The following is a 72089-nucleotide window of genomic DNA, read 5'->3' as shown; positions in this document are numbered from 1 at the left end:
AAACTTGAAATATTGAGGACTCAATTGAGTTTTGGATTGATTGAATTGCATACATGTGTTTTCTAAATTGCAGGTTATCAATTCTATTCCGATTTCCTAAACCATGTCCAATCCTAAATATGTTAGGTCATCATCTAGTCGCTCACACCGTCAACCAAATCCACCTCCAAATCCTCCTCATATTCCAATTTCTAATCCTAATCCCATTGATCCTAACTTGACTATCCAAAATTCATGTTTCAATTATCTTGGTCCTAGAAATCATCGTTTTTGGTATTATCAATATTTCGACTCTTACAAAATCTGGGAAAAACGTATTCCTTCTCGTCAAGCTATGTTAGCTATCAATTTTAAATATCTTCCTCTTTTACAAGAGTGGAAATTTGATAAACTCTTTGACCTTAAACCCATCGTTTACCATCAACTTGTTCGTATTTTCTATTCTAATGCCGTTTGTGTTAAAAACCAAAATGAAACCGAAACCATAGGAATTCGTTCATACCTCCTAGGACAATTCTTATATATTGACTCGGCTTACATAGCCAATACATTCGGATTAGATAATGATGGTATTTCAAATGAAAAACAGGTTTTAGGATCTCATTATAAAAGAATGGATAGTGCAAGTGTCTTAGACCTTCATGAACATTTTCTTCATCTAATGATTTCTTGGTGGTTTCAACCATCCGGAGGTCGTTATTCTACTCTTAGAGCCTTAGATCTTTGGTGGTTACATTGTTTCGAAAACAATATTAAAATTAACCTACCTCAAATTATTTTTGTTGAAATAGTTGAAACCGTAAATCTTGTTCCTAACAAGAAACTCTGTTCATCTCTTATTTACGGTTGCATTTTGAGTAATCTGTTTTCCAAAGCTGGGCTTAGAGTCGGTCTAGATGTCATTTTTCCCCTTAAGAAACAAATTAACCTTCTTTCCTTAATGAGAGCGGGATAGATTAAGGATAAGGAAACCGGTGAATGGGTTTGATCTTATGCAAATACTCCGGGAGCTAGTTCTTCACAAGCTCCACCCGAAGCTGACGAAGATCTCGAGCTTGAGCAATTAATGCGAGACATCGATGAAGCCGAAGATGAGCCTGAGCAGCCCGAAGAGCAAGCACAACAAACGCATCAAATGCCTCCATATTTCCAATCCTTTATAGAGACATTCGATTTTCGATACGCTACCATGGATTCACGCTTTTCTTCTATAGAGTCCCACTTATCCACAATGGAAGCTCAACAATTAGAAATTCTTCGGGAGATGTGTGCAAACAATGAAGCAACCAACGCGCGTATTAATGACCTCACTCACGAAATGGCCGCTATGCGAGCTCGTTTTTCTCTTCCTGATCCTGATATGTGATTCTATGTTTTGCTTTGAACTCCAAACTTATTGTTTTAACATTTTGAATATTTTGGAATGTTTGAATTTGTGGATTGATTGACTTTGAATTTGTTTGGATTTATGAATGGTTAGAAATTATCTATTTGGTGTGATTAAATTTATTCATTATTGCATCATTTACTTCATGATTAGATATATGACCAATTTTGTCATTTCACATTAATTATGAATATTGATTATGAAACTAATGGCTAACGTTTCTCTTGCTTGTGATCTTAGCAGCTTATATTATATATAATCAATTGGCTAAATGATTTCAAAACCTTGTTTAAATTCTTTAAAATGTCTTTTTGATTTAACAAAAAAGGGAGAAGTTAAATGTGTTTTAAATGATAAATGGGAGAAGTGTTAGTGTTAAAGTAAGGGGGAGTTTTCAAAACTTGATTTCAAAATCTTAAAATTACTAAAATGTTTTGCTATATCAAAAAGGGGGAGATTGTTGAAAACATTTTGATATTTCGATATAACAAATTAAGTTAAATTAATTTTAAGATTTTCCAAATGATTTTCTAAGTATATTCGATAAAATTATTCGAATATCAAAACATTACTCCAAATCTTTCAAAGATCATTTTTAATCCTTACTCAATTGTCAAATTAAGTTTTAATCTTAAAACAATCTCAAAATAATTTTACAAAGTATTTCGAACCATTTCAAAGCCAAAAATTCCAGATTGCTCAGAGGGAACCGATTCCCCCCAAGGGGGTACCGATTCCCCCTAAATGGTTTGGCTTCGAGAATTCCAGTATGCTCGGAGGGAACCGATTCCCCCCAAGGGGGTACCGATTCCCCCCTTGTATAACGGTCAAAATATTTGAATTTTACACTTAGGGAACCGATTCCCCATAGGGGGTACCGATTCCCCCCACGCTCCAAACTGTTTTATTAATTATTTTCACACTAAAACGGCTATATTATTTTCTCTAATCATCCCCAACGTTCAGAAGTGATTCAAGGTGTATTTAAGCAAGCTTAGAAGCCATTGATTAAGAACAAGAAACATCAAGCAATTAGAATCAAGAGAGAATCAAAGAGAAAGCATCAAACCTCAAGTTTGAGCATTTCAAGCCTATTTTTCATTCAATATTCGTTTTGCTTTCAAGAACACTTATTGTGCTCAATTGTATTTATTCTTGAGTGTTCTTTATTTGTTCTAGAATTGTGCAAACATATTTGCCTTGTGAGGTTTTTCTTGTAAGTTTACAAATTTGTATTTCTCTTTGAGAAAAGAGTGTTCTCAAGAATTGGGGTATATTCTTGAGGGAGTTGTAAGGTTATCTCTTTGGCCTCAAAAGAAAGAACAAATTAGTGAATTTGTTGGAAAATCCTTAGTGTGGATACCTAATGTAGTGGACGTAGACTTTGGTTGATAAATTCGAACCACTCTAAATCGTTGTGCAATTTCTTTCAATTTTTTGCAAAAACTTCCACAAAAAATTTTATTGCCAATTCACCCCCCTCTTGGCCGATTCAGTCAATCGATTAACTCAACAGCAACCTATTTTCATCTTTTACTCTATCGATTGCATCATTAATTTTAATGGGAAAACAACCTTTGAAACAACGATAGATTAAATATCTCATTGGTCCCTCACATTTTTCCCTCAACTCAAAAAAAATGTCATTTTAATCTCAAATTGGGCTCAACCCAAGCCCAACTCAACTCAAGATAGACCAAACCTTTCTATAATGCCAATAGGTTTATCCAAAATCTTCTTCGGTCAACTTAAAACGATTAACCGTGGATTCAAAGCATTACAATTTTTCTTACTTGAAAGAATGTCTCAATCTTGAACCACTTCCCTATCACCACTCACCATTATCGAATCAACAATTTCGCGCCACTTAAACCCAAATCAAAGAGACCACATGACCAAAGCCTTTACCCAAATTGACCCCAATACCATCTACCTAACACACCCACCATTTCCCACCATGGTCACTGCCACAATAAACTTTAACTTGAAACCATCCACATCTCACCTTAAGGTTCCATTGCAGCAAATAAAACACAAAAAGAAAAGAAAAATAAAGTAGCCTCCTAGTTCAACCTTAGCGTGTTACCTGTAACATCCTCAATACCGGGTTAGTGATCAAATTGTAAAATTTTAAAATTTAGTGATTGAAGTAGAATAGTTTAATAGTTCAATTATTTATTTCGAAATATATTCTGAAAGTTGTTAGTAATTATCAAAGGAATAAAAGGGTAAAATGGTCATTTGACAAGAAATATATTTTCCCCCCTTTATATGAATGATTCACGTGGGGGGAGCAGAGTTATCTTCTTCCTCTTGCTTTCTTCTTCTCCAACGTGCCCAAGCTAGAGAAAAGGTGAGTTTTCTATTTTGTTGGTTATTTGTTAATTTTAAAAGTGGGTTTTGATCATTAGATGATAACTAAGCTTAAGGAAAGCTTAAGTTATCTTAAAATCAAAAGATGAAGAAGTTATGAAAGATTAAAGAAAATGGGTTTTTAAGTGAATTCTTTGAAAAGAGTTGATAAGTTGAATTTAAAACTAAATTTGACTTGTCATGGGTGTGAATAAGAAGTTATAAGTGTTAAATAAAAGTTTGGATAATATGGAAAATTTGGTATGATTCTTAGCCTTAAGAATTTAGATGAAATATGGAAGATTATAAGGTGTTGGAATGATAGGAATTTGTTAAAGTTGTTATAGATGAATTTAGTAGCATACTCAGGATTTTATACATGAAAATTTTTGTGAAGTGTTGATGATTTTCTGATGAAATAGTCTATTCTGGGCAGGTGCATCGATGCACTATGAGTGTGTACCGATGCACTAAGATAATTTTTGAAGGTGCATCAATGCATTAGAGGGTGCATCGATGCATGGGAATTTTGAAGCTATTTTGTGTATCGATGCACCCATAGTGCATCGATACACCCCTAAAGGAAAAATGAAATTTTAGTTCATTGAACTAGCTTGAGTTATTAACATCAAGTTATAAGGTTTAGGCTTTTGATAATCGTATCAAAATTTATGTTTATGTAGATATTGAGCCTAAACAAGTTCCGGAACAATCAAAGAATTAGGATCGAATCAAAGCAAGGCTAAGGTGAGTGCATTTTAATTTGTACTTATGTTATTGATCAATCATTGGCTTGCGATGAGCCAGTGATGGAGTTACTATGGTAAGAAGTAACTTCTAAAAATATTATGTGATTCTTATGTGTGCATGAATACATGAAATTACGATATAAGCTATGTATATGTGATCTATGTGAATGCATGTATGTGTGATCAATTATGTGACATATGAATGTGAAATAAGCTATGTGATAAGGACATAGAGAATGAAATGCATACGTGGCAATGAGATATGATAATATACGAGAAAATTCATATGATATAAGATCAATGATTACACGTACATGTGATACGTGATAGAAAAGAAGAGATATATGTTTATAAGATAAATAATATGAATAAGTGATGTGAATATGTGAACTGTTATAAATGATAATGCCCATGTTATGTGATATGGGAGTTAGGGGTATAGTTAGCATGCCAAGAGTCGAGGGTTTACCTATGCTCTACGGAACATATGGACAGAATTACATATGTCTTTTGAGACATATGGACAGTATACCTATGTTCTAAGGAACATATGGACAGTATACCTATGTTCTAAAGAACATATGGGCAGTTTACCTAGGTTCTTCGGTACCTATGGATAGTTGTCAAGGTTATTTATGACCTTTGGATAGGTCCTTCGGGACATTTATACGAGCTGTGGTGACAACATAGTGGTGCACAACCTCAGTGTACTCGCATACCTTAAGTTCTCAAAAGTATACATGGGCTAATATATGAGATTTAAAGATAATAAATAATTCGATATGATATTATGTGTGCTCTGTTGTGAAATGACATGGATGTCTGATGGTGAGTATAAAAATGAATTAGTGATAGTAATATGAGTATTGATAAGTATGTTTATGGTATATGTATATGTATATGTATGCATTTTATTATACGAAATGTTATATAATTTTATTATATGTTTTATATGCCTCACTAAGTCAACGACTTAGCGTGTGATTGTTTCATGCGTAGGTTCCGAGAAGAGGAAGATTGGTAAAAGTTATGCAAGACAGATCAGTTTCTCCTTTCCAAAGATCAGATGAGAAAAGAATTGAATAATATGTATTTTGTAATAATAATAGTGGTTGGCATGTAAATAAAGATTTGAATATGATATGCTCTAATCGGTTTTATAAAATCATATGATTAATTTTGTAATGTTTAAAGGTAAATATGTGAATGGAAAATGTATAATAATGAACGGTTAAATTTTTACGAGTTTTATGAACGTTTTACGAAAGTTACTGTAGCAGTGCATCGATACACAATTGATATTCGAAATTTTTCACTGTTCATGGTACTGTTCATTATTGTTCATGGTACTATTCATACCGTATAGTACTATTCATAGATACGTATTTTTTAAATTTTTATAATGAAGTATAATTTTAATAGAATATTATTGTATTTTCTTAAAACAAGTTCAAATGTTTTGATATTTTATAAGAATATAGTTTTAAAACTCAATGTGACATCTCGGACTTGTATTCGAGTCAGGTACGAGTTGAGGTGTTACATTTAATGGTATCAGAGCTACAATTTAACTGATTCTAGGCTAAAAACGAAGTCAAAAATGTTTTAAAAAGTATACATGCCAACACAAAGTCAAAAATTTTCTTATCTGATAGGGTAAGGAGTTTGTTGTCTTGTTAATAGAGTTTAATTGTTATGCTATATAAAATAAGTGAATACCTGAGAATGATTATGAGATATATATGTTTATATGATATGATAGATGATATGTGAACATATGCAAATGACATATGTTATATGATATGAGCACATGAATATATGAGAGCTTCCAAAGTGAAGCACAAGGCGATAGACCTGAAGGTAATAGTATTCTACTACCCTGGCCAGGTAGGGAGAAGTACGAATACCTCAGGGAGTGTATGTATAAGATTAGAGAATGATTCATGATATTGAATGATATTCCGATGTGTTTTCAATTGTATACTTCGATAACTCATAGAATGAATGTATCGAAATATTTAAAAAGGTTAAGAGCACCCGAGTTCAAGGGTAAAAATTTGAGAAAGGTTTTGTTGTTACAGACCTTTGGATAAATGATATGAAGATAATGATAAAAGGTGTTCATTTCTCCAAAGTGGAGAAATTAAATTGAGTAGTTTCGTTACTACTTGAGCAAGCTAGAGTATGGTGGACAAATGTCACCATAAGAATGTTAAAATATCAAATGACATGGTTATTGTTTGTAGAATAGTTCAAGAATAAGTGCATTAGTGATACGTTTATAAGATGAATGAAATCAGAGTTATAAATTTTAAACAAAGGGATAGTACTGTGTATAAGAAAGAGTACAACAACAACAACAACAATAAAACCCAATTCCCATATGCAATGGGGTAAGAGGGAGGTAGGGTAGTAGGCTACCCCCAACGCCAAGTTGAGAGTAGCTTCCGTGGAAGACCTCCAGCAGTCAGAAAATTAAAAATATAGATAAAATGCAATGCATGTATAAATAAATACATAAATACATAGTTGAACAGTATTCATTTGCAGTCATTAATATCATTAATATCATATGCGCGTTTGTAATGGGCAGTAATCCCTACAAATAAATCCATGCGAAAAAATCTCTGCATATAGACAGAAACGTAAGACCCGACTAAATTTAAAAGTGAAGAGAATGTTACACAGAAATCAACTATAGCAAGCCCAGTTCTAAGCCTTCATAAATACCAATAACAGAAACGTATAAAAAGTAGAAGTCATGGAAATTACTACAAAGGCATTAAAAGAAGACATAGATGATACACCCTAGAGATGTGACCCACACTACTCGACTACCCTAGTCTTAAGTCTCCATACTTTCCTATCAAAGGTCATGTCATCGGTAAGGGCTAAATCCATCAAATCAGATCTCAAGCAGTCTTCCCACTTCCGCCTTGGTCGTCCTCTCCTTCTGGCACCGTCGACTGTAATCGACTCTACCCTCCTGACCGCATCCGACGGTAGTTGCCTAAGGACATGCCCAAACCATCGTAGTCTCCCCTGCCTCAATTTTTCAGAAACAGACACCACCCCCAAGGACATCCTAATAGCAGAGTTTGTTGTCATATCCCACAGTCTTACCGCATGTCCATCGAAGCATTCTCATTTCTGCGGCCTTTATCCTCCTTACATGATCCTTCTTGGTTGCCCAACATTCTGATCCATACAACAGCGCTGGTCTTATTGTCATTCTATAAAATTTTCCCTTAAGTTTTAGAGGCACCTTCTTGTCATACAAAACTCCAGTAGCGGCCCTCCACTTTAGCCATCCCGTCTTTATACGGTGTGTAACGTCATTATCTACACCCCCATCTTTATGTATCATAGACCCTAAGTACTTGAAACAATCCTTTAAGGGGAGAACATGTCCTTCTATGCATACTTCTACATCTTCATCGTTTTGGTCCCCACTGAAGTTTGAACATAAATACTCTATCTTTTCAATATTGATCCTTAGACCTTTTTCTTCCAAAGCAGTCTTCCAGGTAGCCAGTCTACTATTCAACTCAGATTTTGTTTCAGCAACTAGGACAATGTCGTCAGCGAAAAGCATACACCATGGTACACTATCTGGTGTCGCACAATAGATGTCGTCCATAATCAAGGCGAAGATGTAAGGGCTAAGAGTCGACCCCTGATGGAGTCTGATTTCCACCGGGAATGCCTCGGTGTCGCCAACTGTAGTCTTGACGTGTGTAGTAGATCTACAATACATATCACGAATCACCCGGATATAAGCAGTTGGGATTCGTCTCGTTTCCAAAGTCTTCTAGATCGTATCTCGGGGAACGTTATCATAAGCCTTCTCAAGGTCAATGAACGCCATGTGAAGATCTCTAGACTTTTCCCTATATTTCTCCATAAGTCGTCGAAGTAGATGAATCGCCTCCGTGGTAGACCTGCCTGGCATAAAGCCAAATTAGTTTTCCGAAACCCTAGTAACTTGTCTCAACCTAGCCTCTATCACCCTTTCTCATAGCTTCATGGTATGATTGAGTAGTTTAATACCTCTATAGTTACCACAACGTTGGGGATCTCCTTTATTCTTATAGATTGGTATCACCGTGGACTCTCTCCACTCCTCTGGCATCTTGGCAGTCTCTAAAATAATATTAAAGATATTGGTCAACCACTTAACTCCCTCTTCTCCTAGGGTCAACCACACAGTGATAGGAATTTGATAAGGACCAACAGCTTTGTCCCTTCCCATCTTTCTAAGAGCCATTTTGACTTCTTCAAACCCAATCCTACTTGTAGGGCAGTCATTGGTCGTAGTATGATGGTTGGTTGACCCATCAACGGTACTATCTCTATAGGGAGAGGCACCGTCATTAAATAAGCCAAAGAAGTAACTACCCTAAACCCTCTTAATATCATGATCTTTCGCTAAAAGAACACTATTGTTATCCTTAATAAACCTAATGCTACCTAGATCCTTTTCCTATTCTCCCTAGATTTTGCAAGCCTGAAGATGCCGTTTTGTCCTTCATTTGTGTCTAATCTCTTGTACATTTCCTCGTATGCCTTATCCTTTGCTTTACCCACCGTTTTCTTGGCTTCTCACTTTAGAAGAAAGAGTGTGTATATGATAAGGGTTTGTACTTTAGAAGAAAGAGTTAGCATTTGCTAACAAGATTACGTGATGAAAAATGTGTTGATCATATGAATGTGATATAGTGAAGGAAATGAAGATTCGTATGGTTGAGTAAAGTTAAGGATTGGTAAGAAGAATTTAAGAATAAGTATATAGGTGATCAGTTTATAAGACAAAGAAAGTTACAACGTTTGATTCTTAAACAGAGGAATAGTATTGTGTGTGAGTAAAAGTCTGAGTTTGAAAAAATTTGAGTACGATACCGTGGAGCAAAATTTCGACGGAAAAGAAGGTATATGATTGGATGATTAGGGCTTGTGCCCTAGATTGAATAGTTGATGTTTATTAACTGTAATAGTAAAGGTGATAGAGTTATAAGATTTGGAAAAGATATAAGGTTAAGTTAATCAAGTATGATGAATCCGAATTTGGTTGTGTATTATGATCATATAGATATAATATAGACAAAGAAATAAGTATTTGTATAAGAGTAAGAAAGAAATGATATATGTTACAAGGAGATTTTGATTTATGGCGGAGTAAAGAGATAAGGAAATTAAATGGAAAAAGGAAATTAAAGGGTTAAGTATGATAAAGGTTATATGGAAGTGCAGATGATAAGTTCGATATAGAAATACGAAAAGTATGCAAGGTGATGTGAAAAAAAATTATTTGATTCTATAAAGTATATGTTTAATCACATTTTAAGAAGATTTAAAGTTGTATTTTGGTCAAATGATGATGGAATAAGAATTTGGTTACTGTTATGAGAAAGTAGAGATATATTTATGATATTGAGTAATGGAAATGGATGTTACTGTTTATGTGATAAGTGACATGATATGAATGTATAAAGGAAAAAGGTAATTAAAAAGCTAAAGGATTGAAAAGTAAGTTTTCTGATGATGACAAGAAAGATTAAGTAAGTGAAGCAACATGAGAACATTAGAAGATATGTTTTTATCAAGATGTACAGTGAAAATTTGAAGATGAATTTTCTTAAAAAGATGGGAGATTTGTAACATCCTCAATACCTGGTTAGTGATCAAATTGTAAAATTTTAGAATTTGGTGATTGAAGTAGAATAGTTGAATAGTTCAATGATTTATTTCGAAATATATCCTGAAAGTTGTTAGTAATTATCATAAGAATTAAAGGGCAAAATGGTTATTTGACAAGAAATATATTTTCCCCCTTTATATGAATGATTCACGTGGGTGGGGGAAGAGAGTTATCTTCTTCCTCTTGCTTTCTTCTTCTCCAACGTGCCCAAGCTAGAGCAAAGGTGAGTTTTCTATTTTGTTGATTATTTGTTAATTTAAGAGTGGGTTTTGATCATTAGATGATAACTAAGCTTAAGTTATCTTAAAATTAAAAGATGAAGAAGTTATGAAAGATTAAAGAAAATTGGTTTTTAAGTGAATTCTTGGAAAAGAGTTGATAAGTTGAATTTAAAACTAAATTTGACTTCTCATAGGTGTGAATAAGAAGTTATAAGTGTTAAATCAAAGTTTGGATAACATGGAAAATTTGGTATGATTCTTAGCCTTAAGAATTTAGATGAAATATGGAAGATTATAAGGTGTTGGAATGATAGGAATTTGTTAAAGTTGTTATAGATGAATTCGGTAACATAATAAGGATTTTATACATGAAAAATTTGGGTGTAGTGTTGATGATTTTTGGATAAAATAGTCTATTATGGGCAGGTGCATCGATGCACTATGAGTGTGTACCGATGTACTAAGATAATTTTTGAAGGTGCATCGATGCATTAAAGGGTGCATTGATGCATAGGAATTTTGAAGCTATTTTGTGTACCGATGCACCCATAGTGCATCGATACACCCCTAAAGGAAAAATTAAATTTTGGTTCATTAAACTAGCTTGAGTTATTAACATCAAGTTATAAGGTTTAGGCTTTTGATAATCGTATCAGAATTTATGTTTATGTAGATATTGAGCCTAAACAAGTTCCGGAACAATCAAAGAATTAGGATCGAATCAAAGAAAGGCTAAGGTGAGTGCATTTTAATTTGTACTTATGTTATTGATCAAACATTGGCTTGCGATGAGCCAGTGACGGAGTTACTATGGTAAGAAGTAACTTCTAAAAATATTATGTGATTCTTATGTGTGCATGAATACATGAAAATATGATATAAGCTATGTATATGTGATCTATGTGAATGCATGTATGTGTGATCAATTAGGTAACATATGAATGTGAAATAAGTTATGTGATAAGGACATGAGAATGAAATGAATACGTGGCAATGAGATATGAGAACATACGAGAAAAGTCTTATAATATAAGATCAATGATTACACGTACATGTGATATGTGACAGAAAAGAAGAGATATGTGTTTATAAGAGAAATAATATGAATAAATGATGTGAATATGTGAACTGTTATAAATGATAATGCCCATGTTATGTGATGTGATATGAGAGCTAGGGGTATAGTTGGCATGCCAAGAGTCGAGGGTTTACCTATGTTCTATGGAACATATGGAAAGTATACCTATGTTCTAAGGAACATATGGACAGTATATCTATGTTCTAAGAAACATATGGACAGTATACCTATGTTCTAAGGAACATATGGGCAGTTTACCTAGGTTCTTCGGGACCTATGGACAGTTGTCGAGGTTCTTTATGACCTATGGATAGGTCATTTGGGACATTTATACGAGCTATGGTGACAGTATAGTGGTGCACAACCTCAGTGTACTCACTTACCTTAAGTTCTCAAAAGTATACATAGGCTAATATATGAGATTTAAAGATAATAAATAACTTGATATGATATTATGTGTGCTCTGTTGTGAAATGACATGGATGTCTGATGGTGAGTATAAAAATGAATTAGTGATAGTAATATGAGTACTGATAAGTATGTTGATGGTATATGTATATGTATGCATTTTATTATATGAAATGTTCTATACTTTTATTATATGTTTTATATGCCTCACTAAGTCAACGACTTAGCGTGTGATTGTTTCACGCGTAGGTTCCGAGAAGAGGAAGATTGGTAAAAGTTATGCAAGACAGGTCAGTTTCTCCTTTCCAAAGATCATATCAGAAAAGAATTGAATAGTATGTATTTTGTAATAATAATAGTGGTTGGCATGTAAATAAAGATTTGAATCCGATATGCTCTAATCGGTTTTGTAAAATCATATGATTGAATTTTGTAATGTTTTAAGGTAAATATGTGAATGGAAAATGTATAATAATGAACGGTTAAATTTTTTCGAGTTTTATGAACGTTTTACGAAAGTTATTGTAGCAGTGCATCGATGCATTGTCGCAGTGCATCGATACACAATTGATATTCGAAAATTTTCACTGTTCATGGTACTGCTCACGGTACTGTTCATTAATGTCCATGTACTGTTCATTACTGTCCACGGTACTGTTCATACCGTATAGTACTGTTCATAGATACATATTTTTTTTAGATTTTATAATGAAGTATAATTTTAATAGAATATTATTGTATTTTCTTAAAACAAGTTCAAATGTTTTGATATTTTATAAGAATATCGTTTTAAAAGTTAATGTGATATCTCGTACTCGTATTCGGGTCGGGTACGGGTTGGGGTGTTACACTACCAATGATTGAAACAACCGTTAATAAATCACAATGGTGAATGTGTAACCCAAATTGATGAGAGTAACATAATTTAGTTTCAAGTTGACCCGACAGCTAACAATGGTTGATGTGATATTGGTTACGAAAAGTCCAAGATTACTTATTGCTAGATCGTAAATTGAGTAAGTACATTATGAAAGGTAAAAGTATGATTCAAAATAATGGTTTAATGGATGTAAATGAAGTTTGGTGATGGTTTAAGGATGAGAATGACGGTGTTGTGAAATGGAAATATGAATGGTAATTGAATTGATAGCTTGTTTAAGGAACAAGAAAAGAACCAACATTATGACAGGAGTGTCGCCCGGAACCCTATAATGTTTTTAAAATGTTAAACAGTTGCGACCCACTAATTATAGGAATTAGGAACCAAAGATATAAGAAAGAAAGTATTGACTCTTCAATATATAATCTTGATAAGTCGATAGAGATCAATTAAGAACACAAGAGTTGAATACTCACAAAGTAATTTTAATCAAGTTGTATATAAAATGCTTATAAGAATGTCCTATTTATAAGTGAACATAAAAGAAGTCTAAAGGGCTGGAAATTGACCTTTAATATGGGTTCAAGTCCCTTGGTTGAATTCATGCATATGCATTATTATATGGTTGGATGCATTTAGAGGCTTTCTAAGTCCATTGAATTCTATCGTCCATGCATGTGTTCCTTGAAAAATGAATTCGACTTGTAATCTACCCAATACATCATAATTGTTGTCCATGAACCTTCCTTGAACTATTTTCCTTCCAATGTATTTTAGGAATGCATGAATCCTTCTTAAATGTCGTGCATATATGTACAAGTCTTGGAAATGCATCTAGGCTCTTTAATGTTGCTTTTGACCATGCATTCATCTTTGATTTGCTTCCATGAATTTGTCATGAAGTTGGAATGGCCTTTGATTCTCCTAAAATGTCTTCAATGTCATCCATGAATCTTTGCTTTCATCTTTAAACCTATTCGAATGTGTATGCTCCTCTAACTCCCCATTCATCTTTCAAATGCACCTACAAAGGCACATGAACATGTGTTACGAGACATTAAATGTAGACACAAAAACTTAAACAATGCAAGCAACATATAAATGTGTAGGAATGCAAGATACATTAAAGGTGTAAGAATGCATTAAATATGTAGAAATTAAACTAACATGCAACTAACTAATAACTTAAATAAATTGCACATACAAACTGATAACTCTCCAAAAGAGTTATTATTTAACATTTTTTTACTTCGGTTTATACTTGTACTTTAGCATTTTAGGATATAAATTGCATCACATTCATATTGGGATTGAGTTGTGAATTTTTTGTTTAATTTCGTATCTTTTATTGCGACATTGTTGTGTTATAAGTTACTTTGATGCTACGTGTTCTTTGATACTGTCAGATATTACTATAAGCAACATACTTATTCTGCGTTCGGAGTCATTGCTGTGACATTGATAAGTTAGCATACAACTATCATGAAATTTTCGGGAAATGGACAATAGCCCAATTCTATTATATAAAAGGCTGGAAATTAAGGAAAATAGGAAAATTCTTATTGGTTGCTAGTTTTACCTTATAGGCTATAAATAGAGGCATCCCTTTCCATATTTTTTATACCTTTCATCCTTGAATTTTATAGTCTTCTTCTTATTTCTTTCCTCCACCAACCATGAAAGCTTAAATTCTTATAGGATAAGCTGCACCTTGAATAATATGTTTTAAATGTGTTTGATGAAATACATGTTTGATTAATTTTGTCTTATTAATTTGATTGATGTTGCTTGGATTATTTTAAGGCATTAGTATAGAAATATACACTGCCTAGTTATTGCATTGAGAGGTGAGTGGTATCATAAGTAGCATCAAATTCTGTGAGAGAAACATTTCAGCATAAAGAGATTTAGTTGACTGTTTGTCATAGCATATTTAGTAAGCTTGTTTTGATGGGTATAAAGATATAAAATTTTCTTAAGCTTTTGGGTAAATGTCATTGAGAGAGGAAGAACCCACTAGGTTAATTTTAGACACATCAATCTTATTGCTATGAAATTGTTGATTACATACTTAAGTTTGACATTTCAGAATCATTTGCTTAAATCAATTGAATGCTTCCATTACTTGTGTTGTAATCCCCTCATTTCCATATATATATTTCAATTTACATTGTATCTACATTGTACACTGCAACAACTACACAAATCTTATGCTGTGCTATTTAGTTTACACTAAATAATTTTGAGTAACACTAGTCCATGTGGATATGATACTCGATGTACTAGTTGTATTCACCTTTATTATTTGTCAACGGTAGTGTATGCTTGCATTGAATGCTATTACATTATTCAGAGCATCAACAACACATTGCACGACTCTAATGTCCCATTGACCTTGTCATTTGTCTTCCATGCTGGTTGAACATGTTTACAAAACCATCTTGGAATCTCTTAGCCCTTGCTCGAGTTATAGGCACTTTGTGTAATTCTTCTAGGTTTTGTTCGACCATGGTTACATTAGTGATAAATCAGAAAGTTTTAGAATTTAGTTTAATTTTGAGACTTGAGGGGGTTGGAATATTATTCGATGAGTCTAAACAATAAACTTTTAGAGAAAGAAAGGAGGAGTCGAACATCATTACTCTTGATTAAAGGTGATGTCGAATGGTGGTAGTTTGATAGGTTTACAAAGGCAATGTAAAGTTTTTTATTATGTTTTAAGGAAATAAAATTGAAAGAAAGAGCTTTGTTTCGGTGTCATCACTGACCGGAGAATGTTGTAACCCCCCAGACCGATGCGGGTAACCCGATCCGATCTGAAGTGTCACATTAAGGCCACCGGAGCGACCCACTGTAAAAAAATAGCGGAAAATTTAAAACTTTTATTAAAACATGTAACTTATATAACAATTTATAGGTATGTAGAAATAAAACAGATTTTCAGACTCGTATATAAAACAAAAGACAATTACATGCCCCCTAATCACATGCACCATACTCTGTAAGCAATGCCAGAAGAACTCCTTTACTGATGTTGATAGTTGTATTGTTACAATTCTTTTAACCTGCAGTGGTGAGTAATAGAGTGAGCTTCGAAAAGCTCAGTAATACATAACTACCAGATGATGCTGAAGAACGTGCAGATACAGATAAATGTATTTTTCCTTATTGGATCAGATATTTACAGATTTCTTTGGCCGAGCTAAGGTCCTATTGATATTTCAGGTAGTAATATATAATATTCAGTTCAGATGGAAATATTTCGGCTGTCTAGGTTTAGGAGATCATAATAGATTATCTAGTGTGTTCCCAAAAACCATGTAACTTTTTAGATCTTTTTAAAACATTATATATATATATATATATACCCCATCCCAACACAACATAATGTGTAGGTTCCCCAGAACCATACACCCAACCCACACAACTTGTAAGGCCCTGAGCACAAAACCGAGGAACCTGCGAAAATACTTCCTTCAACAATACCCCCAATTAAAACATTTTTCTGTTAGAAAACGGAGATATCATAAATCAAAACAGAATTCAGAACAAATATCATAACAGAATCTAGATTAGAAATCATAACAGAATTCAGGTCATGTATCAGAACAGAATTCAAGTCGAAAATCAGATAAAATATTTATATGTTTAGGGAACACACCAGAGTTTACAGATATTATTCAGAGGTACTGGATAATCTTATCAGGCAGAAGAAACAAGGATCTTTCATATACCTATAGAATGTCAGAATTTAGAATCACTATTGGAAGAGTTCAATAACTAATAGAATCATCAGTTATTCAGAATATAATTTATTAGGATCATCTTATTCGGATAATTTTTGGAAGCTCTATGAAATCTGAAGGGTATTCAGAATCTTTACAATCTATGACGATTAATCCGATTATCGAACAACTCCAGATGAATAGCCTCCAGAACCAATATTTATCAACTTGTCAATTCATTAACCTTCCAGGTTATTCACTCTTTAATACCAAATATTCTTATCCATGGATCATCTTCTGAGTCATCACTGAACAGATCTTAAGGAGACGAACAAATATTCCAAAGGTCTTTATTTCATTTCCATGTTTCATCTATACCAGGAAATACTGACGTACTTGATTTATGGTTCATAATCCATTGGGATGATACATCACATAAGTTCATTCGAGTTTCCAAACTTATTCCAATCTCTTACTTAATCCTCAGCCCTTGAGGTTACTTGGTTCATTTAGCAATCAAGTCTATTCCAACTACTTCAGAATATTCCAGAGTAATTCCGGACGTTTCTTAATTTCAGATACATATTGCACTTCCTTTCAGTTCAGTTCGGTCTTCATGGTTGATTTGTCGAACAATATAAAATTCTTAGTACTGAATGCGATCTAGAGTTGCTGAGTTGAATATTTCCAAACTTCATCATCGAGCCAAACTGGAGAAGATGAATATGCATTCAAGTAATATATATGTCATTCAGGTATTGATATAACTTTATGGTTTATCTACTCACTTAAATTATGTTCCATTACTTTTAAAGCTAGTCCAACACCTATGCTTATTTGGATTCCTTAATTAATCCAAGACATTTACTTAGTTTAGGCCATAAGGTTATTTTGGTAATTTTGGAATTCAGTTTTATTCCATTCATTTCAGAGCTTGAGGATATCCAATCATTCCTAAGCTTGGTGATATTCTTGAGTCATTTCCATTACAGGGGTATTCTGGTCATTCTACAGATTCGATGTATTTCAATCATTTCCTTCTATCATGTCTTATTAATTAATTTCGATTTACCATCTATTTCAATCCCTTCGAACAATTCTGATAAAAGAGCACCCCGATAAATTATTCTTCAGGTATTTACTCGTAACTCGGATATTTTCGGGTCAAGTGCCTTCTCATATTTTTACCAACAGAATATCAAGAATTTTCTACACTAAGTCAGGATCTTAACAATCAAATTCGTACTTAATCGTGTTAAGTACAAATCCTCAAAGTACTTTCTTATTTAGGGTCAACTCAGATTATTTTACCTCTCAGGGGCATTTTCGTAATTTCCTAACTAGATAATTTCAATATTAGCTCTTAACGAAAATAATTATAATTTAAAGATCATATGGTCAATTGCTTTGCCGAACATTCTCTGATCTTGAAATTATTCCTTAACAAACTTCTAGCATCTTGCGCAAACCCTTTTTGGCATTAAAAACTAGTTATCCAAATTTTCCAAGCAAAACTAGCATTTCTTATGCACATATGTAATTATATCGGATCAATATGTCTTTTCAGAATTATTAATCAACTTCCAGGGATAATTATTGTCATCCTACAACATAAGGGTATTTTCATAATTTTACCCTATCGGAGTATTCTCATAATTTTCCATCCAAGTACCTTTAACATTTAACCTTTGATGATATAAAATATAAGTTACAAATCCATGGCTGATTTCTTTATCATCAATCACAAACTTGTAATTTAATTCTAACAATTCATCAATCTCTTATATTAGTCATTCGATCCGTATTCAATTACAGAATTTCTACCACATTCATATCGAGTGTATAAATTATTCAAGTCCACAAAAGTGATCAACGTTATCTTATTCATGCATTTACCAATATCAACATGTTCCATAAAGCATAAAAAGTTAGTAAAGTATTACCTCGATTTCTATACCATATAAATTCCATTCGAACGCCTTTGATCTTTAATTCAACTTCCAATAATTCCTCAGATACATATCAACATAAATTATATCAAAACGGAGCTTAATTGCGATAAACGAATCGAATCGGGTGATAAATCAGTGAAAAACAACTTATCGGGTTCGAATTTGGTGAAACTGACTTCGAATTCAGATTCAGGACGTCAAAAGCATAAAATATGACTTTTCAAAAATTTGAAATTTTCGGTCAAAATCAAAGTCAACGGTTTGACTGCTAATTTTGAGGCCTTCGGGTCTGAATTTTGAAAAACGGACTGCGGAATCGGATTTGGAACGTCGAAAAATGTCAGGATATGTATACTCGAACAAAGTCAAAGGTCGTTTAATGCCCGGTCAAAGCCCGTCAAAGTTTTGGTCAACACTGGTCAACAGTCAACGGTCAACAGGTCGGGTCGGGTAAACGTGTCCGGCTAGAACCGGTCAAACCAGTCATTTTTTCTTCCCTACGCGCAGTGGGGGCGCGTGAACAGTGTTATGGTGTCAGAAAATTCCTAAAAATTATTTTAAGTGATTTCAAGGCACTTACAAAGCTCGGTTCACAATTTTGAACGGTGGAGTGCTCGATTTCAACGAATTGAAAACTTGACCGGTTCACCTCCTCACGCGCCGCCGTCGACGGAGACTAAGGATGACACCGGCAGACTCGGAACGATGCAAGGAACACGATGTTACGGGAGGTGTCGTAAACGGATGCTCGGATCATCGTGAATCGACGAAAAACCAATTGAAATCAAGTTATTACCGATGATACTTCCGACTGAAATTAACGACGAACGGCGACGATTCACGACGAAAGGTTTGAGGGGTTTTGTTCCTCGGTTGACAACGAACACGATGGTGGTTTCGGCTGGTCGATCGGAAGTCGGACGGTGAGTAGATCATAGTTGAAAGAAAGGTTGAGGGGAAGGTGGAAACTAATGATTTTTTTGCATAAAAACATACGAGAATGGGTGTTATAATTCATCCCTAAAGAAAAATGGTCAAATCATGAGTTTAGCCACTGAATTTCTTACACTTCTTAAAACGGTCTGCCAACTTTGAAATTTTATAATTTAATCCACTATTTCTTTCAAAAATACAAATTAAATCCACCACTTTATAATTTCTTAAATTGAGCCCCTAAATTAGGGTGTTACAATTCTCCCCTCCTTAAAAGAATTTCGTCCTCGAAATTTATTCATGTCACATTATTACATAAATGAAATTTCTATTAGATCTTTCGTGTAGCTCTTTTAGAAATACGGATCCTCCACTAATCCTTAACCAGTTGAGCATACCTTCTTATCAGAACTTTTCCTTATTTCAATAAAAGAATCTGAGAAAATTTCCTTAAGTAATCAATTCAATCTTTGTCATGAGAATATGCTCATAGAGCAGTAGAATAACCCAATTTCATTTTTGGTGTCGGGTCAAAATTTCTCAGATGAATAACTCTCACATGGCTCGTGAGGTACTTTATAGCGTTTAGACAGATGTTATTGGTACTCATTTTTGTACAAGTATAGCCTTAACGGATAAAAACATTGGTTTACTTGTTACAGATAGGGACTCGACCTTGGAGTTCCGGTTCAAAGAGGTACGATTGTAGTATAGAGGCATGTACCGATCAGACATCTTTTGACATTCGACCGGCCGGTCTAACTTGAAAATTTTGACTCAAACCATAACTCTGATACCACTAAATGTAACCCCCCAGACCGATGCAGGTAACCCGATCCGATCTGAAGTGTCACATTAGGGCCACCGGAGCGACCCACTGTAAACAAATAGCGGAAAATTTAAAACTTTTATTAAAACATGTAACTTATATAATGATTTATCAGTATGTAGAAATAAAACAGATTTTCAGACTCGTGTATAAAACAAAAGACAATTACATGCCCCCTAATCACATGTATCATACTCTGTAAGCAACACCAGAAGAACTCCTTTACTGATGTTGATAGCTGTACTGTTACAATTCTTTTAACCTGCAATGGTGAGTAATAGAGTGAGCTTTGGAAAGCTCAGTAATACAGAACTACCAGATGATGCTGAAGAACGTGCAGATACAGATAAATGCATTTTTCCTTATTGGTTCAGATATTTACATATTTCTTTGGCCGAGCTGAGGTCCTATTGATATTTCAGGTAGTAATAGATAATATTTAGTTCAGATGGAAATATTTTGGAAGTCTAGGTTTAGGAGATCATAATAGATTATCTAGTGTGTTCCCAAAAACTATGTAACTTTTCAGATCTTTTTAAAACATTATACATATATATATATATACCCCCATCCCAACACAACATAATGTGTAGGTTCCCCAGAACCATACACCCAACCCACACAACTTGTAAGGCCCTGAGCACAAAGCCGAGGAACCTGCAGAAATATTTCCTTCAACAATACCCCCCAATTAAAACATTTTTCCGTCAGAAAACGGAGATATCAGAAATCAAAACAGAATTCAGAACAAATATCATAACAGAATCCATATTAGAAATCAGAACAGAATACAGGTCATGTATCAGAACAGAATTCAAGTTAGAAATCAGATAAAATATTTATATGGTTAGGGAACACACCAGAGTTTACAGATATTATTCAGAGGTACTGGATAATCTTATCAGGCAGAAGAAACAAGGATCTTTCATATACCTATAGAATGTCTGAATTTAGAATCACTATTGGAAGAGTTCAATAACTGACAGAATCATCAGTTATTCAGAATATAATTTATTAGGATCATCTTATTCGGATAATTTTCGGAAGCTCTATGAAATCTGAAGGGTATTCAGAATCTTTACAATCTATGACGATTAATCCGATTATCGAACAACTCCATATGAATAGCTTCCAGAACCAATATTTATCAACTTGTCAATTCATTAACCTTCTAGGTTATTCACTCTTTAATACCAAATATCCTTATCCATGGATCATCTTCTGAGTCATCACTGAATAGATCTTAAGGAGACGAACAAATATTCCAAAGGTCTTTATTTCATTTCCATGTTTCATCTATACCAGGAAATACTGACGTACTTGATTTATGGTTCATAATCCATTGGGATGATACATCACATAAGTTCATTCGAGTTTCCAAACTTATTCCAATCTCTTACTTAATCCTCAGCCCTTGAGGTTACTTGGTTCATTTAGCAATCAAGTCTATTCCAACTACTTTAGAATATTCCAGAGTAATTCCGGACGTTTCTAAATTTCAAATACATATTGCACTTTCTTTCAGTTCAGTTCGGTCTTCATGGTTGATTTGTCGAACAATATAAAATTTTTAGTACTGAATGCGATCTAGAGTTGCTGAGTTGAATATTTCCAAAATTTATCATCGAGCCAAACTGGAGAAGATGAACATGCATTCAAGTAATATATATGTCATTCAGGTATTGATATAACTTTAGGGTTGATCTTCTCACTTAAATTTTGTTCCATTACTTTTAAAGCTAGTCCAACACCTATGCTTATTTGGATTCCTTAATTAATCCAAGACATTTACTTAGTTTAGGCCATAAGGTTATTTTGGTAATTTTGGAATTCAGTTTTATTCCATTCATTTCAGAGCTCGAGGATATCCAATCATTCCTAAGTTTGGTGATATTCTTGGGTCATTTCCATTACAGGGGTATTCTGGTCATTCTACAGATCCGATGTATTTCAATCATTTCCTTCTATCATGTCTTATTAATTAATTTTGATTTATCATCTATTTCAATCCCTTCAAACAATTCTGATAAAAGAGCACCCCGATAAATTATTCTTCAGGTATTTACTCGTAATTCGGATATTTTCGGGTCAAGTGCCTTCTCAGATTTTTACCAACAGAATATCAAGAATTTTCTGCACTAAGTCAGGATCTTAACAATCAAATTCGTACTTAATCATGTTAAGTACAAATCCTCAAAGTACTTTCTTATTTAGGGTCAACTCAGATTATTTTACCTCTCAGGGGCATTTTCGTAATTTCCTAACTAGATAATTTCAATATTAGCTCTTAACGAAAATAATTATAATTTAAAGATCATATGGTCAATTTCTTTGCCGAACATTCTCTGATCTTGAAATTATTCCTTAACAAACTTCTAGCATCTTGCGCAAACCCTTTTTGGCATTAAAAACCAGTTATCCAAATTTTCCAAGCAAAACTAGCATTTCTTATGCACATATGTAATTATATCGGATCAATATGTCTTTTCAGAATTATTAATCAACTTCCAGGGATAATTATTGTCATCCTACAACATAAGGGTATTTTCGTAATTTTACCCTATCGGAGTATTCTCATAATTTTCCATCCAAGTACCTTTAACATTTAACCTTTGATGATATAAAATATAAGTTACAAATCCAGGGCTGATTTCTTTATCATCAATCACAAACTTGTAATTTAATTCTAACAATTCATCAATCTCTTATATTAGTCATTCGATCCGTATTCAGTTACATAATTTCTACCACATTCATATCGAGTGTATAAATTATTCAAGTCCACAAGAGTGATCAACGTTATCTTATTCATGCATTTACCAATATCAACATGTTCCATAAAGCATAAAAAGGTAGTAAAGTATTACCTCGATTTCTGTACCATACAAATCAACCATATAAATTCCATTCGAACGCCTTTGATCTTTAATTCAACTTCCAATAATTCCTCAGATATATGTCAACATAAATTATATCAAAAACGGAGCTTAATTGCGATAAATGAATCGAATCGGGTGATAAATCAATGAAAAACAACTTATCGGGTTCGAATATGGTGAAACTGACTTCGGATTCGGATTCAAGACGTCGAAAGCATAAAATATGACTTTTCAAAATTTTGAAATTTTCGGTCAAAATCAAAGTCAACGGGTTTGACTGCTAATTTCGAGGCCTTCTGGTCCGAATTTTGAAAAACGGACTGCGGAATAGGATTTGGAATGTCGAAAAATGTCAGGATATGTATACTCGGTCAAAGTCAAAGGTCGTTTAATGCCCGGTCAAAGCTCGTCAAAGTTTTGGTCAACACCGGTCAATAGTCAACGGTCAACGGGTCGGGTCGGGTCGGGTCGGGTTGGGTCGGGTAAACGTGTCCGGTTAGAACCGGTCGAACCGGTCAAACCAGTCATTTTTTCTTCCCCACGCGCAGTGGGGGCGCGTGAATAGTGCTATGGTTTCGAAAAATTCCTAAAAATTATTTTAAGCGATTTCAAGGCACTTACAAAGCTCGATTCACAATTTTGAACGGTGGAGTGCTCGATTTCAACGAATTTAATACTTTGACCGGTTCACCTCCTCATGCGCCGCCGCCGACGGAGACCAAGGATGACACTTGCAGACTCGGAACGATGCAAGGAACACGATGGTGCGGGAGGTGTCGTAAACGGATGCTCGGATCGTCGTGAATCGACGAAAAACCAATTGAAATCAAGTTATTACCGATGATACTTTCGACTGAAATTAACGACGAACGGCGACGATTCACGACGAAAGGTTTGAGGGGTTTTGTTCCTCGGTTGACAACGAACACGATGGTGGTTTCGGAAGGTCGATCGGAAGTCGGACGGTGAGTAGATAAGAGTTGAAAGAAAGGTTGAGGGGAAGGGGGAAACTAATGTTTTTTTTGCAGAAAAACATACGAGAATGGGTGTTATAATTCATCCCAAAAGAAAAATGGTCAAATCATGAGTTTAGCCACTGAATTTCTTGCACTTCTTAAAACGGTCTGCCAACTTTGAAATTTTATAATTTAATCCACTATTTCTTTCAAAAATACCAATTAAATCCACCACTTTATAATTTCTTAAATTGAGCCCCTAAATTGGGGTGTTACAATTCTGCCCTCCTTAAAAGAATTTCGTCCTCGAAATTCATTCATGTCACATTATTACAGAAATGAAATTTCTATCAGATCTTTCGTGTAGCTCTTTTAGAAATACGGATCCTCCACTAATCCTTAACCAGTTGAGCATACCTTCTTATCAGAACTTTTCCTTATTTCAATAAAAGAATCCGAGAAAATTTCCTTAAGTAATCAATTCAATCTTTGTCATGAGAATAGGCTCATAGAGCAGTAGAATAACCCAATTTCATTTTTGGTGTCGGGTCAAAATTTCTCAGATGAATAACTCTCACATGGCTCGTGAGGTACTTTATAGCGTTTAGGCAGATGTTATTGGTACTCATTTTTGTACAAGTATAGCCTTAACGGATAAAAACTTTGGTTTACTTGTTACAGATAGGGACTCAACCTTGGAGTTCCGGTTCAAAGAGATACGATTGTAGTATAGAGGCATGTACTGATCAGACATCTTTTGACATTCGACCGGCCAGTCTAACTTGAAAATTTTGACTCAAACCATAACTCTGATACCACTAAATGTAACCCCCCAGACCGATACGGGTAACCTGATCCGATCTGAATTTGACTGCTAATTTTGAGGCCTTCGGGTTTGAATTTCAAAAAAAAGACTGCAGAATCTGATTTGGAACGTCGAAAATGTCAGGATAGGTATACTCGGTCAAAGTCAAAGGTCATTTAATGCCCAGTCAAAGTCCGTCAAAGTTTTGGTCAACACCGGTCAACGGGTCAACGGGTTGGGTCGGGTCAACGGGTCGGGTCGGGTTGGAACCGGTCATTTTTTCTTCCCCACGCGCAGTGGCGGCGCGTGAGGGCGCGTGAACAGTGCTATGGTGTCAAAAAATTCCCGGAAAATTCCTAAAAATTATTTAAGCGATTTCAAGGCACTTACAAAGCTCGGTTCACAATTTTGAACAGTGGAGTGCTCGATTTCAACGAATCGAAAACTTTGACCGCTTCACCTCCTCATGCGCCGACGTCGACGGAGACCAAGGATGACACCAGCAGACTCGGAACGATGCAAGGAACACGATGGTGCGGGAGGTGTCATAAACGGATGCTCGGATCGACGTGAATCGACGAAAAACCAATTGAAATCAAGTTATTACAGACGATACTTCCGACTGAAATTAACGACGAACGGCGACAATTCACGATGAAAGGTTTGAGGGGTTTTGTTCCTCGGTTGACAACGAACACAATGGTGGTTTCAGCTCGTCGATCGGAAGTCGGACGGCGAGTATATTGGAGTTGAAAGAATGGTTGAGGGAAGGAGAAAACTGATGTTTTTCTGCAGAAAAATATACGAGAATGGGTGTTATAATTCATCCCAAAAAAATTGTCAAATTATGAGTTTAGCCACTGAATTTCTTGCACTTCTTAAAACGGTCTATAAACTTTGAAATTTTACAATTTAATCCATCGTTTCTTTCAAAAATACCAATTAAATCCACCACTTTATAATTTCTTAAATTGAACCCCTAAATTGGGGTGTTACAAATATGACGAAAACGACATCTATAGTTTAGGCTAAAAGAGATGTTGAGAGTTTTTTTAAAGTGAAAAAAAGAATGAAACAAAACTTCAGAGTTAAAAAGAGTTTTTTTAAGAAATACTAAATTGATATTTTGTATAAAATTTATGGGTCGAACTTAGAAATTAATCATTTTTGTTTGTGTTATCTCATCAATGTAACGATAGTTGATGCCTCTATGACTAAATTGTTATTAATCAATAACAAAAGTGATCAAATCAAAACAATTAAAAATCGGGTGACCAAAATGAAAAGAGACAGAAACAAATGCAACATATACTATACTTTTCCCAATTTGAAGCCACATAAACACTCTAGTCGCCATCTATAGTTTTCAATTTCTCATCTATTATAGTTTATCTAACAAGATGATATTAATTTATCAATGAGTTAGATTTCAATGTTGTACCATAAAATATCGTACTTCTATGTATCCATGTCCAAGTCAACGAGAATCCCGAATGCATTCAAATAAAACTTTACATTTCTTTAATTCAAATATTAGATTCGTATATACCTATTTTTTAAGAGTTTAATTTAAGTGTGCCCGTACCCATATCATGTCTGGACATACATCAAATATGAATATTTTCAAGAATCTTGTAAGCATGTGTAAGATATAAATAAACAGTTATCATTCGTATAACATTTGTTTATGTTCATTTGTTAAATTAAATAAACAAGTACAAACAAAATTTTTATGTTTATTTAATAAATGAACGAACACGAACAAAAATATATTCAATTCGTTTATATTCACAAATAATCTCATTTATTAACTCGTTCAATTATATCCACGAACAAACTTGTTTATAAACTCATTTAAAATCTTATTTATTTTTTATAGGGGCTAAATTGAACATATAATAAAATTTGAAGTTTAAACTACATAGCTTAAGAAATTTGAGCACTTGTGTAATTTTATCATTAGCTTGCAAATGAACATTGATATGTTTACAAACATATAAACAAACGTTAAACAAATATGATTGTAAACATATATACAATAGAACGCGGACACTTTTAAAAATAAATAAACGAACACGATATTAAAAATATAAACAAACATAAACACAAATTTTTTTATTAATCTAGGATTAACACAATGTAATATCTATTTAATGATAACTTTCAATCATAAACGCTCACACCATCAAGAAATAACAATAATCTTATTCGTTCAAACTCAGTTCATTTACACCCATAAGTAGGGGTGTGCAAAATTACCCGACCCGGTTGACCCGCTACATTGACCCGACAACCCAGATCTAAAAAAAGGGTAATTCTCTAAAAAAATACTCGGTCGAGTCGGGTACCAGGCCCGACATTTCCTGGGTCGGGCCCAAGTCACAAAATCTAGTTTTTCCGGGTAGTACCCGGTTAGTTTTTATTTTTTATATATAATTATATAAAATATAATGAATTATTTATATTATGGATTATTAGATTTTATATTTCAAACTTTTAAATTTTATGTTCGGATATTAGAGTATGTAATTCGAAGTTTCGAACATTTAAATTTGTGTATATTTTTTTTAAATTAATATTTTGAAAAAAAAAATAAAAAAACATGGTACCCGATTACCGGGTACCCGTAAAATCCGGGTACCCGATTACCGGGTACCCGTAACATCCGGGTCGGGACACGGGCCGAGAAATCGTCGACCCGGAAGTTCCGGGTACCCGGATTTGCGCACCCCTACCCTAAGCATGTGTGAGGAGAGAAGAAAATATTGTAAAACAACCTTCCAACTCATCATGTAATTTCATGAAACCTTTCAACATTTAAATGATAACAATAAGAAACTACTGTATCAAATGAACTATTGAATTCATTGTACATTTTAAATTACTAGAACAAATTTTCATCACTGTTCCAATGGCTGAAAAAATTAATTGACTGAACAGCCAAAAGGATGAATTCTTCAATTTTAAGAAAAATATAAGAATGATTGCATGGCAGCACATTTTCTAGGGAAAATAATATAAAAAGGAAGCAATGAATTAGCTGAGTGATGCCCAGTCAGGATATGGGCATTCATAATCCCAATCTGGGCCCGTGTACCTTACACAGTGTAGCCATAATCCTTCCTCATGCCCATCATACCTGCCATAAACACAATAATGATCATAGATGGTTGAAACTGCAGAGATGTGAGATTCTTGTACTTGCACACAATAATGAAAGTATCAGACATTTATATTTGACACATAGTCTCAGACATGATTACAAATACGATCCTACAAATACATCGGTTCGCTCATCTCGGGCATATATCTATATCAATAGTCCTGTCTCTTGTATCTAAATGTGCGTGAGTTTAGATCTGGATCTTTTAAAGAAAAACAAGAATGATAGTTTTGGCAAACCACCTTGAGATTGAGGCGGACCAAACTTGACATGTCAAGTCATACACTAACCTCTTCTATTGAAACGAAGAATCTTCTACATTGCAATGTAACAGCAAGAAACAGCCTAATAAAGAAGATTTGAATGAAAGAAAACACATTCACTAACTTAATCCACCAGCTTACTTTTCTCCTACATTAATACCTACTTAGAAGATACAAACCTATAGATGTCGGACTACGAAATGTGTTGAGGTCCTGAGGATGTGACCTTACATCTTTCTCTATTTCTAGCTCTCATTTTCTTTTTCCTTCCTTTTGTAACTAGCTGGAAAAAATGTATGATAATGGATGCAAAAATTAGTACCGTATCTTATTTCTAAATATATGCAATTAGTAAGGAGATCCCTAGCATGCAAAATCTTCATGGGATAGAAAGAAGTGGTCAGAAGACATCAAAGCAAAACAAATTAAAGCATGTACAAGTGTCAAATTTGATTATTAAATCAATTTGAATAAAATAAATCATGAATGACTAGTAATTTTTATAGTTATTGCTGTCTAAAGTATGAATCTCAGCTCACAACAAGCAATATGGGAATAGGTAGCATCAGGAATGACCACCTTATTAATTAAACCTCCAATATAAAAGGTAAAGAAAGAAAATCAAGGTTTATGCTTTTTCTAATGTGGAACAAATTGATATACGTTTAATAACTAATAAATGGAGCATAGTTCATCACTCATATTACACCTGATAATAGTAAACTGTTTGAAGTGGCTGAAGATTCTTTTTAAAAAAAACATTAACTTTCTATATTCAGAAATATAATTGACAATATAATTTACAATTATCAAATATCAAGTAATTGCAAGAATAAATAATTTCCAATGTTGAATTTTCCACACATGGTAATGAATATCTGGACAATAATAATCAAAAGGAATACAGAATTCTCAGTATTTACACTTGGTACTTCACATGATGAGTAGCACAGAATTTTTTACGTAGTCATTTGTCCTATGATGTTATCATGACATGACCAAGTATCAAGAAGTTAAATGTCACAATTTTTGTAAGCAGTTTGTCAAAATAACTATTGAAAAACTGCAATACAAGATACAACTAATTAACCAGGGCATTATTGAGAAGCATAGCCGCAACTGAAATGAGAGAACCGAACGATTATATTGAACATACGTAATCACAAGTGTCTTACCCGTTTGGAGCTAAATTAGGACAGTGTGTACACATGGGATCAATGCTGAAATCTTCACCGCAGTACTTGTATTCTTCATTATGATTCTCACAATTGGCTTCAGGAGGGCTGTCAGAAAGAGCTGCAGCTCTATCAGCAGTTGTTCCTAAAGTAGAGCGATCAATAACATTGCATGAAAGGTAAAGCATGTCGTTGGCTATTGGATGGCCTGTACACTGCAAATGCACACGAATCTACAAATGGGAAAAATTAGTCAGAAAAATATGCAGTTATTGAAAATGAAAAAATGCAAAACTATTTATAAAAAGATGCAGGAATCTAGTAATGTCACTAACAAATGGAAAAATATGTATTACTTACTCAGAAAAAGACATAAATCAAAACTAAGTTCACTAGAGAAGTGTCAAATTCAAGCAATTTTCTAAATTGACAAAAACATAAATGTAAGAGCCCTTCTAAGATATGAAGCTGTAGAAAACAGTTTAAACTTTAAAAGCCAATTGAGAATGCCAAAGTGCTGAAATAGAAAATATCAGCATATAACATAATTTTAAAAGTGACCCAGTGTACTGATAAATATCCAAAAGCATCACCTGTCCACTAAAACAACTACAAACATCTCGTTCACTGGTATTAACAGAATTATTTTCTGTGTGTTATCTTACTTGATGTGTTCGGCCAGTAATTGGTTCACACAAAACAATGCTATGTGTCCCATTGGTGCTAATCCTAGTAAACTTTGTACAGGCAGCCTTTCCCTTCAAGGTAGTTTCACCATTAGAGATGCCAACCTGCATGAAACAGATCTATGATTTAGTACAGCCGCGAACCACTTTCTTTTAATTCGATAACTCTCTCATCAGATCATAAATTAATGGATAAGAAACATCCCCAGAATCCTTGTGAAACTTTCAACCTTAGAGAAGGAGAAGTCCCTACATGATTAGCAGTTCAAAGATTTATTGATCACCTACAGCCATATTGAGTCATTCAAAGCAAATGACTAGTAACAAAGCCTAGAGATTTAATTTGCTTAACAGTAACGAGAAACAACACTATGATAGAATTGAACAGAATGTTAAACAAATAAATTAATGGCACTACTACTGTGTCATTTAAAAAAATCACTAAAAGGGTAGTATTTGGTTTTGAACATGTAACAAACACCAAACATTTTGCATATTCTGGGCCATGAATATGTCTAACATACAAATCACCCCTAAAGAGAGAAAGTAGTGGGGTACAATGTATAAGCTTGCAGTAAATATACAAGTGGACATCCATAACAAAATCGGTCTTGTTTTCCTTTGTATCTTTCTTGCACATGGTTTACATCAACTACAATGATAAAAGTGGAAAAGAAACACACAATTATAATACCATTAGTACGTGTAGAAGAACCACACTTACCTCTGCAGTGCTCCTTCCTTCTCTAGCATTGTAATCTACATTGGCATCAACAACTTGCTGAAAAAGAAAATCTTTACAAAAGTCAAATGGGGAGTGCATCATGAGAGGACTTTTCAGAAGTGTTTAACTAATGATAATTAATTCATTGTCATACTAGATCTCACTAAAACATCAATAACTAATTGAATGAAGAATATTTTGGCTTCAACTAAAGTGACTTTTCAGATTACTAGCAGCCTACAAGATTGTAAAAAAGTCAAGTTAATTGTTGCAAGATTCGGATAAAAAGCTTCTGAATATGGTTAACTTAATATAGCAAGCTAACACAACTTCACTAAAAGAAAAAAAAGAAAAAAAAAAATTCTTGGGAGGGGGTAGAAGAACATCAAGAATAATATATTGCAGATGGCAGAAGGTGAAAAGACAAGTTCCATTCCTTCTCATTACTTTGAACAAGCACAATTGTTTGAAACTAGAAAAGAAAGAAAATCAGAAGCTACTTAAGCAAAAACACTGAAATTATATATCCTCATACAAAAATATTTACAATATCAAGCAATTCCTCGTCACTTATTGCTATGTAAAGAAACCAAAGAAAACGAAAAGGTCAAACTTGAATAGAAAATTTTCCTGTTTAGCCAAAAATATAAAAAAGCTTCTAGAGTATTTATGCACTTGATAAAAATTGAACAAGCAGAACGATTCAAATTTGGACACAAATTACATGAACGTATACCTCACCCTCTGGAAACACTCCGACAACCTTTGCAATATACTGTTTCTGAAGCAGTCCAGCTTCGATCTGGAATCATCCCATTCAGATTAAATGAAAAGTCTCATTATGTAAGAAGTCTCAAATTTCCAGATCAAGCATATTGATAAAGCAATGGATTTTTATCTTTGATGAACAGAGCAGCTAGTGTCCTAGATATCATTCTACCAAATCATGCAATACTGCACATGTAGCCATGTTGTTAAAACAATTTTAGATAAGCATATCAAATGGAAAAGGATGCAATTGACAGTTGTTTGTGATTCTAGATTTTTTTTTTTTTTTGATAGGAGTGATTCTAGATTATCAACACAGTAGTAACAAGTTTTGTGCCAAAAAAAATGTTTGCCTACACATACAAATAAATAAATGTATACATAAATTCGCAAAAGACTTGCATGTTGTCTAAAAATGTCAGCTTTAGCTGGATTTTTGGCCATGATAAGCAATCCTGAGACCAGACGATCTAGTCGATGAATGGCTGGGATGATAATGTCAAGGAAAAAGTAGAAAACTCCGCTTTCACAACTTTACCGAAAAGAAACAGAAAAAAAGATTAATTTGCATACACAAAAAATAAAAGTAGCCTAAATGTAAACTGAAATATAAGCGCCATGTGGAGTTAGATCTGGATACGATACAAAGGAGCCAACCCATGCTCTGCTTGGAGAATACCCAGAACTGTGTTTTTACGATATTGACCACATGGATGTACCTACAAAAATATTGCAAAATTAATTTAAAATTAAAAAAAGGCAGAGTAGCTGATATCATATGGTAAGAAGGAAGAAAAGTTCCTCCTCCCCTCATCTAAGCAATAAGCACATTCATACGGACTAATACAGTTGAAATAGGTACACTTCGCAAAAGACTTACAGGAACAGATGCAGGTTTGCAAACTGTCAGTACATCAGGTTCATTTTGAAGAATATCCACATCCCAAGCCATCACCGGCGGTTCATGTCTACAACCTTTGTAGAATCAATTACAAGTTTCACAACTTCAAAATGAAACAATGAAGCACCAAAAAGGGGGGAAAAGCCATAATTTAAACAGAGCATACAAAAACCATAGAGAAGTCAAAAGAAACTAGAAAATATTAAGGTTTTCCAACAATGCATGTATTAACAAAACACATCGCTACCTTGCAATATTATTCAACCCACCCACCCCCAATAAGAGGCTTTAAAATTCAGTGAAACTCAATAAGATCAGGTATTGAATGCGATATGTGATGAACCTGTGTAAGAAGTGGCTAATCTTCTGGCATCTCTTAACTATGTAAGATACAGGTACATTCTCTCCATCCACTTGTATCCGTCCACATTTGACAGCACTCTCCTATGATAATTATTTCCGAAATAACAGAAAAGGTACACATGTAAACCTATGCAATTATGGGTAAATGAAGAAATTGCGAGAAATCCACCCAATAAAGGTCTTTGCTTGAAACTTGCAATACATTCCAATTAATTAATACAAACTAACCAACATTATGTAACCTATCATATGACCAACACTGTGTTGGTTAAGAGAAAAATAAGAAAAAGAAAAGAAAATAGATCTGCACATTTCCCTTCCATCCAAATAAATCCTTTCGAATATGAAATGAAAACATCCATGTAACTTAAAAGGAAAGAGTGATTACATAGTAATCTCTAGATCGGCCTCTGAACTCTTGAGCAAACAAATCCAAAATTGTTTTACCGTCCCATCGTTTATTAACCTGAACAAAAAATACAATCAATAACGTGTTTTTTTATTAGATAAGCAAAACTAGGGTTTAAAAGATTTTCCACCACATAAAACCAGAGGGGGAAAAAGAAATAGAGCGAAGAGAGAAACTAACATGAGAGACAAACTCAAAATAGTACGGTCGTACATGGCGCTTCCCTGTCAAATTCCCTCCAAAAGAAAAACAAAACTTGAGCTCCTGTATTTTCGGTTAATATAATTTAGAAGTAACTATTTTTTGTACAATTTACCGTTGTGAAATATATAATCTTGCTTCTGAGAAGGATGAGCAGGAGTTTGCCAAACAATCTCCATTTTCCTTTTGTTTTTCTCTTCCTTCCCTTCTCCAACTGTTTCGTCTCTGTTTCTTTTCATATGTATTTTCTTCTTCTTATTATTATTATTATTATTATTATTTGAATTATCTACGCCCAAGAAGTAGACAAAACTTGAGGTAACTCGACTTCCAAAACGTCGACGTACTAAAATAATGAAGACAATGACCCCCTACCACTTTTGCAATAAAAAACATATATGAAACGATTTCATTTTAGGTTAGTTTAACCTTGTTTTCAATCGAATTCAATGGTTAAAATAATTATTTTTATTTTTTAGATTTTGAACCGTATGTCAGGGCTATGAGTATTTAATGTCAAATAGTTAAGAGTTATATTTAAACAGAAATTACTTTGTACTTATTCTGATTAATAAAAAAAATTATTTAATTTAAATTTCGTATATTTAATATTTTTGTTAAAAATAATTTTAAAAGCATAAAATATAATTCAAATATATTTTTAAAAAATATTAATGAATTAAAAAATTACCCAACATGATGGTTTTTTCTCTTTACCCAATGTAACAACCCGGAAATTTGAAAATAATAATAATAATAATTAATTGAATTGGGAGGAGTTAATTAAGTAAATTGGTGAAATTTTGGGACTAAATTGAAAGTTTTTAAAAACTTGTAACTTATTTTAGAGTTAAAAAAAATTCAGGGACCAAGCCCTAAATTTACCCTAAAATGGTAGGTAAGTTTGGTGTTATATACGTGAATTGGTTTCTGAAAATCAGAAATCAATTCCTCCCAAATTCCCTCCCCAACACCATCTTCCAACCACGATCCCGACACCGTTCGAATTCCGATCGTTGTTTTGAAACCACCATCGTGTTCATCATCGAGCGAGGAACAAACCCTTAAATTAATTGAAGCGAAACGCTATCAAACGCCAGGAATTTCCAGTCAAAGTCTCGACGTTTTTTTTTTTGCATAATTGCCGAGAAAATCTTAAATTCACCGCCGATCGTTGATCCGTTTACGACACCTCCCGCACCATCGTGTTCCTTGTGCTATTCCGAGTCCGCCGATGTCATCCTTGGTCTCCGTTAACGGCGGCGTGTGGGGAGGTGAGACGGTCAAAGTTTCCAATTTGTTGAAATCGAGCTCTCCGCCGTTCAAAAATTTGAACAAATTTTTTGTAAGTATCTTGAAATCGCTCAAAATAATTTTTAGAAACATTTGCGTGAATTTTACGCTGCTGTAAGACGTCCCACGCGACCCCACTACGCGTGGGGAAGGTTAAAATGACCGGTTTGGCCGGTTTTGAACCGGTTTGACCGGTTACAACCCAACTCGTTGACCCGATCCGACCAGTTGACCGGGTTCTATTTTAGTAATTAATTCGAAATAGATGTTATTTTAGTAATTAATTCGAAATAAGTACTATTTTAGTAATTAATTCGAAATAAGTACTATTTTAGTAATTAATTTGAAATCGGTGCTATTTTAGTAAATAATTCAAAATGAGTGCTATTTTAGTATTTATTTTTAAAAGGGTGTTATTTCTGTAAAATGGTTGACGTTGACCTCTTTTGACCAAAACTTTGACCGACTTTGACCAGCTATTAAACGACCGTTAATATTTTTTGAATATACATATCCTAATAGTTTTTGACGTATCGAATCTGTTTTTGCGGTCTGTTTTGCCAAATTCGAACCCGAAAGTCTCCAAATTCTCAGTCAAACCCGTTGACTTTGATTTTGACCAAGAATTCAAAATTTCGGAAGGTCATTCTTTATCTTTTTCAACGTCCTGAATTTGATTCCGAAGTCCGTTTTGCCAAATTCTGACCCGAAATCTCTGAATTGAGCATGTGAACCCAAATAGGCTTAGTATTTTAGTATTTTGATTATTTATTTGAGATATGGTTAAGGAATTGATTAAGTAAAATATTTTATGAAGGTACTCGTGTTTCACCTGAGCGACGATCAGTCAGGTCAGGTGTTGTCCGTTCATCATATCAGTCCGAACCGCGTAATACAAGAATTACTCGTAGATTTTCGTATATGATTTAAATAAAGATTAAGATTATTTATATTAGGATTCCAATATGGATTTTTCCGATTCGTAGGATCTAGCGCTGCAGCAGAGCGTGATCGACAAACCCAGTAATAGGCTTCCCTATTTGATTTCTCATATTGTTACAGGTGTGTTTACTGACGGTGTTATCTTAATGTTTTAAACTATCATATGAATGGTTTCAAATTTATGATGATGTTGTATATTATTACAACATGATACATGTTTTATGAATACTGGTTACCGACACCTGATTTATCGGATATTACTGATCTGATGTATGGTTTTCTGTAATTTCTGCATATCATTTTTAAGCATGAACCATTTTCATGTTTTAATGGATTAATATTTATTTCACCTAAATACATACATGTTTATTTCTGTCACTGGTATATTATTGAAGGAAGTATTTCAGGCTCCTTTACTGTGTGCTCAGGGTAAGTCCTTACTAGTGTGCAGGTGGGTGTATGGTTCTGGGGAACCTACACATTGTAGTGACTGGATGGGAAAGTTATTACTGCAGGCTCCTTTGATGTGTGCTCAGGGTAAGTCCTTACTGGTGTGCAGGTGGGTGTATGGTTCTGGGGAACCTACACATTGTAGTGATGGAAGTGACTGGACGGAGACGTTATTACTGCAGGCTCCTCGGTTTCATGCTTAGTGTAAGTCCTTACTGGTGTGTAGGTGGGTGTATGTTTCGGGAAATATATAAAAGATAGAAACCGGAGTGATTGAATGAAAATAATGTTCATATTTTAAAATATGTTTGATAACTGCTTTTATTGGAATATTTTATTCGTATGTTTTTATACACTGTTTGGAGCACACTGGGCTTTTTAACTAATTCTATAGTTTTTTAACTTTTTTAGATAATAGCAGACCGTAAGCTAGCAGATTTGGCATCATGGGAGATAACTACTTATTTTGTACGAACGTATATCTCTATATGTTTTTCAGTTTGTGTTTGGTGACATGTATTTGCTATCGTTTTGAATATATTTGTATTATTTATATTTTGTTCTGTATTATATCTAATGTATTAAAATTTGTTTAAAAAAAACTCTGAATGGGATATGTGACCACTTAGATTTGGTTCTAACTTATAGACTGGGTCTGGAGGGTTATATTTGGTAGTATCAGAGCTTTCGGTTTTAAACACTCGGACTGTATATGGGTCCTAAGCTTTGGATTTTTAAGAAATTTTGAAAAATAATGTCACCTTATTTTATGATTTAAAGTTTTCCCGAGATCCCTGATGCTAATCTGACATATGTTTTGAATTCTTTCTGTAGAGCCTTATAGATCCAACAATGAGTGCTGCTAAAGGTCGTAGAACAGGATGTGGCCGTGGTCGAGGACGAGTCACTCGACCTTCTGTTACGATAGATGATCCGATGTCTCCACGTGATCCTCCTGTTCTGCAAGTAGATCCTACCCTTTCTCATGATGATCAGTTTACTCCTATGAGATATCCTCCCGTCAGTAGAGATGATGATACTGACATAAATGAAGATGCCCTTAATAGAGCTATATTCTGCATGTTTCAGAGAGCTGCAAGAGCCCCTAATAATATGACTGCAGTTGAGATTTCAAACTCTTTGGTCGCTGCTGGTATAGTCCCATTCGAGGGTATTACTGGTGGACCCCCGACAGACGCTGAGTATTGGCTAGAGGATACAGAGAGGATTATGGATGAGATGGACCTCAGACCTGAACAGAAGTTGAAGGGGGCCCTAACTATGTTGAAGAAAGAGAGCTTCAGATGGTGGCAATCAATTTCTGGTAGTATTCCGAGAAACCAGTTAACATGGGATCTTTTCAAGACGCGCTTCCGGAGTCACTACATCGGAGAGAGATACCTGCAGGAGCTACGTCAGGAGTTTCAGAATCTGGAGCAAGGTAGCATGTCTGTTATGGATTATGAGGTTGAGTTCATCCGTTTAAGCAGCTATGCTCCTGGACTTGTGGACACTGATGCTTGAGGTTCAAGAATGGACTCAGGTATGAGATCAGAAGTCGAGTCGCTACCCACCGAGAGAAGAATTTTGATGCATTGGTTGAGATAGCCAAGACTGCTGAAGAAATAGAACGATTAGGTATGGAGCACAAGAAAGATAGTGATCGAGCTCAAACCCGATTCAGAAGGCCTTTCGGTTCTGTTGATTCTTCAGCACACCCCAGCAAGAGAGGCAGGGGTACGTCTTTACAGAGAAGTGGGGCGAGTGTCAGGCCTGTGACATCTGGTTCTTCAGTTGTACATTCTTCTAGACATGGTGATTCTTCTGGGTGGAAATCTTTGCAGTTATGTGATTATTGTGGAAGATGTCATCCTGGAGAATGCTAGAAGAAATTGGGTACCTGTTTTAGATGTGGTTCTTGTGACCATTTCATGAAGGATTGTCCAAGGCCAGTTACTACAATTCAGATGCCAGCTCGTACTCCCGCACGTACTCAAAGTACTGTTCAGACTCTAGTAGTGAGTCATAATCAGAGCAGAGTACCAGGATCTGCTAGTAGAGGCCGAGCATCTCAGAGTAAGGGTCCAGCCAGATCTGAGGCCGGACAGCCTGCATTGGTTTACACTGCCAGACTTCGACAGGATCGCAATGGGCCTAAAGTGACTGCATGTACTGTTACTATTCATTCAGTTCCCTACTTTGCATTGTTTGATAGTGGTTCTACCAATTCCTATGTATCACATTCCGTTTCTGAGGGTCTAAATATTCCTGTGGAGAATACTGAGCATTCAGTGATAGTTCAAAGTCCCTTAGGCAAGTCCATAATGTTGAATCGTATTTTTAGAGAATGTCCTATAGAGATCAATGGAGAGATTTTTCTGGCCGACTTGATGGAGTTACCTTTAGAAGAATTTAATTTGATTCTCGGCGTAGATTGGTTGGACAAACATCGAGTAAATATTGATTTTGAGACCAAGAGATCTGAAGACCCCAGATAATCGAAAGATTGTAATGATCGGGGAACGCCGTGGATTTCTGACGAATATTGTATCTGCTTTTGTAGCTGAGAAGATGATCAGGAAAGGTTCCGAGGCGTTTCTTGCTTATATATTGGATACCAGGAGTTCTCAATTTGATATTGAAGGCATCCGGATTGTTAAGGAATTTCCTGATGTTTTTCCCGAGGAGTTGCCTGGATTACCACCGGATAGAGAGGTTGAGTTTGAAATTGAAGTCTATTCGGGTTCCACTCCAGTTTCAATGGCTCCTTATCGTATGGCCCCAAAAGAGCTTAAGGAACTGAAAATCCAACTTCAGGAGTTGTTGGACAAGGGATTTATCCGACCCAGTATATCACCGTTGGGAGCCCCAATTCTCTTTGTCAAGAAGAAAGATGGGTCATTGAGACTTTGTATTGATTATAAGAAGCTGAACAAGCTCACGGTTAAAAACAAATATCCTCTGCCCAGGATCGATGATCTATTTGACCAATTTCGAGGGGCTTCTATCTTTTCAAAAATAGACTTGAGGTCTAGGTATTATCAACTCAAAGTGAAAGATTCGGATATTCTGAAGACTATTTTTCGAACTCGGTATGGGCATTATGAGTTTTTAGTGATGTCGTTCCGGTTAACAAATGCCCCTGCTACTTTTATGGATCTGATGCATAGGGTGTTTCGACCTTATTTGGACCAGTTTGTAGTTGTGTTCATTGATGACATACTGGTGTATTCTAGAAGTGAAATAGAATATGAGGAGCATTTAAGGATTGTTCTACAGACTTTAAGGGAGAATAAGTTATACGCTAAGTTGAGCAAGTGTGAGTTTTGGTTCAACGAAGTGACTTTTCTTGGACATATCGTTTCTAGTGACGGTATTCGGGTGGATCCAAGCAAAGTGGAGGCTATTCTGAACTAGAAGCAACCCGTGAATGTTTCTGAGATCCGTAGTTTCTTGGGCTTAGCTGGTTACTACCGTCGGTTCGTTGAGGGGTTATCCCTTATTGCAGCTCATCTGACAAAACTATTGAGGAAAGATGTTCCATTTGTCTGGTCTGAGAACCAGCAATCTAGCTTTGAGAAATTGAAGACTGTTCTAACCCAAGCCCCAGTACTGATTCATCCTGAATCTGAGAAAGATTTTTCTGTCTACAGTGATGCTTCTCACTCTGGATTGGGATGTGTTTTGATGCAAGATTTGAAGGTCGTCGCTTATGCTTCGCGTCAGTTAAAGCCGCATGAGCGTAACTATCCTATTCACGATCTGGAGTTAGCTGTCGTGGTTTTTGCTTTAAAGATATGGGAACACTACCTATACAGAGAAAAGTGTTATATATATACTGATCATAAGAGTATGAAGTATCTGCTTACTCACAAAGAATTAAATTTGAGACAGCGTCGCTGGTTGGATCTTCTAAAGGACTATGATTTAGAGATAAAATATCATCCAGGAAAAGCTAATGTAGTGGCAGACGCCTTGAGCCGTAAGACGATATCATATCTCAGAGCCTTATTCGCTAACTTGAGTTTATTTGATGATAACAGTCTGTTAGTAGAGTTGCAGGTTAAACCCACTTTGGTCAAGGAGATTAAGGCCAAACAACTTCTGGATAGCTCATTGTTTTCCATTATTGAACAAGTTAAGCAGGGAACAGGTTCAGAGTATACTGTAAATCAGGATGGTATTTTGTGTTTTCATGGTCGTTATTGCGTACCTAAAGATGATGAGTTGAGACGGCTTATTCTTCAGGAGGCTCATAGTAGTCCTTATGCTATGCATCCTGGCGGGGATAAAATGTACAATAATCTCAAGAAGCATTACTTTTGGACTGGTATGAAAAAGAATATTTTAGATTTTGTGACGAGGTGTTTGACTTGTCAGTAGGTTAAGGCAGAACACCAGCATCCAAATGGATTGTTACAGTCAATTAAGATTCTTGAAGGGAAATGGGAGCGCATTACGATGGACTTCGTTACTAGTCTTCCCCTAACTCCTTCCAAAAAGGATTCTATTTGGGTGATTGTTGATCGACTCACCAAGTCAGCGCACTTTATCCCTATCCGAATTAATTATTCTCTGGACAAACTGGCTAAGTTGTACATTTCAGAGATTGTTAAACTTCATGGTGTACCGTTGTCTATCATATCTGATCGAGATCCGAGGTTCACTTCTAGGTTCTGGAAAGCTTTGCACGAGGCTCTGGGTACTCGTTTGAATTTCAGTACATCTTTTCATCCTCAGACTGATGGACAGTCTGAGAGAGTAATTTAGGTGTTAGAGGATATGTTACGGGGTTGTGTGATTGATTTCCATTGTAGTTGGGAAGATTTCTTGCCATTAGCTGAGTTTGCTTACAATAATAGTTACCAGGCAAGTATTCGTATGGCACCGTACGAGGCTCTGTATGGACGTAGATGTCGTACTCCTATATGTTGGACAGAGTTGCATGATAGAAAAACTTTGGGTCCAGACTTGGTCTGAGAGACTGAAGATACTGTCAGATTGATATGTGATCGCTTAAAAGAGGCATTCGATAGGCAGAAATCATACGTAGATAAGCGACGTAAGGATATCGAGTTTGAGGTTAGAGATCAGGTTTTTCTCAAGGCATCTCCATGGAAGAAGGTATTGAGATTTGGACGTAAGGGTAAACTGAGTCCGCGATTTATTGGACTGTATCGTATTTTGAAGAAAGTTGGACATGTTGCTTATCAGCTTGAGTTGCCTCCCCAGCTTAGTCGTATTTATGATGTTTTTCATGTGTCTATGTTGAGGCGATACCGTCCAGATCCAGATCACATCATTCAAGTTGTTGAGGTAGAGCTGAGACCTGATTTGTCATATGAGGAGGAGTCTGTTCATGTTTTAGAGAGGGATGAGCGAGTTCTCCGGAATAGGCGTATTCCAATGGTCAAAGTTCAGTGGAGTAATCGTGGTCCCTCAGAAGCTACTTGGGAGATATTGGAGTTAATAGAGGCTCAATTTCCTCATCTATTTGCATAAGGTAAATTTCGAGGACGAAATTTCTTGTAGAGGGGGAGAATTGTAACAACCCGGAAATATGAAAATAATAATAATAATAATTAATTAAATTGGGAGGAGTTAATTAAGTAAATTGGTGAAATTTGGGGACTAAATTGGAAGTTTTTAAAAACTTGTAGCTTGTTTTAGAGTTAAAGGAAATTCAGGGACCAAGCTCTGAATTTACCCTAAAATGATAGGTAAGTTTGGTGTTATATACGTGAATTGGTTTTTGAAAATCAGAAACCAATTCCTCCCAAATTCCCTCCCCCAACACCATCTTCCAACCACGATCCTGACGCCGTCTGAATTCCGATCGTTGTTTTGAAACCACCATCGTATTCATCATTGAGCGAGAAATAAACCTCTTAAATTAATTGAAGCGAAAAGCTGCCAAACGCCGGGAATTTCCAGTCAAAGTCTCAACATTTTTTTGCATAATCCCCGAGAAAATCTTAAATTCACCGCTGATCGTTGATCCGTTTACGACACCTCCCGCACCATCGTGTTCTTTGTACTGTTCCGAGTCTGCCGATGTCATCCTTGATCTCCGTTAACGGTGGCGCGTGGGGAGGAGAGACGGTCAAAGTTTCCGATTTGTTGAAATCGAGCTCTCCGCCGTTTAAAAATTTGAACCGATTTTTGTAAGTATCTCGAAATCGCTCAAAATAATTTTTAGAAATTTTTTCGTGAATTTTACGCTGCCGTAAGACGTCCCACGCGCCCCCACGCGTCGCCACTGCACGTGGGGAAGGTCAAAATGACCGGTTTGACCGGTTACAACCCGAACTGACCGACCCAACCCGTTGACCCGACCCGATCCGACCCGTTGACCGTTGACCGTTGACCGGGTGCTATTTTAGTAATTAATTCGAAATAGGTGCTATTTTAATAATTAATTCGAAATAGGTGCTATTTTAGTAATTAATTCGAAATAGGTGATATTTTAGTAATTAATTCAAAATGGGTGCTATTTTAGTAATTATTTTAAAAAAAGGTCCTATTTCTGTAAAATAGTTGACAGTTTGTTGACCTCCTTTGACCAAAACTTTGACAAGCTTTGACTAGCTATTAAACGACCGTTAATCTTTTTTGAATATACATATCCTGACAGTTTTTGACGTCCCAAATCTGTTTTTGGGGTCTGTTTCACCAAATTCAAACCCGAAAGTCTCTAAATTGTCAGTCAAACTCATTGACTTTGATTTTGACCAAGAATTCAAAATTTCGGAAGGTCATACTTTATGTTTTTCGACGTCCTGAATTTGATTCGAAGTCCGTTTTGCCAAATTCTGACCTGAAATCTCCGAATTGAGCATGTGAACCTAAATAGGCTTAGTATTTTAGTATTTTGATTATTTATTTGAGATATGACTAAGGAATTGATTAAGTAAAATATTTTATGAAGGTACTCGTGTTTCACCTGAGCGAGGATCAGTCAGGTTCGGTGTTGTCCGTTCATCAGATCAGTCCGAACCGCGTAATACAAGAATTACTCGTAGGTTTCCGTATATGATTTAAATAAAGATTAAGATTATTTATATTAGGATTCCAATATGGATTTTTCCGATTCGTAGGATCTAGCGCTGCAGCAGAGCGTGATCGACAAACCCAGTAATAGGCTTCTCTATCTGATTTCTCAGACTGTTACAGGTGTGTTTACTGACGATGTTATCTTACTGTTTTAAACTATCATATGAATGGTTTCAAATTTATGATGATGTTGAATATTATTACAACATGATACATGTTTTATGAATACTGGTTACCGACACCTGATTTACCGGATATTACTGATCTGATGTATGGTTTCTGTAATTTTTGCATATGATTTTTAAGCATGAACCATTTTCATGTTTTAATGGATTAATATTTATTTCACCTAAATACATACATGTTTATTTCTGTCACTAGGATATTATTGAGGGAAGTATTTCAGGCTCCTTTGTTGTGTGCTCAGGGTAAGTCCTTACTGGTGTGTAGGTAGGTGTATAGTTCTAGGGAACCTACACATTGTAGTGATTGGAGTGACTGGATGAGGAAGTTATTACTGCATGCTCCTTTGTTGTGTGCTCAGGGTAAGTCCTTACTGGTGTGCAGGTGGGTGTATGGTTCTGGGGAACCTACACATTGTAGTGATGGAAGTGACTGGATGGAGACGTTATTACTGCAGGCTCCTCGGCTTCGTGCTTAGGGTAAGTCCTTACTGGTGTGCAGGTGGGTGTATGTTTCGGGAAAATATATAAAAGACAGAAACCAAAGTGATTAAATGAAAATAATGTTCATATTTTAAAATATGTTTGATAACCGATTTTATTTGAATATTTTATTTGTATATTTTTATACACTGTTTGGAGCACACTGGGCTTTTTAGCTCATTCTATAGTTTTTTAACTTTTTCAGATAACAGCAGACCGTAAGCTAGCAAATTTGGCATCAGGGGAGATCAACTACTTATTTTGTACGAACATATATCTCTATATGTTTTTCAGTTTGTGTTTGGTGGCATGTATTTTCTATCGTTTTGAATATATTTGTATTATTTATATTTTGTTCTGTATTATATCTAATGTATTAAAAGCTGTTTAAAAAAAAACTCTGAATGGGATATGTGACCACTTAGATTTGGGTCTAACTTATAGACTGAGTCTGGAGGGTTACACCCAATATTAAGGTTTTTGTCGTTTCTTTTTTTTCTTTCTTTTTTTTCTTGAATTAGTTTATCAGTAATCCATGGGTGATATCAAAATAGGATTGGGGGAGTTAAATCTTGGCGAAGAGAAGGATGAGGTTCTTTCGATTGAGCAATCGGACGTGGCTCCTTTGATATCTTTTGACAATTGTTTGGTGGGAAGGTTTCTCACATAGGGTAACATCAAATTTTAGGCGATGATAACAATGCTAGCTAATGTGTGGCCTCCAATTGGGGGCATATCGATAATTGAAATGAATGATGGGCGGTACCTTTTCAGACTTTACCATGAAGTGGATTTCGACAGAATTTGGAATGGAAAGCCTTGGTATTTTAATTCTCACCTTCTTATCCTACACTACATCAATCCGGGTGAGGATCCAAAATGGGTAGTTTTCAACTCAGTGGCTTTTTGGGTCCTGGTGAATGAGCTGCCGGGGGTTTTGTCTCGGAATACGTTGCTAAACAACAATTTCATAGGCACATATATGGACTTCGATGCTACAGTAATTTTGCTCGGATATAGGGGTTGTCTTCGAGTTCGGGTTAGTCTTGATGTTTGGAAAGCGTTACAGCGTAAAAAACAAACAAACTCACTCTACCTACTGGAGAATTCTCTTACACCACTTTTCTGTATGAAAAACTGAAGTTGTATTGTTTCCTATGTGGTAAACTTGACCATTGTGAGGGGTTATGTCTTATGCAAGTTCTTCATGCAAAACAGGAGTTGGTTTTTCAAGGGAACACCTCTTAGAGCACCACCAAGACGAAGGAATTATACTCCTGACCCTTGGCTGAGAGATGAGGGCGGGGCAACAGGTTCAGATGAGCAGGGGAAGGGATTAGAGGGTTCGGGGAATCGTTGGAAGAGCTATTTGGGAGGGCCACTGGGGAATAATTCCAACCTAAATTTTGAACCTAATGATGTAACCATGACAGTAGTGGAGGAGGCTCCAATTATCAAGCATGATGGCGCTAAGAGACAGAGGAGTATTACATCAATCGGAGCTACAAATAGTGGAAGAATGGTGAATAATTCGACAACAAAAGTATCGACAGACCTGTAGGATCAAGCCAGTCGGTCACAATAAAACTCCTTAGTTGGAATGTCCGGGATTTGGGCAGCCCCGGGTGGTTCCCTGTCTTCGTCATATGATGAGAGAGAGAAACCCTGCTGTAGCTTTCTTGATAGAGACAAAACTACAGAAGTCTAAAATAGAAAATGTCTGGTTGATGTGTGGTTATTTGTTTGGTATCGAGGTTGATGCGGTCGGCACGAGAGGAAGGTTATGTTTAGCTTGACGCAATTCATGCATGGTGACATTGCACTCTTTTTCATGTTCACATATTGATGTTATTGTTGTCATAGTTTGGATGGTCAGATTTGGAGGTGTACGGGCTTTTATGGAGCCCTAGAAGAATCTATAAGAAACGAGTCTTGGAAGTTGGAACTTACTTTGCCGCTTAAATGATACCCCCAATATCCTGGCTTATTATAGGGGACTTTAATGAAATACTTTCCTCATTTGAAAAAGAGGGTGGACTGGTACGGAATGAAAGACATATGGAGGGCTTCCACCTAGCTTTGACCAATTGTGGATTATCTAATGCTGGTTATAAAGGTATTTGGTATATGTGAAAAGATGAATATGGCCTGCTAACAAATATCCAAAAGAGAATGGATAGGGGCTTGGTGAATTTTCATTAGACCACAAATTTTTTGACTTATAGTAATTCCCACGTACAATACTCTTTTTCATATCATTGTCCACTCCTACTGGACATAAGTACTATTAATCGCTTTTCACGTCGGAGGCACTTCAAATTTGAGGCTTCCTGGCTGTTGGAGGAGACTTGTGACTTAGAGGTTAAACGACTATAGGAGGCGACTAATGGCTCAGTGCCAAAAAAACTGAACTATGTTAGCCACCGCCTTAAAGGCTGGTTTAAGAGGACTTAAGCTTAAATTTTGGAGCCTTTTGATGAATTATTGAGCGAAATTTTGGACACAAAACTTCATTTAAACTTCAAAGTAGACAAGGAAGAATTGTATTGGAAATAAAGAGCTCGAGCGAACGGGTTAAAAATGAGGACAATAAGACTATTTTTTTTCATCACTATGCATCCCGGTGAGGATGAGGACAATAGGATTTTTCATTTAGAGAGAGGATGGATCTCATATTGAAGACGATTTGAGTATGGAAATAGTTGCCTGGTGCTATTTTGAAGATTTATTTTCATCTAATTATAAACCGATTGATTCAAGAATCTTGGAAGGTGTTACTCCTAAGATCACATAGGATATAAATGAAATACTCCTTAAAGACTTTACGAGGGAGGATGTGTTGGCTGCGGTTAAATCGATGAGTCCATTCAGAGCATCGAGATAGGACGATTTGGGGGTTTTGTTCTATCAAAGATTCTGGTTGATAGTGGGTAGAGATGTGGCCGATTATTACCTTGGATTACTTTAAGGACGATTTGATTTAATTACGATAAACCATGCGCAAAAAGTGTTTATCCCCAAAGTGGACTCCCTAAGTAAACTTATTCAATTTCAACCAATCAATATCTGTAATGTGCTCTATAAGATTGTTTCTAAGATGTTGGTTCTCCGCTTTCATGGTTTTGTAGACACTTGTATTAAAGAAGCACAAAGTGTTTTTGTGTCGGGGTGCTTTATTTCAGATAACATTATAATAGCCTACGAGCTTCTTCAATCTTTTATGTGGAAAAGGGAAGTAAAGGTTTTTTCGCTTTGAAGCTCGACATGAGCAAGACTTACAACTGTGTGGAATGGGAATTTATTTGGGCGATGATACTGCGTTTAGGGTTCACCCCATGATGGGTTGAGATGATCAAATGTTGAGTGAGTTTGGTCTCATATTCGGTAATTGTTAATGGTTTTATAGGACAAAGTTTTATCCCCCAAAGGGAGTTACACCAGGGCGATCCGCTGAGTCCTTACCTATTTTTAATCTATAGCGAGGATCTTTCTTCACTACTGCAATGAGTCGAAGAGATGGGTAGCTTACAGGGTGTCCAGATCAATGGTATGCTCCAAAAATTTCACATCTCTTCTTTTTTTTTTTTTTTTGTAAATGATAGCTCGATATTTGGTGAAGCAATAGCCTCGAAGGCATTGTGTTAAAGGACCTGCTTCGAGTATATGGGGAGAGTTCTGGTCAAGCAATTAATTTTGATAAATCCGAGCTGTTTTTCAGCTTGAATGTTATTGACTATAACCAAAGAGATGTTCGTCGCATTCTTGAAGTTGAGAAATCATCAAACCTGGAGAAGTACATGAGGCTCCCGACGATCGTGGGTAGAGAAAAAAGAGGCATTCCAGAACTTAAAGGATAAATTAAAAGCTAGTATCTGTAATTGGTGTATATGTTCGCTATCGTAGGGTGGTAAAGAGATCTTCATCAAGTTGGTTCTTCTAGTCATTCCCCTTTACGCTATGTCTTATTTTCTCCTCCATAAGAGTCTTTGTGTGGAGTTAGAAATATCATGGCAAGATTCTAGTGGCAAAAGTCAGAGAACAAACGTGGAATTCATTGGTGTAAGTGGGAGTCGTTGTGTGAATTGAAAGAATCGGGCGGACTCAAATTTTGGGATATGGCGAAGTTTAAAATATCCCTTTTGGTAAAACAAGGCTGGCGGCTAGTCTCTAAACCATCCTCTTTGGTAAGTCAGTTTTTACGGGCAAAATATTTTCCCTACAGCGATTTCATGAACTCAAATTAAGATCACAGCAATATTACATTTGGAGGAGCATATGGAGTTCTAAAGGCCTCTTAGAACAGTGATTATGATGAAATGTAGGGTCGGGAATTTCAATCTCCGTATGGAATGACTTTTGGCTCCCAGGGAGTGTGTCTAGTCGAGTAGTTTCTCCTCAAAACAATTTAGTTGTAAAGCTATTCAACCTAATTGACGTTGAGATTAAGCGTTGGAAGGAAGAGTTGATCTCTTTCGTATTTAATGATGGAGTTGAGAAGATTTTAGCAATACCAATATCATGATTTCCTCAAGAGGATTGTAGAGTTTGGAACGGTGAAAAAATAGGGATTTATAGTGTTCGCAGCAGATACATATTATTGATATAAACAGACGAAATTTCACATTCTAATACTACCCTTTTTAATCGTTTATGGGCGTGTTCTTACTACCCCAATTACGTGGAATATCCATGTGAGTAGAGACTGCGTGCTGTCGAAGGGGGTCTGCCAGCCCTCGGGTTTTCCTAGCCACTAAATGTGAATCAATTGGAATTTGTACCATTGTTAGATTGGATTATGACCCATTCGTACATTGACGAAGGTGTTATACTAGTTGTTTGCATTTGGGAGTTATGGTATGCTAGGAATTTACAATATCATGAAGGAAGAAATTTGGAGTGACAGATTTGGTAACCTTCATCCGTGCTCACATACAGGAATTCACGTTGGTTCATCTTCAGATTCAGTCTATCCCTTCAGGTACTGATGGTCGATGGTGTCATCCCCCTTCCCCGTGGGTAAAAGTAAACTTTGATGTTTGTTTCAAATAAACACAAGAGGTGGCTTGGTCAGAAGTAATTATTCGAAACAATGCAGGACAAATTTTGGGACCATGTAGAAGGAGGATTTACAGAAATACCTCGGCGTTCGCGACGGAGGTGACAGCTCCAATCCACGCGGTCGAACTCGATTTAGATCTGGGCATTCGAGAAGTAATCGTGGAAGAGAGCTCTAAAGCAGTAATCACCAAACTCTCCTCAGGGGCAGGCGACTATTCGGAGCTAAATGCGCTAATATGGGAGGTTAAGCATCAGGCTAGAAACTTACATACATGTCATTTCCATTTTCCCCCAAGGATGACACAAAACAGCGCATCTACTAGCATCGGCGAATCTCTAGTTCAAAGAGGATCAGTATAGGGTTAAAGAAGCTCCTCAACTGGTTGAGGAACAAGCGGAGGACTCGCACTTTATAGATCCTCTATTGTTGTCATCTCTTTTTCACAGTTTTCTTGGATCGATAGGTTCAAAAGAATTTTTTCCTCCCCGTACATGCTATCACTGACTTACTTGAGGTTGTAGAGGAGATGAATGGCCGGTTAGGTTTTGGTTTAAGGTTATTTTCTTGCTTTCTTTTGGTTTGAATATTGGTTTTTTGGCTTAGTTGTATTTGGGACAAGAGACATTGCTTTTATTGCTTCAGCTTTTTAATAAATGGTCGGTGGTTCACTGTTTTAAAAAAATCAACGAATTAATGATAAAAATATATTTATTAAAAAATGTCTTTTCATCTCAATTTTAAAATAATTTTTTTGCACTCATATCTATCTAGGTTACCCTCATCGAGCCAAGTACTTCATGAGCAATCCAAATAAATTTTAGTATTAATAGAATGATTTTAATATTTGAGTCGAGTATTTTGACTCTATATGATATATGTATATTACGTATGAAAAATTATGAAGAAATGTATATATATGTATTGTATATGATTATAAAAAAATCATTTAAATTATGATTAAATAATATCATAATATTATAAATATTTATTTCGACTCGAAATTTTTTTTAAATTAACTTCAAGTTATAAAATAAGACTTATTGACAGGAATAACTTGAATTTATTTAACTCGACTCGATCCAATATTCACCCTACATCTAAGACTTATCACCTCAAATAAGACAAAGTAAAATAATAATTTAAAATTTTAGAGAATCTTAACTATTTACGTCATTTGCGAAATATCACCTCAAATCAGATCAAGTAATATAATAATTTCAAATTTAAGAGAATCTTAACTACTCACCTTATTTGCTTTTCATTGAAACAACACCTCAAATTTATGATTTAAGAGAATCATAACTATTTGCATCTTTTATTTTTTAGTCAAATCAAAATCGATACAATAATAATTTAAAATGATAGAAGTTGGCCATAAGAGTATATATATATATATATATATATATATATATATATATATATATATATATATATATATATATATATATATATATATATATATGTGTTTGTGGTCCTCACCTCCAAACCTTTCTTGCATTCATTTTTGGACCAAACCTAATATCAAAATGTCATCTAATATTTGCTTATATGATATTCGAAATAAAATCTTGTCTGAGATTTTAAGATGCGCTGTCGGGAATAATATTGAAGATTTCTTAAATCTTCGCTTAACTTGTTGGGATTTTTGTTTGGATGCAAAGTCAATGTTAGTTTTTTCAAAAGCTAACTTGTATGCATACCCATTAAAACCTTTGGATCGTTTTGAATTCTCATTTTTACAAAAAGCTTTTTATTTTAAAAAATCTTGATGCGCCATATAGAGAAGGTATAGTAGAGTGTTTTGTAAAATATTATGTCAATGTTGATATTGACTGTAAGGTTTTGAAAGAAGCATCTATGATGGGTAAAATGTAGGCAACTTATACATTTGTTGTATTTAGAGGGGAGGTTTTGAGAAGTATATAAAATGTTAGAGAATATCCCTCCAATGCATGCTATACAAAAATAAAGAGAATTGGAACATTGTCGAAAAATCACTATGACAACGATATCCAAAATTCCCTCAGTTACAACCATCGTTAAGGATGAGAAATGAATATGCACATGTTGTGCAAATGTTAATGTAACACCCCAACCCGTATCCGACCCTGATACGAATTCGAAGTGTCACATGAACTTTTAAAATTGTTTACCTTTAAAAGATAGCTGAAAATTTAGACTTTTGTTTATATAAAAAAAGGGTGAAACCCCTTGATTTTAGAAATAAAGAAAATCCAAACTCCAACATATACAATTTAAACATTTATTTACATAAATACAATATAGTTCGTTTACAAAATGATCAGAGCATATACAATTTAAACATTTATTTACATGCCAACCATATTTAATACAACAATACACACACTATTAAATCTTTTCTGATCTGATCTTCGAAAGGCTTATGATGTCTTGACTCCTAACTTTAATCTTCTTGCTTCTCTGAACCTACATATGAAACACTCACATGCTAAGTCGTTAACTGAATGAGGAATTTAAAATGTATAATAAAACATTTTATCACCTAGTCATATTCTAAGCATTTCATACAATCATGTAGAGAAACTATATGACACAACATATAACAAAATCATCAATGAAAACACACACACACACACACACACACATATATATATATCCTCATCAGTATTATCATCATCATGAATATCATTATCAATTTCATCTAGTATATTTCACCAAGCAAAGCACATAATATCAGACAAACTATTTATTTATTTTATCTCTTTTAATAGCCCATGGTATACTTCTGAGAACTTAAGGTATGTGAGTGCATTGAGGTTGTGCACAAATACTGTCACCATAGCTAGTATAAATTGCACCAAACTGCCACATAGAATGTCCTGAAAGACCACATAGATGTCCCGAAAGACCGCGTAGAAATGTTCTGAAGGACCACATAGTATTGTCCCGAAGGACCACATAGAACCCTCGACTCTTGGCATGACAATTATACTCTTAGCTCTCATAAAACATACTTATGGGCTTTAAGGTTTACACATTTCACATTTTTAATTATTTACATAGTTTTGTATCACATAGATTATATCACATGTTCACATAATCACATAGATCATCACGTAGACATGTACTCACATAGCTCATAGTCACATAGCTTATATCATTTCTCATGTAATCATATAGGTCAATGTTATTGAACTTATCTTACTTTTTCATTTACTCACATAGGTCATTTATATCAGTTCAAATAGGTTATCATGAAGACATGTATTTTCATATATCTAATTTATATAACTTATACCTTGTTATCATATATTCCCTTAGATCATTATCATATAAGATACCATGTATCACATAGTTCATGAATAACAATGTATACAACTCATAAACATATATCCATGTATACATAGAAACAATATAAACAATATACTTGCATTCCTAGAATCATGCAATCAAAATATTGGAAATAGACTCATTGCAAGTCTTCTTTCCATATGATCATATTTCATACTACCATGCACTCACATTAGCCTCACTTAGTCCAAGTTAAACACTTATCACCTTAGATTGATCTTACAACTTTGAATCATCCAGATCTTGGTTTCGATCAATATCTACACAAATATACAATATAAATAAATATCAGAATTAGAATCACTAATAATCAATCATCTAAACTTAAGTTCAAAAAGACACTTGATTCACAAATTTTATATGAATAGTATCGATACATCCTTACTGTGGTATCAATATTATACTTCAGTATCGATACCCTTTTTACATACTGGAAATCATCTTTGAAAATGGTACTGATACCTTTACTCTAGTATCGATACCCTTAGTGTCGATGCTACTCCTTTAGTATCGATACTACACGACTAATTCATACTGTTTCATCATATGGTATCAATATTGTTCTTACAGTATCGATACCCAAAACCAAATATCACCTACTTTTGTTCTGAAGTATCAGTAATGTTAATCCAATACCGATATCCTATGCCAGAATTCACTTAACATAACCCAAATATTTTACTAAACTCACTTAAATCTTCTACTATAACCTACCTTCAACCCTTTAAGCGTAACTACACTTATCCAATTCAACTTAAATCACTTTAATACACTTAATCATAAAAAATCCTATAATATCCTTTGAAACTAAAATTCTTATCAATTATTCAACATGTTCTAAATCCATTTCTAACACTTTAGATTCCTTAATTCAGCTTATGACAAGTCAAATATAACTTCAAAATCCATTTATTAACCTTTTATCATCTATTCACTTAAAAACCCCTTAAACAAAATCTCTCATATCTTGTAACTATGTTAGTTTCTACTTCTCTTAAAGCTTCCTTAAGCTTTCTTAATACTCCAAGAGTAAAAACTACTCATAAATTATAAGAAATAATCAAGTGAAATAATCCTTACCTTAGCCAAACACTCACGTAGAGAGGAGGAAGAAAGGATGGAGAAAGGATTCTAGATTTCTCTGATAATCTTCTTTTCCTTCCACGTGTAGATATAATACCCCCTTAATAATTTTAAATTCATTATTTGTTAAAAGACCAATATACCTCTTCCTCTTTTAATATTTTCTAAACAATCCTTCACCAAAATTATTCTAATAAATCCCTGAACTTTCCAATTTTTTGAAATTAGACACGAAGTTTTCAAAATCTTACAATTTGGTCACTAGCTCGGTCTTTGGGATGTTATAATTCTCCCCTTAAGAAAATTCATCCTCGTATTTTCACTGTACTAAGAAATGGATAAATTATCTACACATATCACCCTTACACTCTTATGTTGCTTCCTCTACTTAAATTTTTCATCATTCTCTAATTGCTTACAACATAAACAAAACCTTTACTCTATAAAATCTTCATTCAAGTACAATAAATATAACTTTGATATTCGTCATTACTTGCACAAAATCTTGTTCTATATTGTTACTTATTAATAACCATCTAGGCTCCTTATATGTTTTTCAAAATAAGTTTCTTATACCTCAAACAAATTCAACACAGCTTATTCACCAAGAACCATGCTCTAATGGTTTAATCCTTATCACCTCGTTACTTATTGCTTCAAATAAGAATTTTCAATTCTCTCACTAATTTGATACTAATGTATAAATATGTTGATCCCGGATATATCAAAACCAAAACTACTTTACCACATAATTGAAAAATACTTGCCATGATCTCTAGATCATCGTGATCTTCGTTAGTCCTTATATTGTAAACCCGGGTAGTTGAACTCATCACATTTTGAGCAGATAACTCAGACTAATTTCTTCATCGATCTCTGCCTCTACTTCTTTGAGATACCGCAACAGATCGCTCGATTTGTGCAGTCTCATCAGTCATGAATGGACAATCTCGAATAAAATGTCCGATATCACTACATCTAAATCAGGCTCCGGAGACCACTCGACATACTCCGGTATGATTCTTTCCAAAATGCGGACATTGCCTTGATTGACTTAAATTTGATCTTCTAACAAAAGATGCAGCTGATTCTGACTTAATATGAGGTTGAAAATTATAATCTCTACATCTCTTTGATAGTGCTGAACTCGATGAAGCACTAGCTCTCTTAATCATCTCAGATTTTTGTTCTCCATACCTCTCATTCTGAGCTCTCTCTAGAGCTTTAGCACGATTAACCACTTCTTGAAATGATGACTCAAAGCTAACAACAACTCTTTTAATCTAGGGTACAAGCCACAAACCAATCACATACATCCTTTTCAGTCGGAATAAGCTCAACAACAAATCTACTTAGCTTATTAAACTCACATTCATATTCATACACAGTGTAGTTCTCTTGCTTCAAGTTCAGGAATTCTTGATTCATTTTCCTAATAAACTGATCACCGATGTACCTTTTGTTGAACTCTTTTAGAAACAACAACCACGTCACTTGATCACTTGACATTCTCATGGTGACATTTGTTTACCAAACCCTAGCTTGTTTGTGAAGCAACAAAACTACTCCATCTAACTTTTTCACTTCAGAGTAGTGGAGTCTTCACATCATTTAACCAAAGGTTCGCAGCAACAAGACCTTCATCTGCTTCACCCTTGAACTCGGGTGCTCATAACCCTTTTAATTATTTCTTTACATTCATTCTAGGAGTTGAGAGAGTAGGAGGTTGAAAATGCATCAGAATAACGTTCAACATCTTGAACAACAACCCCTAATCTTGTACAGGTACTCCCGGAGGTGTCCGCTCTTCACCTTGTCTATCCAGGGTAGGTGAATTGCTAATACCTTCAGGTCTATCACATCCTCCTTCACTTCGGGAACTCTCGTGGTCAGACATCTAATAAACATATCCATATAACTCTATTAGAAAGACAACACACTCCTTATTTTATCAGATCAAAAATTTTCACATTTTATTGGCATCTATACTTATTAAACACACTTGACTTTGGTTTGAGCCTAGAATCGGCTAAACCATAGCTCTAATAGCATTAAATGTAACAACCCAACTCGTATTTGACCCAGATACGAATCCGAAGGGTCACATGAACTTTTAAAACTGTTTACCTTTCAAAGATAGCTAAAAATTTAGACTTTTGTTTATATAAAAAATGACGGAACCCCTTCATTTCAGTAATAAAGAAAATTCAAACTTTAACTGAAATATCATACTTAATAATTTACATAAATACAATATAGTTCGTTTACAAAATGATCAGAGCATATACAATTTAAACATTTATTTACATGCCAACCATATTTAATACAACAAAACACGTATTGTTAAATCTTTTATGATATGATCTTTGAAAGGCTTATGATGTCTTGACTCCTAACTTTAATCTTCTTGATTCTCTGAACCTACGTGTGAAACACTCACACGCTAAGTCCTTGACTTAGTGAGACATTTAAAATGTATAATAAAACATTTTATCACCTAGTCATATTCTAAGCATTTCATACAATCATGTAGAGAAACTATATGACACAACATATAACAAAATCAACAATGCAAATACATATATATATCCTCATCTATATCATCATCATCATCATGAATATCATTATCAATTTCATCTAGTACATTTCACCAAGCAAAACACATAATATCACACACACTATTTATTTATTTTATATCTTTTAATAGCCCATGGTATACTTCTGAGAACTTAAGGTTTGTGAGTGCAATGAGGTTGTGCACAAATGATGTCACAACAGCTCGTATAAATTGCACCGAACTGCCACATAGAATGTTCCGAAGGACCACATAGTATTGTTCCAAAGGACCACATAGAACCCTCGACTTTTGGCATGCCAATTATACCCTTAGCTCTCATAACACATACAAATTGGCTTTAAGGTTAACACATTTCACATTTTCAATTATTCACATAGTTTTGTATCACATAAATTATATCACATGTTAACATAATCACATAGATCATCATGTTGACATGTACTCACATAGCTCATAGTCACATAACTCATATCATTTCTCATGTAATCATATAGGTCAATGTTATTGAACTTAGCTTACTTTTTCATTTACTCACATAGGTCATTTATATCAGTTCACATAGGTTATCATGCAGACATGTATTCTCATATATCTAATTCTTATAACTTATACCTTGTTATCATATATTCCCTTAGATAATTATCATATAAGATAACATGTAACACATAGTTCATGAATAACACTACATATAACACATAAACATATATCCATGTATACATAGAAACCATATAAACAATATACTTGCATTCCTAGAATCATGCAATCAAAATATTGGAAATAGACTCATCACAAGTCTTTTTTCCATATGATCATATTTCATACTACCATACACTCACCTTAGCCTCACTTAGTTCAAGTTAAGAACTTATCACCTTAGACCGATCTTACAACTTTGAATCGTCCAGATTTTGGTTCGATCAATATCTACACAAATATACAATCTAAATAAATATCGAAATTTGAATCACTAGTAATCAATCATCTAAACTTAAGTTCAAAAAGACACTTGATTTATAAATTCTATATGAATAGTATCGGTACTCATGGCTTAGTACCAATACTTCCTTATTGTGGTATCGATACTATACTTCAGTATCGATGCCCTTTTTACATACTGGAAATCATCTTTGAAAATGGTACCGATAGCTTTACTCTAGTATCGATACCACACGACAAATTCATATTGTTTCATCATATGGTATCGATATTATTCTTACAGTATTGATACCCAAAAATAAATATCACCTACTTTTGTTATGAATTATCGGTACTGTTCATCTAGTACCGATATCCCATGCCCAGAATTCACTTATCATAACTCGAAAATTTTACTAAACTCACTTAAATCTTCTACTATAACCTCCCTTCAACCCTTTAAGCTTAACTATACTTATCCAATTCAACTTAGATCACTTTAGTACACTTAATCATCCAAAATCCTATAATATCCTTTGAAACTAAAAATCTTATCAATTATTCAACATGTTCTAAATCCATTTCTAACACTTTAGATTCCTTAATTCAGCTTATGACAAGTCAAATATAACTTCAAAATCCATTTATTAACATTTTCTCACCAATTCACTTAAAAAACCCCTTATACAAAATCTCCCATATCTTGCAACTCTATTAGTTTCTACTTCTCTTAAAGCTTCCTTAAGCTTTCTTAATACTCCAAGAGTTAAAACTACTCATAAATTATAAGAAATAATCAACTGAAAGAATCTTTACCTTAGCCAAGCACTCACGTAGAGAGGAGGAAGAAAGAATGGAGAAAAGATTCTAGATTTCTCTGATAATCTTCATTTCCTTCCACGTGTAGAGATAATACCCCCTTAATAATTTTAAATTCATTATTTGTCAAAAGACCAATATACCCCTTCATCTTTTAATATTTGCTAAACAATACTTCACCAAAATTATTCCAATAAATACCTGAACTTTCCAATTTTTCAAATTAGACATGAAGTTTTCAAAATCTTACAATTTGGTCACTAGCCCGATCTTTGGGATGTTACAGTTAAAGTTTTTTTTTATTTATTATTTTTTTTGGAAAAATGAAAGCAATATGATAATTTATTTTGTTAATCGTAGGATTATAGGAAATGTAATTTAAGTTTGAATTTGAATATAAGTCTCAATGTAAATGTAAATTTGAATTTGAATTTGAATTTGAGCTCAACTATATATAGGAGTCTTTGTGTTTTTGTGCCTTTAACCAAACTACTTTGTTACCATTCATATTCTATCAAATAATATGAAGAAGTTAACTAAAAATTCACCGAAAAACATCGAAAAATTGTTGTGATATATGCATAATTGTTGAATGGGCAGAACTATTTAATATATGTTATGTATGTAACATCAAATGCCATTTGTAAGATCCTTGATTAAGCCTGGCTTCTATTATTTCTTTCATATATATTATGTGATTAATTTTTTTTTTCATTTCAAAGGTATTGCATGAATGTCGTTTTGAAGCTAGAAGATTGGATATGTGAAGAATTTCTTCTCAAGCAAGTCGCAACTTCTTCAATCTCAAATAACTTCAAATCAGGAGACACATCTCATAATATAGAAGTTGAACTTCAAGAACTTGAATTATTTATATGGAAGAAAACAAGAGAAAAAAAATAGAGTATTGAAGAACTTAACAACTGTTGAGTCAATTAGCTATGAAGATTAGGATGTGTTGGTGATGAAATAATGCTTCTAATGTAATGTAATGTCGTGTAGTGTAAGAGTTAATGCTTGTAATGCTTGCAAACTTAAATCTACTACTTTGCGTTACTTGTTTCAATAAAAAATTCAACCGGCCCTATTTTCAATCCACCCCAAGTTGTTGCTTCCAATGGACTTCAAATTCAGAGCGATTGATTATTTTAATATAATATATTTTTAATATAATAAATTAATTTTAATTAAAATCATATTTGTTTATTTATTCAATTATTTTAAAATGTGTGTAGATTCAAATTTTGAACCTCAACCGATCTCTTTAACGAGTTTTTTTTAAATAGGAGTTCCTTCGAATTTCCAATTTTAAACCTCAACAGTCTTTAATGGCTACTTTTTTTTTTTAAAAAATATCCATATGGAACTCGTCACGTGGGTGTGACGAGTTTTTTCGATTTTTTTTAAAATTTTAAAAATTAGTCACAAAACTTATTTTTGTTAAAATTAATTTCTTAAGTAAGTAATACTTAATTTTTTTTTTTACTTAACCATATATATTACTTTACTCAATTTTTGACTTTTCTTCAAAAATTTTCTTAAGTATACTTAAAAAATATTAAATCAACAAACAAATTTAACAAAAAATTTAAAAATTTAACAAAGTAATTATTAAAATATTACATACAAGGACAGTGACTAATAATACTAAAAATTACTTATATTTTCTTAATTCTTAACGATGTCTGCGAGTTGTTGAATGGTAATGATGTGTGGCTCGTTGATTTCTTCGTGATCATCTACTTTCATCATCTTCTTCTACGTTTTCTTTTTCTTGAACTGATGTACTAAACATCAGTCCACCAGTTTGATTTTAACCGTTGGGTGAAAATTATGGAGTATTTAAGGTATTTGACATCATCACTAACGTCATCGACTCTAATTACACACCAAAATCACTAGAAGATTGACCATATAGAATATGATCTAATGGACCTGTAGCTACAGTAGCTTCTGTCGAAAATTATTGAGAATGTGACACTTCATCCCATGAACCTCCTACCCACTCCGGTAGACTCTCCACTGAAGCATGATATGGAGGATATACACCATAACTTACTTGGGATGCAAAATAATTCGCGGAAGGAAAAGATAAAAATGTTGTTGTTGCTGATGATTTCTTGGCATATTTTAACTTCATTTCTTCCTATTCAGCCCGACCTCCCACGTTTTTAATTATGATTTCCTATTTGCTTCATAATTTTGGAGGTAGGGAGAAACTGTGAAATCAAAATCATCTTGTATAATCTCCGAATGATTAGGCAAATTTAAATGCCTCTCATGCCATTGTTGTATGTCTACAACATGATTCTTTGACCAATCCTCTCTATGCTTCCCACATGCATCAATTTTGTGGAGATCATCATGTTATAGATTGTCATTGAAATCGGCTGATGGAATCCAAATTATTGCAAAATTCTATCCTTTATATGGATCTCAAGAATGGGGAAATGAAGCAACGGTGTTATGACACACCACGTCTCTGCTCCTTCAAAAAAGAATTGTGGTAGACACTGTTGGATCTCTGACTCGTAATATGGAAACCAATTAAACTCTAAAAATATTACATTAGTATAGTTAAAAATCAATACTATTAATTTCAAAGTTATACAACAAATTTAGAAAATTTACCACATGTTTACAGGCGATATCAATCCTCATTCGCATATAAATTTTGGTTGCACCCCCAACTTTGAATTAGTAATTCGATGTTTCCATCTAAACAACTTAATAAATACAAATTGGAAACAACATTATTAATTCAAAATCTCTAAACATTTTAATTAATAATATAAATTTTACTATAATTTAAATCTACAAAGTTACCTTGCAACGAGAAGAAACTCAATATGAGCCATTGTAATATGAGTCAAAAACGAAAAATGGTACCATGCCCATGATTTTAGTAGAACTAAATAACTCGTTACGTCCTCTTTTTCAGCTCCTACCACTATTGTAGCCTTGCAAAGTTCATGATATAAAAATGCCAAAATGTTGAACCTCAACTATACTGACGGCACTCTATGAAAACTTCTAATACGGGGAGATAATGAGTTTGTACCGAATTCTCGGATTTATCAGGTAACAATATGCCTCCAATCAACATGAGAAGATATGCTCTAGCTGCAAAGATCACCTCTTGCTTGGTTGAATGTTCATACGCCCTGAACTCCTTCCCTAACCATGTCATTCGTATCTGCAACCCATCAATCACATATGTTGGCAGCTCCCTTCCCAATATCCGCTCAATAAGCTGATCTCGCTTATATTTGTTGTACAACACCAATGGCGTACCACTAATCGGAACACCAAGTTGATAAACAATATCTTCCAATGTTATCGTCTTCTCACAAATAGGAAAATGGAACATCTAAGTTTCGAGCCTATAACGTTCAATCAAATCTGAAATCAGTGCTGACATCACCTTAAAATCATGAACAAATGTGGTAGGATACAATCTAGATTGTTGTAGATAAAAAATAATTCGCTGATGTGAATCATCATTGGTCATTCCTCGATAACGAATGCCCTGTTCATCTTGGTACAAATATAATTTCAAACTACTCTAGAACTCAAATTTATAAAATATAAAATTTGTTGACTCGAAAAACTAAATTTATAAAATACAATTTGTTGACTCGAAAAACTAAATTTATTTTAATTTGACTCGAACAAATTCTCAATCCACGTCTAACACTCATCCACTCGAAACTACTCTAGAACTCAAATTCCAAACAAATAATAATAAATACTAACCCCAAAACCCTACTGAGGCTAAACATAACTTATATACAGCTATTGTAACCTTACTTTTAACCGAACTTGAACCCAATTTTTGTAGTCCCCGACCAAAATCAAATCCTAAAAAAGGGAACAAAGGAGGATTAGAAGGCCATGAATTGAATGGAAAGGGGAAATACTAAAAAAACCAAATAATGAAGAACTTACCTTTTGGTCAGAGTTCCTTTATGACGATCGGAGTTGTTCCCCGAAGATCGCAACGATTTGATTAGTACAACGACATATGTGAATTTAACATTGATCCAATGAAAGAGAGAAGAGATTGAAAAGTAAAGAGTCGAATGATTTAGGAAATTCAAGATGTTTCTTAATGAAATGAATGCCTAAGTGTAACACCCAGAGACCGATGCAGGTGGCCCGAACCAATTCAGGGTGTCACATTATGGCCACCGGAGCGACCCACCATAAAAATCATGGAAAAATTAAATTTTTTGTTAAAACAAGTAAAATCATAAAAACAATTTATAAATACAAAAGTAAAATTTAATAATATTTTACAATAAAACAGATTTCAGATTCGGATAGAAAAACAAAATACAAGCTACGTGCCCCCTAATTACATGCACCGTACTCTGCAAGCAATGTCGATGGAACTCCCTTACTGATATTGATAGTTGCACTGGTTCAATCCTTTTAACCTGAAATAGTGAGTAACATAGTGAGCTTTGGGACATGCATATAATTTGTAAGCATAATTTTCCTTAAAGTTTCAGACATCTACATATTTTTAGGCTGAGCTGAGGTCCCACTGATATCTAAGGTAGTAAAAGACATGAAGCTTTCAGTTCAGAGTATACATTCAGAGGACTAGGTTCAGGAGATCATAACAAGGTATCTAGTGTATTCCCACAAAACTAGTGAAAAAATACAAATCTTTTTAAAATAGTAGCAATTTAAAAAGTATTTTTGAAAAACCATAATAAAACCCTCCAATCGAACGTCATATGCAATCCCCAAGAATTGCAAAACCTAAAGGAGCACCTTGGGGCCTGAGAGCCTACCCAAGAAAGTTCTCGGGGCCTACCCAAGAAAGATCTTGAGGCAACAAAGCCTACCCAAGGGTAACCTTAGGTCCGTAATGAATTACCAGTTGGTGTTGAACCTATACATGGAATTACCAGCAGCGACTATACCTGCCAGAGTCTTCAGTTATACCAGAGTCCCAGAGTACCCTGTATAAACATAATTTCAGTCAGTAAATAGATATCAGACATCATAGCAAAGATCAGAACAAAAATCAGAGAAAACATCCATGTGATCAGGGAACACACTAGATGTTCCAAAAATTATTCGGAGGTACTTGATAATCTTATCGGGTAGGAAAACACGGATCTTTAGTATACCGATAGAATGAAGAAAATTATAATCACTATCGAAAGAGTTTATTAGCTGACAGAATCATCATTTATTCATAACGTGGTTTATCAGGATCATATAGTATTCGAATATTTTTCAAAGGTACTATGTAATCGGAAAAGTATTCAGAATCCTTTATATTAGAGTTACTTGTGTTTTCAGATATGACAGGAGTGATTCCATTACTCAGGAAATAAGAGGCAATTTGGGCAATAGGTTCTTGGACAATTCTTATTGATTTGAGCTGATAAGGAAGAAACGAAGATTCAGGGCATTTACAATTTGTGTCGATCTATCAGAATATCGAGTTAACTCGAACTGTACAAGTCCCATCAATGATACCTATCAACCAGTCAAATCGTTGCACTTCCAGAGTATTCACTTTTTAGTACAGACAATTCTTGTCGAATTAATCATCTTCAGAATCATTGCGGAATAGATATTAGGGAGACGAGCATGTATTCCAATGGTCTTTATTTCAATTCATCATTTCAATGTTATTAGGAAATATCGAAGCGCTTGATTCGTGGTTCAAAATCCTTATGGACGGTACAACATATAAGATCATCAGTGTTTCCAGACTTATCCAAGTTATTCACTTATTCAAGGTCATCGAGATACTTAATTCAATTAGTATTCAAGTTTATCTTGGTCGCTTAGGAGTTTCATGAGTAATTTGGTCGTTTCTAAAAATTCGATTACATACATTACTTCCATTCAGTTCAACTTGATCATAATACAAGTTCTCAAGTCGTCTCCCTTATCATATTCATCAATAGTAATTTTTACTCTTTAAGGGTATTATCATTTTTTCATTTAATTCTATCAGTAGCATTACTTCTGATAACTTAGGCTTAAAAGTATTCTAGTTCCTTTAGAGTTCAGATTACTTTGCTCAATTGATCACTGGAGGTTATTTTCACCACTACAAAAGTCTTGGTCATTTTTCAATACAATGGCATTTTTGTAATTTTATCCCATAGGCTATATTTGGTAATTTTATATCCAAATATTCTCGATATTTAACATTTAAAGAAAATTTATCAAAATTTACGGATAGTAATGTATTACCTCGATTTTTGTGCTACACCAATCATGTTCCAATCTTGGTATTTAACATTTAGAAATAATTTACTATATAGGTGTGACCAATCATGTTCATCCTTGTATCTACCAATTTCCAACATGTTCCATAAAGCATGCATAAGGTAGTAATGTATTACCTCAATTTTTTCCCACCAATCGAACATTTAATCCCCATTCGATCACTATCAAACTTGAATTTAACGTCCAATAATTCCTCAGATACAAAACAACTGAATTTACGTCAGAAACTGAACTTAATCGAAAAACCAAATTTGATTCCGAAGATAAATCATTGAAAAATAACTTATCGTGTGCAAATTTGGCAAAACGAACTTCAGATTCAGACTGAGGAAGTCGAAAAATATAAAATAAGGCTTTTCAAAAAATTTGACTTTTTCGGTCAAAGTCAATAGTCAGACCGGTCAATGGGTCGACTCGATCAAAGTCAACGAGTTGACTCAGTAATTGGACCGGACCAGGTGGGTCAGATTAGGTGGGTCGGGTTGGGCCAAATTCAGATCGGTCCAGACCAGTTGGACCGGGTCTAGAAGAAACCAGAGCGGGGGAATAAGCCCAACACGCACTGCCGACACGTGGCGGCGTGTACGGCAGTGACGAAGGTCGGGGTGGTCGGCTGATTCTTCCTATAAGCAAACAAACACTAAAAAAATCAAAGCAACCGAATTAAATTGACCAAAATCTCAATAATCAACCGGATAATGAGATCGAGAGTTTACCCACGACAGACGGCGGCGGCATAACACTGGTGATGGGATGGGCCGAGTTCTGATCGAAATTGTTTGGGGAGTGCAACGGTGGCCGACGTGAGGTAGAATAGCGACTAGAATGACCAGAAACGAAGAAAACCAATGTGGCAATTTTGGGTTTCGATGAAGCTTCCAACGCTTGATTCCCGGTAAACGGCGGCAGATCTCAGTGAGGGGTAAGAAGGCTTTTGGGTCGGGCGAGGTGGCGGTTCGATTGGTTGAGGCGGTGAGAACCACCGATGCCCGGATGACGTCGAATCGAAGAAGGCAACGGGTAATTTTCTCACCTTATTGGGTTTACATTTCGAACTAGAGAAGGCGATCGGTGGTTTTTTTTCCAATGCCCATGAAAATGGGATAATCCAGGTTCAAGTTTCTGAATTTCCCACAAATTTGAAAACCACGCCACAACATTTAAAAATTTACAATTTGATCCTAAACTTCTCCCTTGTTACGACTTTAATTTGATACTTAAAATTATTATAATTTAGCCTATAAATTGGGGTGTGACACTAAGTCATGCTCTGAAGGTTAAAAAGAAGTTAACTAGTACTTTCTATTTCGACCACTGTCAGATGACATCGACGAGTGGTAGCGGAAGCAAAAGCAAACTCGATAAGCACTTTAGACTGAGAGAGAAGAAATGACGAATGAGATAAAGAAGGAAAGAAAGTAGAAAATGAAAAAGTTAAAAATATTAAAATAGAGTATTTAAAGCCCTAACGACATCATTTCAGAAGGACTCTTCATACCCTAAGATTACATCATTTTTAGATAAACTCGATTTGCATCGACCTATATCCGAAGTAAGATCTGCACCCTTATACTATTTTTGGGTTAATTACTTTTTGGTGCCTTTATTTTGTTTGTATTTCAATTTAGTCTTTTTTGTATGAATTAATTATATTGTTCCCCCATTTAATCTATATATTTTTCATTTTAGTCATAATATGTTTATTTATTTAAGCAACTTTTATTATTTTTATTAATATTTATTTATTTATTTATTTATTATAATAACTAACATTTTTAGTATCATTTATCTCAAAAAGCATTAAGTTGTCTCAATGGTAAAAGAAAGTGTTGCTCTCCCTACTTGTCTTAAGTTCGAGCAGTTGCATCTACAAAATGTGTATACGTTGTAAATAGGTTAAAAGATTATTAAAAAAGTATTATCTCAAATAGTTGTGGATCAATAAATATTTTTAAGGTGTGCACATATTTATTGATAATATAAATTTTTTATATGGGGTAGACACAAAAAAATTCAAGGTGGGAGGGCACCATCAGTAAAATGAATAACAAATATAAAAAAATTTGGATTTCAAGGGGCATGAAATATACATGTATCCGCCACTGATCTTAAAATTATGTATTTCATATTTTTATTTTTTTAAAAATAAGAATACATTTTTGTTATGATAATTAAAGGGATATTGTATAAAATAGATAGATTGCAATCTTTCTAATTACTTGTAATAGAGGAACATTATTTTTTTAAAACTTAGTGATTTTTTATCCATTAAGAAGTTAATATAAATATTTCTTTATTTCAATGAAGTTCACTACATCGATTTAAAGTTACATTCATATTTTAATTCAGGGATCATATATTAAAATTAAATTTAAATTGGTAACTTAAAAAGATGAGACCATATATAATTTAATAAGATGTTAACTTTTACGTGTCGCAGGGGTGCTGATGAGATCCTGCCTTCGTAGGTGAAGTAGAGACACTCATGTTCCTGATCGAATGAATAAAGGATGGTAACCATTGTATTATGTATCTCAAAAGGATTCTATGATCTAATTATAAATAAAGGATGGTAACCTTTATATAAGTTAGACAAATAATATGAATGGTTACAAAAGATTGAATCTATCTTAAAAGATGAATGAATGAAGAAGTTGGATGTAATTTCCTTATCCTCCAAGCACTTTATCATCCATGTATATGAATGGTGAATGAATTTTTTCCTTTTTGTGATTCAATGATGTTGAACTATGTTTTATAATATTTTGATATAACAAATTAAGGCAAAATGTTTTTGGCCTTTATTGAATTTGTTCAAAGTTTTCAAAAATAATTCAAAGTCCATTAAACTAGAATTTGAACATAAAATAGTTTTCTGGGTAGTAGTATCGATACTGTTCTTGAACAATATCGATACTATTCATGTGGTATCGATACTAAAGGTAAGAGTAGTATCGATACTCTCTTGATAGTATCGATACTACTAGTTGTTTTCCAAATTGTTCAAATTCCAAAATGCAAAATTGTCACCGATACTCAAGGGGTACCGATCCTACTTTACACAATTGTATCGATACCATGAACCCTAGTAACGATACTAGTCGAGCCCAACAAACTTTAACGGCTAATTTATTTAAATATTACAAAGGTAGTACCGATACTCATTAAAGGAGTGCCGATATTCCATGTTCTGGGCAGTTTTATTTTTGCATAAAATTTATCCCTAACGGCTAGAAACAAATACAAACTCATTCCAACATATAAAAAACAAGTCGAGGACACTTGAAAAAGGTTACAACACCTATGCAAGCAATAGAGATCAAGAGAAAAACTCTCTCAGTCTTTATTTTCCCTTTTCTCTTGTACATATGTGTTTGAACGTATTACAAATCTTTCAATTGTTTTTCTTGTGAGCTTAATTCTTGTAAGCACCTAACTTTGTGAGGTTTTCTTGTTTACATCTTTTAACCTTTGTAAAAGGGGAGAAGTTCTAGTTTAGCCATTGAAAAACTAAGGGTTTTTGTAAATGTTACTCTTGAGCATAGAAAAAGAAAGAACAAATTAGTGAATTTGTTAAAAAAATCCTTAGTGTGGAGCTAAGGTAGTGGACGTAGAATTGGTTTAGAAGTCGAACCACTATAAATCCTTGTGCAAATTATCAATCTCTTTTTACTCCATACCCAAAATTTTCAACAGGCCAATTGACACCCTCTTGGCAATTTTTCGGTTAATCAATTGAGCTTCGTCAATCCTAACAATTGATATCAGATCTTGACTCATTAGAAGGTTTAACAACATTGAGACGATCCTTGAAGAAGTTCTACCGATTCTCAATACTACCGAGAATATGACTTCAACCTCGACTTCTACTACATTGAAGACTCTCACTACATTTAAGACTCTCAACCGGTCAACAAGTCACCTTATTTCAATGGTGAAAATTATGTCTATTAGAAGAATATGATGTTATTCTTCGTTCAAGCCAACGATCTAGGAGCTTGGAACTCTATTATTAAGGGATACTTTACTCCAACCATGAGATGGATGATTGGAGTGATGGAGAGAAGAATAAGTTCCAACTCAATGCAAAGGTAATGCACATTCTATTTTGTGTATTAGGCATGGATGAATATTGAAGAGTCTCCTCTTGTTCAAATGCCAAGGGGATATGGTACATGCTCCAAGTCACTCATGAAGGAATCGATGAAGTAAGGGAAACCAAAATTAATCTTCTTAAAATAAAACTGGATGAAAACATCAAAGCTATGACATATAGATTTTTCATGATTGTTAACGGTCTCAAGGGATTTGGAGAAGTCATACCTAATGAGAAGCTTGTGAGAAAGATGATTTACCTTCTTCCAAAGTCCTGACAATCGAAGAAGACGACGATTATCGAAGCTAAAAACCTAAAGTCACTCACTCTTGATGAGCTTATTGGTTCTCTTCTTACTCATGAGTTGATGGTAAAGGATGAAGAAGAAAAAGTTGAAGAAAAGAAAAACAAGAAGAAGAAAGAGGTAGGCATTGCCTTTAAATCCACCAATTAGAGTAATCAAGACTCAAGTGAAGAGGTGGATAAAGACGAAGAAGAAGAGGTGGCCAAGCATTTCAAAAGATTCAAGAGATTCATGACTTCTAAAGAAGTGAAGCATGAATCAAACAAAAAGAAGGGTCCCCCGGTGTGCTTCGAATGTCAAAGAACGAGGCATGTCAAGTATAATTGTCCCCTCCTAAAGAAAAAGGGATTGAGTAAGAATAAGGCATTTGTGGAGGCTTGGAGTGATGAAGATGACTCCAATGATGAAGATAAAGTAGCCAACCTATGCCTCATAGCCATCTGATAAGATTAAATGGTAACTTCTAACTCTAGTGAATTAAATTCGTATTCTTTTAATGAGTTACAAGTTGCCTATGATGAATTGTATTTGGAATTTGAGACCATGAATTCCAAATATAAGAAATTGATTTCAAAATTCAAAGTTAAAAATGATTTTTAAAGCAAAATTAGCTTTAAAAATAAAATGAAAATTTGAAAAATGATTTGAGCTTTCAAAAACCAAAATTGAAGATTTAGAAAAAGAAAATCTTGAATTGAAAGTTAAGCTTGAATGTTTAACAAAAGAAAAAGATATCATTTCTAAAAACAATCATCTACGTTAAAAATGGCAAAATGCTCACATTGTCATTTTCATGGCCACAATGTAAATACTTGTCCTATAAAGAAAAGAAAATCTTTTAAAATTAGAAAAGTATGCGTTCCTTTGGGAACTAGAGACATTGGTACTAACCTTCTAGGACCCAAAGCAATATGGGTACCAAAATCCAAATGAATGTCTCTTGTGGGTGTGTTGGAGAAATAGTGATAAAGGTAAAGAATTTCAAATGCTCTAGTTACACAAAAGAATGATGGGTAACCTCTAACCTTAAATCTTTTTGATTTTGTATATTAGATACTTATTAATTTTTTTTGCATGCATGAGTGTTAAACATGAATGACTACTTGTTGTTTGTTATCTCATGTATGTTGAAAAGTATATTATGATGAACATTATTTTGGTTTGTTAAATGACTTTATATAATTCTAGTTCATCATAATGTTTGTTTTTGGTCAAGTTGTGTTTAAAATGTTTATTTTTTTAATTTATTTCTTGACCTTAATTGGTTTTAAATGTGTGTGTATATGTTCTTCTTTGCCTATGATATCTCTCTAACAATTGATATCTATGTTAAATGCATAACACTTGAGAATGCTTTATACTTATAAATTAAAATGTCTTATTTATTAATATTGCATACAATATGTTTGACTTGGATTTATTGAATTTCATGTGCTACTAGTGTGTTTCTTTCTTATCTCATCAAAATTCAATATTCTTTTAAGTATTAAACTTTTGTGTCAGAAATTTTCTTGTGATACTTTTATTGAGGGGAAGCTTTGATTTTTCAAATGATTTTATGCTAAAATTCTTATTTGCTCTCCATTGTTGTTTTGAACCATTAAATTTGAATTATTTTTGATACAACAAAAAGGGAGAGAAATATTTGTTTGAAAAATTCAATTTTTCAATGAAAAATGAGAGCTTTAATATTTTCCAAATATTTATCTTTTTCATGAAATATTTTTAAGGGGGAGTTTTGCTGATGAGTGTTCAGAATCAATAGTATTTTCTCATTAATTCTTCGATCTTATGAATTTATTGCTACTGATTTGGTTATGTTATGCTTGTTTTAGTGCAGAGTATTACTTTCTAGACTTGGTGGTAAAACGGGTGCATTTTGCATTTTTTTATTATTTGGTCATGACTGGAGACATGGGCATGACTTTAGGCATGACACGGTATGATGTGACAGTTTCTAGAAGGTCCAGTTAGCAACAGTTTCTAGAAGATCTAGTCAGCACGCCTTCTGAAAGATGGACGACGGGCAGAGTTGTTTTAGGAGACTTGTAACACCCTCAACCCGTATCCGACCCGGATCCGAGTCTGAGGTGTCACATTGGCTTTTCAAAACTCTGTTCTTTACAAATTCTATAAAATATTAAATTATCATTTAAGAAAATGGGTACTTCATATAATAATTAAAATCAAATTGTTTCTTCAAAACTGATCAGAGCATATTGAATTTAAATCTTGTGACTACATGCCACTAAACTCTATAAACAAAATACATATGTTAAATATGTTTCTGATCTGATCATTGTAAGGAAGATACTAACCTGTCTTTCTCCACGCTACATCCATTCTCGCTTCTCAATCCTACGTGTGAAGCATTCACACGCTAAGTCGATAATTTAGTGAGACATATAAAACATATAATGAAACTATTCACATATTCATGCAAAAACAATTAGTATTTTTATCGCATACAAAAGCATATACCCTTTCATATAAGCAATAAACACATATACATATATGATTTCACAAAGAGTAAACGTAGCATCATATCAAATTATACATATTATGTACAATCATTTCCATTATTACCAATCTGTACGTTAGTTCTTATTATTTGCTACTCTTATCCGCCAACATCATATCATAGCACATATATCACTTTATATTACAAAAACACATATACTCTCATTATTATTATCCTCATTCCCATTATCATATGATTCCAAAATTATCATTATACATGCCATATAACACAAATATCAATTCACAAATGAACACACATATTGTCATAACAATTATTGTTTCTCTTTAAAGCCCATGCACTCTTTTGAGAACTTAAGGTATGTGAGTACATAGAGGTTGTGCACTATGCTGTCACCACAGTTCATATAATTCTCACTAGGTGCGTGTAGAATTTTTCCCGTAGGGCCACTATGTCCCGTAGGACCACTATGTCCCGTAGGACCACATAGAACACATATGTCCCGTAGGACCACTATATCCCGTAGGACCACGTAGAACCCTCGACTCTTGGCATGCCAACTATACCTATAGCTCTCATAACACATTACATGGGCGTTACCTTTTATATCTTTTCACATATTCACGTAGACACATAGTTTACTTTCACGTAGCATAGTTCCATGCAATTCACATTCACTTATCACATAACTTCTCACTTTTACTTGTATTCTTTTTCACATAACACATGTTTGTATATACATTCTCTCATACAATCCATTCATTCAGTTATAACATTTAACCTAGCTTATTACACTATCATGTATTCACATCATTCATTTAGCATACATAACATATCATGTAACATTCTAGTAGAAACACATATAAGTCATATCACTTTCACATATATATTTCATCTCATGGGATCACATAACCTATTGTTATACATACATACATTTACATAGGTCACATATAAAGATAAATTCAATCAATTAAACATATGCATTTACTCATATACAATACATTTAGCACCATATCACTACATGTTTATGCTTCAGTTATCCCTACATGTTTATGCTTCAGTACCCCTAATCACATAATTTTGGAATTAGACTCATCGCAAGTCTTAATTCCCTATCCATAACGTACACTTAATATCATGTACTCACATGGTCTCAATGAACACTCATGAGCTCTTGTTATTCCTTGCGTATCTTACTTTGCCGACCTATCCAAACTTTGCTTTCGATCGATGTCTACACAATCATGTATT

General features: G+C 34.4%; 1 protein-coding gene and 1 long non-coding RNA gene across 2 annotated transcripts; one reads left to right on the top strand and one right to left on the bottom strand.

Annotated features, from left to right (window-relative positions):
• Window positions 1-27698: 27698 nt before the first annotated feature.
• On the bottom strand, window positions 27699-33753 carry LOC120132850 (RNA pseudouridine synthase 7). The gene is made up of 12 exons (XM_039149570.1): window positions 33621-33753; window positions 33485-33528; window positions 33284-33361; window positions 32876-32976; window positions 32512-32599; window positions 32272-32350; window positions 32034-32116; window positions 31600-31665; window positions 30864-30920; window positions 30119-30244; window positions 29454-29686; window positions 27699-27991 (listed from the first exon to the last, which is right to left on the bottom strand). The coding sequence occupies exons 1-12, from the start codon at window positions 33742-33744 to the stop codon at window positions 27889-27891; spliced, it is 1182 nt and encodes a 393-aa protein (XP_039005501.1). The 5' UTR covers window positions 33745-33753; the 3' UTR covers window positions 27699-27888.
• LOC120132948 lies at window positions 27918-43114 on the top strand. The gene is made up of 3 exons (XR_005517058.1): window positions 27918-28049; window positions 38190-38193; window positions 43102-43114. It is a non-coding gene; the product is annotated as an uncharacterized LOC120132948 (long non-coding RNA).
• Window positions 43115-72089: the final 28975 nt, after the last annotated feature.

This window comes from Hibiscus syriacus, unplaced genomic scaffold, assembly GCF_006381635.1.
Source record: "Hibiscus syriacus cultivar Baekdansim isolate YM2019G1 unplaced genomic scaffold, ASM638163v2 tig00000136_pilon, whole genome shotgun sequence".
Lineage (NCBI taxonomy): Eukaryota > Viridiplantae > Streptophyta > Magnoliopsida > Malvales > Malvaceae > Hibiscus > Hibiscus syriacus.
This window is presented reverse-complemented; position numbering and strand designations above follow the sequence as displayed.

Excerpts from the sequence above, each read along its gene's own strand:
- LOC120132850 (XM_039149570.1), bottom strand. The coding sequence starts at position 33,744 with ATGAAAAGAAACAGAGACGAAACAGTTGGAGAAGGGAAGGAAGAGAAA. Across the intron at positions 32,977-33,283 it reads GCCGATCTAGAGATTACTAT|GAGAGTGCTGTCAAATGTGG; the intron begins GTAATCACTCTT and ends TAATTATCATAG. Across the intron at positions 29,687-30,118 it reads TTACTGGCCGAACACATCAA|ATTCGTGTGCATTTGCAGTG; the intron begins GTAAGATAACAC and ends TCCCATTTGTAG.